The 60948-nt window shown below is 43.1% G+C and overlaps 1 protein-coding gene across 1 annotated transcript; it reads right to left on the minus strand.

Annotated features, from left to right (window-relative positions):
* Nucleotides 1–29189: 29189 nt before the first annotated feature.
* LOC129702978 (uncharacterized) lies at nucleotides 29190–54069 on the minus strand. Its single transcript, XM_055645107.1, has 12 exons — nucleotides 53718–54069; nucleotides 52095–52207; nucleotides 50614–50806; nucleotides 50195–50527; nucleotides 48098–48210; nucleotides 47129–47357; nucleotides 44533–44813; nucleotides 43697–43821; nucleotides 41033–41311; nucleotides 37501–37651; nucleotides 33131–33239; nucleotides 29190–30477 (listed from the first exon to the last, which is right to left on the minus strand). The coding sequence occupies exons 2-12, from the start codon at nucleotides 52200–52202 to the stop codon at nucleotides 30281–30283; spliced, it is 2118 nt and encodes a 705-aa protein (XP_055501082.1). The 5' UTR covers nucleotides 52203–52207; nucleotides 53718–54069; the 3' UTR covers nucleotides 29190–30280.
* Between the last annotated feature and the right edge of the window lie 6879 nt (nucleotides 54070–60948).

Raw genomic sequence — 60948 nt, forward strand, 5'->3', positions numbered from 1 at the left:
AAGAGCCTCAGAATTGAGAACATGCTTGGTTTTAAACATTGGCTGGAAAAGCTTTGGAAACAGAGGTACATACAACACAAGGGCGATCCAGTTGATGGGGTGTTGGGTGGTGATCTTTCTGGATCCATGACGCTCGGCACTGGGGCGCTTGATATGGACTCAATAGCCGTGGTCACTTCTGTAAAATAAACATGGTTTTGCAATAAAAAAATTTTTTTTTAATCTGTCGGTGAAGTGTGAAAGCAAAGCACCCAACAAATAATCATTAGAAATTTAGCAGGAACTCCTCCACCGAATGGAAAACGTATAGACCAAGGATCCGTTTAACTCAGCTCAGCTCTGCGTCAGTGGCTTGCAACCTCAGAGCATCCAGGACAAGGTTCTAGTGCAAAACAGGGAGAAGTGTTACTTAAGCCAGTGAAGAACTTGCCCAACATCAGAATTTATAGGATGTGCCTTTAGAAAAGAGATGAGAAGGAATTTCTTTGGTCAGAGGTTGGTGAATCTGTTGTATCCATTGCCACAGACGGCTGTGGAGACCAAGTTAGTGGATATTTTTACGGCGCAGATTGATGGATTCCTGTTTAGTAAGGGGGTCAGGGGACATGGCGCGAAGGCAGGAGAATGGGGTTGCGAGAGAACGATAGATCAGCCATGATTGAATGGTGGAGTAGACTTGATGAGCTGAATGGCCTGATTCTGCTCCTAGACCTTATGAACATGAACTTTCAAACATACTTCCTTTCCTCCAATAAAGCCCACTTGATCCCATTGACAATGCTTCACTCATTCTTGCTGCCACTTCCATTCATCTGCTGCTGCTGAATCAATGGCTTGGCACACTCTGAAGAAAAGTCCCGACCCGAAAACATCATCTATCCATGTCCTTCAAGGATGCTGCCTGAGCAGCTGAGTTACTCCAACACTTTGTGTCTTGTCTTGCTTTGTTACCTCAATGTTTTCTCAGCTCACCAACCATTTCGAACTTCCATGAATCTGAAATAGATTAAAAGCCACTTCCTAAAGTGCACTAAGAATATCCAGCAACCAATTAATTTTATAATTCCCATTCTGCTTATCAATTGCCACCCCACCCCAACTCCCTAATCAAACAATAAACTCTCACCACTCTAAACTCCTCCAGCCTTACATCTCCCTCTGAGATCTCAACACTTCTCCATTTCTGGTGTAGTTTCATTCCTGATTGCAAAACCCAGTCAGCGGCAATGGTGCCAAAGTAGAGAAGATCGAGAACTTCAAGTTTCTAGGTGCAAATATCATCAACGATTTGACTTGGTCCAACCACGTTAAAGCTACTCCAAAATAGCCTCCAATGATTTTCACCAACATCCATAGATCCAACATAGGCTCTGACCAAGACTGTAAGAAATTGCAGTTGTGGATGGAGCCAAGTCCATCACACAAAATAATCTCCCCACCATTGACTTCATCTACAAGTAATGCTGCTTCAATTAGAGCAATCAAGGGCATTTTCACCATCATTCAAAGGTCATTTCCTCTTCACCCTTTGGGCATAAGATACGAAAGCTTGAAAGCATGCACCACCACATTCAGGACAGCTTCCTCCCCACTGTAATCAGACTACAGAATGGTCCTCCCATAAACTAGGGAGTATTCCCAATCTGCCAACCTACCTCATTGTGGTCCTTGCACTTTTTTATTCTGCACTTTCTCTGTAACTGTAGTACTATAATGCTGTAACACTATATTCTGCAACCTGGTATTTTTTGCCTTGCACTGCCTATTGTATTTGCACATGGCTTGATAGTACTCATGTATACAATGCTTTGACTGGATAGCACGCAAACAATGTTTTCCACTGCATATCGGTACACAAGACCAATATCAATATGTAGCTTCCAAGGATAAGACCCAATATTTTCATCTTGCAGATTCTCTACCATTCAGACCCTAATGCAGGATATGATATGTTCATTAACGTTATATTTGATAGCAAGCCTCAAGTTTGCTATTTGATTTCATTTCTCTATCTTCTGCCATCCGTGGAGCCTCAAATCCTTTTCTTAAATTATAGTAAAGGATCCTTTATAATGTATCTGGATAATCAGCAAGTAAGACTCTTCACCACAGAAACATACAGCGCACTATGTTGACATCAATGGCATTGCCACCACCAAATTACCAATATCAACATTGACCAGACGTATAATTGGACCGGCCACAAGAGACTATGTCTACAATGCCAGATTGGAAGTTGGGTTTCCCGGGATGAGCAACTCATCTCTAGGCTGGCCCAAGCGTTTCCACCATCATCAAGGGGAAACTCCAACAATGGATTTGAACAGCTCCACCACCCACTCAAGAAGCTCAAAGCCATCTTTGATTGAAGCTCAAAAATGCCTCCTGACTTCATCAGTATTAAATTGCTAATGTGTGTACCATCCACAAAACTAACGGTGGCGCAACGGTAGACTTGCTGTTTTACAGCGGCAGAGACCCGGGTGCGATTCTGACAATTGACGATGTCTGTACGGAGTTTGCACGTTCTCCCTGTGACCTGCGTGGGATTTCCCCGGGTGCTCCGATTTCCTCCCACACTCCAAAGACGTGCAGGTTTGTTAATTGGCTTCGGTAAAGATTGTAAATTGTTCCTAGTGTTTAGGGTAGTGTTAATGTGCGGAGATCGCTGGTCGGTGAGCCTGTTTCCGTGCCATATCTTTGAACAAAACTAACCAATTAAGCTTTAGCATAGAATAAGACCATTCAGCCCATCCACTGCAATCATTCAGGTTTCTTCAGCACACCTTCAAACCCACGGTTTGTACCATCTGGGAGAACAAGAGGTGAAGGTGGATGAAAATAGCACTAGCTCCTCTATATTTAAAAGTAGACTGACTTTTAAATATATTCCCATTCCTTCAATGTCAGTGTGGCAGAGTGGTGTGGCTTCACCTCACAGATTGTAGCGGTTCACAAAGGCAGCCTGTCATCCCCTTTTTAGTTTAGTTTAGTATAGAAATACAGCGTGGAAACAGACCTACGCACCAGGGTACTATCCTATGCACCAGGGACCAATTTACAGAAGCCAATTAGCTTACAAACCTGCACGTATTTGGAGTGTGGGAGGAAAACCGGAGCACCGGGAGAAAACCCATGCTGTCACAGGGAGAACAGACAGACATACATACAGACAGCACCCATAAGCAGGATTGAACCTGGGTCTCTGGCGCTGTTAGGCGGCAACTCTACCGCTGTGCCACCGTGCCTCCATTCTCCAGTCAGTAAGGGATGTGCAGTAAACACTCACCTTGCCAGCTTGCCAGCTCATAACTCAAAAAAATAAAAATTATATCCCCAGCACACACAATCCGTCCTTGGTTAGACACAAATGAAGAACATTTTCACTCCAGAATTATCCGGGGGTTACGATTACCTCGACAGTCTCTGCCTCGTCTAGAAGGATCTTTGTCGGTGAAGCCATTCTGACATTTGCACATGTGAGACCCGTCCGTGTTGGAGCAGGTCGCTCTCAGCGAACAGGAGTTTAACTCCTCATGCTCACACTCATTGATGTCTGCAGAGGGGTTACATCAAACCAATGCAAGAAATTACTGCATGGAAGACCAACATTTAAGAGAGATAGTTTAATGTCTTTATTACAACTGAGTATGTGCAGGAAACAACTGCAGATGCTGGTTTAACTCGAAGATAGACACAAAAAGTTGGAGTAATTTAGCGGGACAGGCAGCATATCTGGAGAGAAGGAATGGGTGATGTTTTGGGTTGAGACCCTTCTTCAGATTATTCCAACTGGAATACTTATTCCATTGTGAAAACCTAACCATGGAGATGTCTACTGTAATAGACTAAGATTTCCTCTGCCAGTCACCTTGCTCATTCAGGGGCATTGATTGCTTACAGGCAGCAGTGGCACAAAAAGAGTTGCTGCCTTACAGCGCCAGAGACTTGAATTCGATCCTGACTCCCAACGACAGGATCAAACCTTTGTCCCGGAAGCTGTGAAGATATAAGATTCTTCAGCTGCTAACTGGTCTTTATAACAACCATTCAGATGAATCTGGACAGCAGGTGGAAGAATCACCCCAGAACCTAATCAATTAACTTTCAATGGCTGTGGAGAGGGCGGAGTGGGCACCTTCCTTCCAAACATTTTACGATAAGGGGTTGGCCCTTTAACACAGGGAGGTGGAAACTTTTTTACTCATTGAGATCTGAATCTTAAAAAATCCCCTACTGGGAGGATTGTGGATGATCAGTCATTGAACACATCCAAGGTTGAGATCTATAAATATTTGAGAATTTGGGGATTTATGGAGACTTGGGACTGAAGTGAACAAGGTAGATCTGACAAATTAATGATCATACACAGATCACTTCAGGAGTAAGGCTTACTTCTGGCAACATTCCTTATGCAATCACGGAGTGAGAACCTAGCCAATTGTGGCCTCCCTGAAGTGCTACCCAACCCTTCCTCCAATTTGAATCAACCACATGGTTTCAAATTGGGTCTCTGGGTTGTCTCTGGCATGTGTGACTTCATGGACAAAAAGGCTGGGTCATAGAGTGATACAGTGTGGAAACAGGCCCTTTGGCCCAACTTGCCCAGACGGGCCAACATGTCCCAGCTACACTAGTCCCACCTGCCCGTGCTTGGTCCATGTCCCTCCAAACTTGTCCTATCCATGTACCTGTCTAACTGCTACTTAAATGTTGGGATAGTTCCTGGCTCAACTACCTCCTCTGGCAGCTTGTTCCATACACCCACCACCCTTTGTGTGAAAAACATTACCCCTCAGATTCTGATTAAATCTTTTCCCCTTCACCTTGAATCTATGTCCTCTGGTCCTCGATTCCCCGACTGGGCAAGAGATTCTGTGCATCTACCCAATCTATTCCTCTCATGATTTTATGCAAGCATGGGGTCAAGGAAAGAGCGTTCACGTCGCGGCCCTGTTTCCACCAATCTTTCCACCACCACGCACAAGAAGCACAAGAAGCGCAAGACAGACACCATTGTGCAGAGGCCGATAAGTGTGTTCAGCTCCGGCTGAACAACTTCTAATTTTGTGTGTGGACTCGATAAGAAGATACAATCATGAGGGGAATAGATGGGCTTGTGTATTTTTTTAATAGAACAGTACAGCATCAGAACAGGCCCTTTGATGCACAATGTCTGTGCCAAACATTATGCCAAGGCCAACTCTTATCTGCTTGCACATAAATCATCCATATGGAAGATTGCCTTTTCTTACTGAATGCATCCCCAAGATGGATGGGGGAAAAATAGCAGAAAACACATTGAGACAATTTAATTTGCTCTTAAACACAAAAATAACCTAATTTTATACCTTCGCTAGGTCCGTCCATTAGAACTGAAATCTGTTATAAACAGGTTCATTAAAACAAGGGTTTACTTTGTATATGAATGTGAAATATGCTGAAATTTACCTTTGGTTTCCAAGTGACAAATTTCATCAATGTTTATCAAAACCTTCTGGAGCTCAGTAGATATATTCCCCAGTGTCGTTGGCGGTCTTGTGCCAAGCAAAAGCTTTGAAACGGTTTTGTTCTCTCCATCTCGTTGGGTATGGAGGTGATAGATGGAGCAGTTCAATGAATGCAGAGCTCCGATCACCTGTAATGAATGGCAGATGTGTCAGCAACAAGCCACAAACTAGAACAGCTGCATTGTGACCACGTTGCAGTCAATGTACGCACTATCTGTCATCTTGAATGAAAAATTATTAATTCAGGCAATGCATCACATGGATTGAATGGTGCCTTTAGCATTCAAACCCACACTTGTAAGATAATTACTTACAGGCCTTATGGGCTGATCTACTTATGGATTTGGAAGGATGTAGTAGAGAATTTGCAACACTTTCCACATAGATAAGGTAGAGAGAAAGCTGGTGTAATGTGGTGGGGTGCGGAAAATCTGGGCAAGTGATAATAACTGGAGAAACTGCAGACGCTGGGATCTTGAGCGAAACAAAATGCTGCAGCAACTCAATCTGAAGACTGGTCCTGATCTGAAATGTGGCCTGTCGTCAATAGCATGAAATATGTGTTTTTTCTGCCCAAATGGTCCAGTGCAGAGTGGAGAGTCAGCAAGATTGTATCTACTGTCGATCTATTATGGTGGTATTGTAATGGCTCATTAAGGCAGGGGTTGATATTCATCATAACCAAATCCTCAAGGCCTTTCATCACCACGGATATTAGTGCCACCTGTCGGTATTTATTCAGACATGTCACCTTACTATCCATGGGCACCAGGGTCCTTTTAACCAGGTGAGAATCCTGGATCTTAGTGCTGAGAGATTGACGATGTCCACAGAATTCCTGCTTGTTTGTCCACGCATATTTTAAGAACACCGGCTCATGCACTATTGAGGATGGACACTTTCTGAGGGTTCATCTTGGAAGGTGCATTGATGTTTCACTTTCAAACTGATCGGACAAACCATTGAGCTGGTGCAGGAGTGATGCCACACTGATGCACTAGCTGCGACTTGGAAGTGATGTGAACTTGGACTTGGAACTTGGTGTGAAAACGCTGCCACAACTGCTGAACATCCTTCTCATCCTTCAGTTTGGAATGAAAGTGCTTCTTTGCTTTTCTGATTTCTGACCTCCTGTTTGATCCTGTATTGCCTGACCTGAATGTCTGGAATCTGGTCCTAAGTAGATGTTGAACCTTCTGGTTCACCCAAGGCTTCTGGTTAGGGAACACAAGGATGGTCTTGGTGGAAATGCATTTCTCCGCATATTTCCTTATGAAGTTGGTAACAACCATAGTGTTCCCGTTCAGGTCCGCTGCCGAGACCTTGATTTGGAGTTTTTTCACATATTACCTATTTTTACCTATTTTAATTATTTCTTAGTGTTCTCATGACTTTTGGTTTCTTTGAATTTATTTAATTTTCAAATGTCATACTGATACATAATTTATAATTCCAGCAATCTTAATAGTTTTTTAATTTCTATAAAAAATGAAAAAATAGCTTCACAGGTCTTGATGGGGTATTCTTGGGACAGGTGTGTATTGGTACTCCACTTAAGGCCTAGTTGTTGATAAAGCCTCACTACCTCTCACAGGGCACTCCCTGATGATGTCATTGAGCAGGGAAAGCAGCCAGTCACTTTGAGGAGGCATCACACATTTCAAACTAGAAAGTAGAAAGCTCCAATTTTAAACAGCATTGGGTAAGATAAAAATTGAAACAGAAATGGATAACTTTTCAAAAACAAAATTTAAAAATATGTTTTCATGATTTAAAGATGGTGTAATGAGGATAATTGCTATCAGGGAAGTCAAATACATACATAACATTACTTCCAAGGTTAGCAAGGTTATTTAACAGTTGTCACAGCTCAATACACTGCTAATATCTAACAGTGCTAAGTTTAAAGTAATTGAATTCAACTTATTTTCAAGGGATTTTACAATGTATGCACATCAAGATAAAGATCACATTATCTCAATGATCTTAAAAGGATTTCTGTGAACAAAGCCTTCAACACTGTAGAAAATTAAGTAATTGCTGACAGGAGTTTCTTGATTTTCATTGTTGATTGTACTCTGGAAATGACTCAGTGTTGATAGTTTCACTATCATTACCACCACAAAATCAGGGCCAATAGCTCAATTTTCTTTTGGTAGGCATGATCCAAATACCAAGGTGTCATGGACTAAAGTGTTGGTCTTTGCGTCAAGTGAGGGAAAGGATTGAGATCAGGAATAAAGAAGGACCATTAAAAAGACATAAAATAGCAATGAATAAACGTACCACCGAATGCAAAAATCTCAGATGATTCATCAAATCCAATTCGGTCTGTTCAAGCTCATGCTTCACTCCAATCAACAAATTGAAGTACCCTTCATCCACTGTAACAAGACGAACCAAGAAATATCTTTAATGAACATAACTTGCGCACACACACACTCAGTCAACGAATCAGTAATGTTCTGATAAAGGATGTTTGGTGCATGAATGAAACTACTTCTTAAACATTAGTTTAGTTTAGTTTTGATGTGATACAGCTTGGAAACAGGCCCCATTCGGCCTGCCGAGTCCACGCCAACCAACAATCACCCATACACTAGTTCTGCCCTGCATGCAAGGGACAATTTACAGAAGCCAATTAACCAACCTGTTCATCTTTGGAGTGTGGGCGGAAGCCAGAGCACCCGGAGAAAACCCATACGGTCAAAGGAAGAACGTACAAACTCCACACAGACAGCACCCATAGTAAGGATCGAACCTGGATCTCTGGCGCTGTGAGGCAGCAACTCTATTGCTGTGCCACCCAATATTCTGATGTTTAATTCTTTGTTTATATGTTGCTTAGATTTATTTTCTGCTTTCATATGATGGTATTTTCTATAAGAATGATGCTGTAGAATATTATTCCACAAATTTGCATGTTTTGATTGTGTCTGTTAATTCATTCAAACCCTAACAAAGTTTCAGTAAAACATCTGGGAAAATAAATCTGAACGTGCCCAGTATTATTGCACGTGTTACAACATCTCATCAGTTTCATTGAGTAGATTAGTCCTGTGCAATTTGCCATTGGATCAATTCAGCAGTGGAAGTCTGCAAAATAAGACCTTTGTGTTTGTGAAATAGTTTTACAATTAGAATCATAGAGCGATTACAGCGTGGAAACAGGTCCTTCAGCCCAACTTGCCCACACCAGCCAACATGTCCCATCTACACTAATCCCACTTGCCTGCATTTGGCACACATCCCTCTAAACCTGTCCTATCCATGTACCTGTCTAAATGTTTCTTAAATGTTACGATAGTACTTGCCTCAACTATCTCCTCTAGCAGCTCGTTCCATACACCCACCACCCTTTGTGTGAAAAAGTTTTTTACACAGAGGGTGGTTAGTGCTTTGAATGTGTTGCCGGGGGTGGTAATGGAGGAGATACAATGTAGGAGATATAATGTGCAGGGATAGCTGGTCGGTGCAGACTCGGTGGGCCAAAGGGCCCGTTTCCGCGCTGTATCTCTAAACTAAAATAAACTAAGCTAAACCAAGTGAAAGTAGTTAAAGCAGCCATGAATTTCAGAATCAAATAAGATCAAATAGAACAAGTTGTCCTACAACTTTAGGCTGTGCACGCCATACGCAAGAAGAAGAAGCATCATCAGTCCATGGGACCAAGAGAGTTCAAAATGAAAATATAAGGTCATAAGTGATAGGAGCAGAATTAGACCATTTGGCCCATCAAGTCTACTCTGCCAATCAATCATGGCTGATCTATCTCTCCCTCCAAACCCCATTCTCCTGCCTTCTCCCCATAACCTCTAACACCCCAACTAATCAAGAACCTATCTATCTCTGCCTTAAAAATTCCAAATATATTTAAATATAGTAGGTGCCTTTCTCCTTGGGTATAATATGCATCTTTGTTGTGTTTACCACATTCTCGGTCCCCACTGACGATTGAGTGACAAAGTCACAAGGCAGATTCCACTGAGACTGTGTCTGATTTCTGTTAATTAGCAGAGTTGTTGACCTTTGTGATTAATTGGTGCAGTTGTCTGGTTGAACAGTCTTGTGATGCAAAGTGGAGGAAGACGCTGCAGATGAGATGCACCCAACATAAGTCGAAACAATTGGCTCAGAACTGAGTAAATATAATTAAAAGGGCATAGACACAAAATGCTGGAATAACTCAGCAGGACAGGCAACATCTCTGGATGGAAGAAATGATTAATGTTTCGGGTCGAGACCCTTCTTTAGACTGAGGAAGGGTCTCGACCCGAAACGTCACCCATTCCTTCTATCCAGAGATGCTGCCTGTCCCGCTGAGTTACTCCAGCATTTTGTGTCTATCTTCAGTTTAAACCAGCATCTGCAGTTCCTTCCTACAATAATTAAAAGGGGAGTGTTTTCATGAATCCTCTGTCTCCCAAACATTTTCTACTCAGAGAACAAGATCCAGGCAGCAGTTTTCATCACAGCAACATAATTGTGGTGTTATTATATATTGCCTTTGGTATTTCATTCAAATTGAAGACGTGCTCATTATCTTTTTTTCGTAACTCTTGCAATCTTGCAGAGATGGGGGAGATATTGAACAGTTTCTTTTCTTCGGTATTCACCAAGGAGAAGGACATTGAATTATGTGAGGTAAGGGAAACAAGTAGAGTAGCTATGGAAACTATGAGGATCAAAGAAGAGGAAGTACTGACACTTTTGAGAAATATAAAAGTGGATAAGCCTTCAGGTCCGGACAGGATATTCTCTAGGACATTGAGGGAAGTTAGTGTAGAAATAGCAGGTGCTATGGCAGAAATATTTCAAATGTCATTAGAAACGGGAATAGTGCCGGAGGATTGGCGTACTGCGCATGTTGTTCCATTGTTTAAAAAAGGGTCTAAGAGTAAACCTAGCAATTATAGACCTGTTAGTTTGACGTCAGTGGTGGGCAAATTAATGGAAAGAATACTTAGAGATAATATATATAAGCATCTGGATAAACAGGATCTGATTAGGAACAGTCAACATGGATTTGTGCCTGGAAGGTCATGTTTAACTAATCTTCTTGAATTTTTTGAAGATGTTACTCGGGAAATTGATGAGGGTAAAGCAGTGGATGTTGTGTATATGGACTTCAGTAAGGCTCTGACACCCCATGGAAGGTTGGTTAAGAAGGTTCAATGGTTGGGTATTAATCTGGAGCCTTAGAAATTCAACAGTGGCTGAATGGGAGATGCCAAGAGTATGGTGGAGGTGCCTTTCTCAGGTTGGAGGCCATGACTAGTGGGGTGCACAGGGTCTGTGTTGGGTCCACTGTTGTTTGTCATGTACATCACTGATCTGGATGATGGTGTGGTAAATTGGATTAGTAAGTATGCAGATGATACTAAGATGGGTCTGGTTTGCGGGTAATTAAGTAGAGTTTCAAAGTCTACAGAGAGATTTATGCCAGTTGAACAGCCTTGGGCTGAAAGATGGCAGATGGAGTTTAATGCTGATAAGTGTGAGGTGCTACATCTTGGCAGGACAAATCAAAATAGGACGTACATGGGAAATGGTAGGGAATTGAAGAATGCAGGTGAACAGAGGGATCTGGGAATAACTGTGCACAGTTCCCTGAAAGTGGAATCTCATATAGATAGGGTGGTAAAGAAAGCTTTTGGTGTGCTGGCCTTTATAAATCAGAGCATTGAGTATAGAAATTGGGATGTAATGTTAAAATTGTACATGGCATTGGTGAGGCCAATTCTGGAGTATGGTGTACAATTTTGGTCGCCTAATTATAGGAAGGATGTCAACAAAATAGAGAGAGTACAGAGGAGATTTACTAGAATGTTGCCTGGGTTTCAGCAACTAAGTTACAGAGAAAGGTTGAACAAGTTAGGGCTTTATTCTTTGGAGCGCAGAAGGTTAAGGGGGAACTTGATAGAGGTTTTTAAAAATGATGAGCGGGATAGACAGAGTTGACGTGGAAAAGCTTTTCCCACTGAGAGTAGGGAAGATTCAAACAAGGGGACATGACATGAGAATTAAGGGACTGAAGTTTAGGGGTAACATGAGGGGGAACTTCTTTACTCAGAGAGTGGTAGCTGTGTGGAATCAGCTTCCAGTGAAGGTGGTGGAGCAGGTTCGTTTTTATCATTTAAAAATAACTTGTATAGTTATATGGATGGGAAGGGAATGGAGGGTTATGGTCTGAGCGCAGGTATATGGGACTAGGGGAAATTGTTCGGCACGGACTAGAATTCGATGGCTTTTTTTTGCTGTAACTCTTGCATCTGTATAGCCCCACTTAACATAGAAAAAGTACAGCACAGTAACAGGCCCTTCAGCCCACAATGTTTGTGCCCAACACAATGCCAGGTTAAATGGATCTCATCTGCCTGTATATAATCCATAATCCACCTGTTCCCTGCACTTCTGTCTTCCTATCCTAAAGCCTCTCAAATGCCACTATCATAGCTGCCTCCACCACCACTACTTTACTTCAAGGTGCAGTAACTAAGATATATTAGACTACACAAGGAACACATTCAGGCCAGCAGGCATTTATTGACTTCTTGTCAACACTGTTCCACACACCCTATATTTTCCTTTAGGGGTGGCACGGCGACACAGCAGTAGGTTTGCAGCCTTACAGCGCCAGAGACCAACGTTCGATCCTGACTATGGGTGCTGATGTACGGAATTTGTAGGTTCTCCCTGTGACCGCGTGGGTTTTCCCCGGGTGCTCCCGCACTCCAAAGACATACAGGTTTGTAGGGTTAATTTGGCTTTGGTAAAAATTGTATAATGTCCCTAATGTGTAGGATAGTGCTAGTGTACGGGGATCGCTGGTCGGCGCAAACTCGGTGGGCCGAAGGGCCCATTCCCACACTGTATCTCTAATCTAAACGAAACGAAACTTACAACTTTTACCCAATTCCCTTTGGCAGATACCATTGAAAATAATTGCAAGTCACAAGTTACCGTGGACCAATTTCCTCTCATCTTTCCAATGGCCCATTTGTCAATTGCACTAAATACTTTTACTGGTTTCACATGGCCTGCCGATTCACACCCCTGAATTATCAGAGGAATCCAGGACAACTCGGGAGAAATTAATGAAGATAATTTGGGAAAATATCCCTTGGGCAACATGGGATAAAATGGAGAGATAGCAGAAAGAGCGAGGGAAGGCATCAATCAGTATTATATTGTACCTGCTGGAACTGGTGGGGTGCACACTGATTCCCCGTCGATTATACAACACTTCTGCAGTCCTGGACAGTCAGTGTCCCATCTACAAGTGTGGTTCCCCATCGCATTCCCTTTGGTGGGACATGTTCCCGGATGTAAAGCAAACACCTTGGTCTGATTCAGAGCTGGAAAACAAAACAAGCAGTAATCATTGACCTCCAATGTCCTTAACACTGAGAAGAAACAGTATACTTTCTACAAAATACAGTGGAATTATTTTTTGACATACAGTTCAGTGACAATCCTGCTACACATGAGGCACAATAATACTAGGGTATAAGAGTGTAATGCCCCTGTCCCACTTAGGAAACCTGAACGGAAACCTCTGGAGACTTTGCGCCCCACCCAAGGTTTCCGTGCGGCTCCCGGAGGTTGCAGATGGTTGCCAGAGGTTGCAGGTAGTGGAAGCAGGTAGGAAGACTGACAAAAACCTCCGGGAACCTCGCGGAAACCTTGGGAGGGGCGCAAAATCTCCAGCCGTTTCTGTCCAGGTTTCCTAAGTGGGACAGGGGCATAAGGTAGTGGACCACACTCAGTCCATGCACATGAATCGGCACCATCTTGTACCCCTCATGTCAGTAATTGTTCTTAAAATTCTGACATCCACTCAGCCATAAGTCTATTAAAACCATTTATTTCAAATAAATTAATGCCTTAAATATAATATTCAGCAAAATATATATGTTTCAAATACATGGGGTTCTACCATCTAATAGCAATAGATTACAAGATAATCATCTGTACAGCTATATTTTAAAGGGTTCTATGTCACATCATAGCACTGAAGAATCTAACACATAGATTTATACAATTCTAATAATAACTAATAATACCATTCTTAAATGTGTAGGGAGTAGATTTCAAATTGGGAAAAGTATTGAATAGGTAATATAAAGCTAAGTCACACTGGATATATAATACCTGGTGTTGCATTAGAACAGAATGTAGTGTAGCAATGTGAAGCCACCCACTTTGTCACCCTGCCCAAAGAGATCAGTACTTTGCAGCAGAAGAGATCATTGGACCTCATTGGACCAAGGGAGGTGAGTGATCCTCCTCACCTGAGGAGCGTCCTGTGAGGAAGAACATACTCCAAGAGGTGAGAGGACTCCAGGCAGCAAATCTGTGATCTGAGAGTTATTAACTGAATATTTCTTATCTATTTTTTACTGACAAAAAGATCTTGCAAGCTAAGAAATTGAGGCTTCTGTCTCCTCAGATTCAAGATACAAGATACCATCACATGTGCCAGATGGCACAGTGAAATGAAATTCCCATACAGCCATACAATAGAAATAAAGGACACAACACACGATAGAATCTAACATAAAACATCCCCACACAGCAGAATCAGAGTTTCCCACTGTGTGGGAAGGCACCAAAGTCAGTCTCTTCCTCCACTGTTCCCCGTGGTCAGGGCCTCCCCAAGCCCTCCGCAGTTGCCTCGCTGGGGTGTTGTAAGTCCGACGTCGGGGCTGCGGGACATCCCGCAGATGGTGGTGAAAATTGCACTGCAGAGGGTGGTGAAAATTGCCCAACGCATCACCGGTTCCTCACTCCCCTCCATTGTATTGTATTGTATTGTATATCTTTATTGTCATTTCCTGAGTATTCACATACCCAGAGGAAACAAAAAAACGTTGCTCAACCAGTGTCCATTCAGTGTTCATTAAAAATAAATAGAAATAAAAAATACATATATCATGAACCATTGAGTCTGTCCAAATCAAGCGTTGTCTCTGTACACTGCACAATGACAATAAAGTTGAATTTGAATCTGAATCTGAATCTGAATCTTAAGTGCTGTGATGTCTTAGACGGAAATATGAATTACCAAAGAGAAGGTGTTAACATTTTTTTAAGTGCGTATGGTGGATAAATCCCCAGTGCCTGACCAAATGCATCTTCAGACTTTGTGAGAAGCTGACGAGGAAATTGTAGATAGACACAAAATGCTGGAGTAACTCATCAAGACAGGCAGCATCCCTGGAGAGAAGGAATGGGTGGTGTTTCGAGTCGAGACCCCTCGTCAGACTAGAGTCGGAGGAAAGGGAAATGAGTGGTATGGATGGTGATGTGGAGAGATATAGAACATATGAATAAAAGATATGCAAAAAAGCAATGCTGTTAAAGGAAACAAGCCATTATTAGCTGTTTGCTTGGTGAGAATGTGAAGCTGGTATGACTTGGGTGGGAGAAGGATGGAGAGAGAGGGAATGCAAGGGTCACTTGAAGTTAGAGAAATCAATAATCATACCACTGGATTGTAAGCTGCCCAAGCGGAATATGAGATGCCATTCCTCCAATTTGCGTTTAGCCTCACTCTGACAGGGAGGAGGCCTAGGACAAAAAGGTCAGTGTGGGAATGGGAAGGCGAATTAAAGTGTTTGGCAACCGGGAGATCAGGAAGGTTCCGGTAGGCGGCGCGGCTCTGGCCAGCAGCGGCCTCTGCAGCCTGTCCGCGTTTTTATTATTTTTGTCTGTGTTTTTATGTAGTTTTTGTTATTTTATGTCGGGGTGTGTGTGTGGGGGGGTGGGGGGGTGGGAGGGGGGGGGAAACTTTGTGAATCTCTCCCTGCACTGGAGACCCGACCTTTTCTCGTCGGGTTTCCATTGTCGTTGAGGCCGCAACGAGGAGCGGCCTCCAACAGGAAGAGACCGGGGACTCTGGTGCCGACTCACCGTTGCCGTCGCGGAGCTGGCCGGGTCCGGAGCGGTGGAGGAGCGCTGCTGCTGCTGCTGCTGCTGCTGCTGCTGCTGCTGCTACCGGAGAGTCGGAGGCTCCAACGGCAGGTCTGTGGACGGCGGCGCCGGGAGCCCACGGCTCCTTGGAGAGAGACCGCTTCTCAGGGCTCCTGCAACGGCGACTTCTCCCGCCCGAGTTGCGGGGTTGAAGAGCTCCTGGAGCGGGGCCTGACACCACTGCCCCGCGCGGCTGGAATGGCCGCGGACTCTGCGAGCGCACACCGGGGGCTCCAACATCAAGACCCGGTGTGCGACCTCGCACCACCCGGCGTGGCTTCAATGGCCGCGGGACAATCGCCATCGCCAGCCGGGGCTATGACTTTGACTCTGACATTGGGGGGGGGGGGAGAGTGCAGTGGAGAGATAAGTTTATTTGGCCTTCCATCACAGCTATGTGATGGATGTTTATGTTAAATGTAATTATTGTTGTGTCTGGGGTCTATTTGTATGTAATGTATGGCTGCAGAAACGGCATTTCGTTTGGACCTCCAGGGGTCCAAATGACAATTAAATTGACTCTGACTCTGACTCTGAGGAAGGTCCAAGGGGACTGAGCGAAGGTGTTCAACTAAACAATCGCCCAGTCTATGTTTGGTCTCGCCGATGTACACATCTTGAACAACGGATACAGTAGATGAGGTTGGAGGAAGTGCAAATTGTGGAGGCTATGACAGAGATATTTGCATCATCTTTAACCACGGATGAAGTTCTAGAACACTGGAGGGTGGTTAATGTTGCACTGCTGTTTAAGAAGGGCAACGTGGATAAGCCACGGACCAACAGCCTGGTGAACCTGACGTCAATGGACTGATTTAGGGATTGTCAGCATAGGCTTTGTGCGTGGGATATCGTGTCTCACACATCTGATAGTTTTGCATGGTAGGCTGGTCTGGAAAATTGGATAAGATCCTTATAGATGTCACACATAAAAATAGGGTGGTGAATCTGTGGAATTCATTGTGGAGGCCAAGTCAATGGATATTTTTAAGGCGGAAATTGACAGATTCTTGATTAGTAAGGATGTCAGGGGTTATCGGGCAGAGGCAGGAGGATGAGGGTTGAGAGGGAAAGATAGATCAGCCATTAATGAATGGCGCAGTAAACTTGATGGGCCGAATGGCCTAATTCAGCTCCTAGAACTTGTGAACTTAGGAACTTACGTTATCTCTGTAAGCTGGCATCAAGGTCCATGAGAAACACCATTTTACATTATGTAACGAGACTATACGTTGCATAGATAGGCAAGCCCTTGTTTAGTTCTTCTGTACTTACGTAGTACACAGTAATGACCATGTTGCTCAAATCCCTTGCAACAGCCAAACTGAGTTTCAGTTGATTCCACGATGGTGCTACGATAGAGTGTTTTAAAGATCTGCTTTGGGCACATTTTTCCTGGATTCCAACCTCCGCAGGATTCACGCGTGATGAATGATTTGATGTAGGTCACAGTCTTTGTGACATTGCGCTTTACAGAGTACGGGCACACGTTGTACGAGGATTGAGAAACTCCATTGTCTGGAAGAGAATAGAAGAGAAATAAAAAATACAGAAGCCTTTCAATCGATCTGGGTGAATGGGGCCCACCTTTTAGAAATGGAAAGTTTGAAACGGAATGTATTAATGCATAAAGGTGAAGTTCTATCTGTTTTTATTTTAATAAAACTGCTTTTAAGACAAATCAAGCTGGTGCTCACCTGACCTAAAAAAAAGCAAAATGCTCTTGGTTTCTCCAATGAAGAATAGACCCCACGATAGACATTGAGTGCACGGTGGTGCAGCGTTAAAGTTGCTGCCTCACAGCGCTTGCAGCGCCAGAGACGGAGGTTCGATCCCGACTACAGGTGCTGTCTTTATGGAGTTTATACGTTCTCCCTGTGACCGTGTGGGTTTTCTCTGAGATCGTTGGTTTCCTCCCACACTCCAAAGATGTACAGGTTTGTAGGTTAATTGGCACAGGTTTGTATACTTGGTGTAAGTGTAAATGGTCCCTAGCGTGTGTAGGGTAGTGTTAATGTGCGGGGTATCGCTGGTCGGCACGGACTCGGTGGGCCAAAGGGCCTGTTTCTGCCCTGTATTTTCTAAACAAAACTAAAAAAAGTATATTGTGGCAAAAGTACTAGGATGTGGTTCCCCATGTCCCCATGTCCCTCTACATGAACCTTCACATTCAATAGATCAAAGTGCTTCAAAGGGACTGTTCCCTGGAGGAATAACCCCTGGAAAACATGTCAATATAACTTTCCACTGACTTTTAAAATGATCAGTATTCTAGATAAGAAAAACGTCCACGCTGTATACAATTGTTCTTTGTGGGGCTCACTGGCAACATGTCAGTCACTGGTAATTTTGAACTAAACTGCTGACTAGGCCATTTCAGAAGTCCATTACAAGTCAAGAAGAGTCTCAACCCGAAACATCACCCATTCCTTCTATCTAGAGATGCCATCTGTCCCCCCTGAGGTACTCCAGAATTTTGTGCCTAACTTTTTTTTTAAATGGGTGTGGAATCACATAACAGATATACTGGGGGTGGGCGGTAGATTTGTATAAACATTGAACCAGTTGACTTTCTATGGCAATCCGTTAGTCTTGTGGGCACCATACCAGCCTTTATAATGTACTGGTTTATTTTAATAAGTGACTAGACTTAAGTTCTCCAGTTGACATGATGGGATTTGAAGTTCTCTGTACCAATAGTTCTCATTCAGTCCTCCAGATTAAAAGTGCAGTAACATATAACGCTGTTGAACTCTGGAAATACATTCTCATAAATTGCACATATATAACCATATAACCATATATAACCATATAACCATATATAACCATATATGATGTATGCTGTGCTATTGTAACATCTTTCAAAATATCTTTGAACATACAAAATATATGGATGCTGCTACATTACACATATATGGTATTGATATTGCTTTATGCTGACATATATACTGAGATAAAGTGAAAAAACTCTTTATGGATATCATATTTATTGCATACATACAAATATAGTTATATCACAGTGGCGCAGAGGTCGAGTTGCACATCACAGTGTCAGAGACCCTGGTTCGATCCTGACCACGGGTACTACCTGACCACGGGTGCTACCCACATGGGTTTTCTCCGGATGCTCCGGTTTCCTCCCACATTCCAAAGATGTATAGGTTTGTAGGTTAATTGGCTTCTGTAAAATTGTGAATTGTCCCTAGTGTGTAGGATAGTGCAAGTGTATCGGATCTTCGCTGGATGGCGTGGATTCGATGGGCCGAACGGCCTGTTTCCACGCTGCATCTCTAAATGTCTAAAGTCAGAATCACAGCTTCATACCAACACCATTTCATGAAATGCAGTTGTGTTTTCTTATAACCAATGTGAAATGGAGCCATTATATATTTTACAAGAAGAGGTGATCAGATTAATTCTAACCTAAATTTAATGCCAAATTTACCGAGAAAAGAATTAGCCGTCCCATATCAGAAAATGGGGTTGGATTCTCCTGAGATTCCACTCATTGTCTCTGAGAATTTCGAAAGGGCAACATAATGATTGCAGTTGTCTGATTCCCCAACACCGCTGCTTCTCAGAGGTGTAGAAAGGAAATTGATACAGTGAACTGAATCTTCAGGGACCGGGCTGTAGTTGAATGGATGTGAAGGCCATTATTTGTCCTGAATACATGGACATAAACATCTCAAAATTAAATACCAAATTAATCCGTGACTTGAATTGCGCATTGGTAGATCACAACCACTTCAAAAAGCTGGAGAAACTCAGCGGAACAGGCAGCATCTCTGGAGAAAAAGAATGGGTGACTTTACAGGTCGAGACCCTTCTTCAGACTGCGTCTTTGGACAGGCAGTCTGTAGAAGGGTCTCGACCCGAAACGTCAACTATTCCTTCTCTCCAGAGATGCTGCCTGTCCAGCTGAGTTATTCCAGCATTTTGTGTCTATCTTTGCTTTAAACCGGCATCTGCAGTTCCTTCCTGCACAAGCACTTCCATGTGATGTCAGCAAATGTTTGCTGCTTATTAACAGAAAATCCTTGCCAATACCAAATTGGAAATCGAACCATAATATTCTGAAGCTCTCAGGTAAGATAGGTTTTCCGAATCCACTGGGAAAATTAGGAGTAGGCGCTGTAGGTTATTCTTCCACTGTGGGGCTGGTACTTTCCCTGCCCAAGGCTAACATCGACACACACCTGTGCAAAATGGCTGGCGATCACTTCTGTATTACCTAACGCCAGTTCAGCGAGACCTAGTGGGAGGTTTATGTCTCCAAATACTCCAATCCTCAGCTGGCCAGTGTGAACCCCCTCCGAACTTAATGCCAGCGATCACGTTGGCATTCTAAACCCCCTACCCCCCCCACTTGCTGTAAACGATCTATTAGCTGCAATAAACCGCATGCATCTTTAACCTCCTACAGTGCTTCAGTTCCATCCCCACACTCTACCTTTAACCATGAGCATTGCACATGGTGTGACAACTAAAGTTAAAGAAATTAGCTTCGGTCAAAAGTATTTGAACGGTGAGATTTTGCATTGTTATAAATTAATAGACATGAGGTTGGATCTACTTACAGCTGTAAAATTCAGCCTCCTGCCCCAGAGCTGCAGTGACGAACAGAGCCAAGGCCACGGCTAATATCCTATCCATCACATGGACCGCAATATTGTGAGACTTTCCACACTTCTCTCAGGCTGTCCAAGTTGTTGAGTGGGGTCACGCTGCCTTGCCCCTACCCTCTTGCGCTTCTTTTCCCCGTTGCTTGGGCTGCTCACGCTGACGTCCAGAGATGAACCTATTTGCGAGGCTGCTGTTTGTTCACCTGGGAGGCTTCCACCTGCGTTCCTCTCCCTGGATCGTTCCCTTCCCACTCCCATGCATGCACAGACTCCTCCCACGGCCCGTCACGTCTCCAGTGGTGCTGTGTTCCAATCATCGCTGCTAACAGTTTTTTTGCCTGAGGTGTGCGTGCCCGAATGTTGTCCTCCAAGCAATATTGCAACATTGGACCCAAAATTGCAACTAGTTTTTTTCTAACCAGATTAAAATAAACTGTAAGTATCCTGTCAATCTCAACAGAATGGGTATAAACTGAAGCTTAGGGAAATGTCAATCCCAAGGCAGCATAATTCTTCCAGCGTCAGAATATAAAGTGTAGCACAATCAGCCACGATCTTATTAAACAGGCTTGAGGATCAAGTGACATCCTCCTGCTTTTATATTTTGCGTAGGCAGCTTACAACCCAATGGTATGAACATTGATAGCATTTGACCGCACTGGGCCTGTGCTCGCTGGAGTTTAGAAGTTTGATGGGGCACCTCATTGAAACTTACAGAATAATGAAAGGCATAGATAGAGTGGATGTGGAAATGATGTTTCCACTGGATGGAGAGTCTAGGACCAGAGGTCATAGCCCCAGAATTAAAGGGCACTCTTTTGGAAAGGAGGTGAGGAGGAACTTCTTTAGTCAGAGGGTAGTTAATCTGTGGATCTCATTTCCACAGAGGGCTGTGGAGGCCTAGCCAGTGGATATTTTTAAGGTAGATAGAGAGACAAATTATTTCATTAGAACGGGTGTCAAATATTATGGGGAGAAGGCAGGCAAATGGAATTAGGAGGCAGAGATCAGCCATGATTGAATGGCAGAATTGGACGGTCTGAATGGCTTTTTGATGATCACATTTATACTTCCAACGGCGGAAGTCCGCAGGAACTGAAGGACAGAGATGTGTGGTGCGTCTGTCACCCTTCCCATTGGAAACCAGCACCACTGCGTCGCTAATGTTTTCAACGATGATGATGAATATATATTGCCAGCTTTACATCCCAGCTGCATTTAGTTCATTGGGAGTTCAATATCAATTTCTCTCTTCTTAGGTGCTCTCTGACCTGCTGGGTATTTCTAATATTTCCTCTTTTTATTATTGAGAGTACTGTTGTCAGTTTGCACAACCATAGCACTAACAAAACATCAATCTCAAACACTGGGAACACTGTTGATTATGGTACAAATATAAATAATTTAAACTAAAATGTAGAAAGCTTGCAAACAAATTGGTGGAGTTACAAACAATGAAGAAGGTTCTCAAAGAATATAGCGGGATATAGATCAGTTATAGATATGGGCAGAGAAATGGCAGATAGAGTTTAATCTGGGCAAATATGATGTGTTGCACATTGGGAGGTCCAAGGTAAATGGGAAAACATACAGTTAATTCCAGGACAGTGCTGACAGTGCTGATACAGGAAAAATGTTCCCCATGTTGGGGCAGTCTAGAACCAGAGGTCACAGTTTAAGAATAAGGGGTAATCCTTTTAGCATTGAGATGAGGAAAAACTTTTTTCTCCAGAGAGTTGTGAATCCATAGAATTCTCTGCCACAGAAGGTAGTGGAGGCCAATTCACTGGATGTTTTCAAGAGAGAGTTAGATTTAGCTCTTAGGGCTAACGGAATCAAGGGATATAGGGAATAAGTAGGAACGGGGTACTGATTTTGAATGATCAGCCATGATCATATTGAATGGCGATGCTGGCTCGAAGGGCTGAATGGCCTACTCCTGCACCTACTTTCTATGTTTCTATGTACAGAGTGATCTTGGGGTCCAAGTCTATAACTCCCTGAAAGTAGCAAGACAAGTAGATCAAGTGATAAAGAAGGCATGTGGTATGCCTGCCTTCATCAGTGGGGGAATTGAGGATAAGAGACAGGAAGTTATATCCCGGCTTTTAGTTAGGCCAAGTTTGGAATATTATGTGTGGGTAACTTTTTTACACAAAGAATGGTAGGTGCCTGGAATGTGCTGAGTGGTGGTGGAAGCAGATATGATAGTGACACTTAAGAGGCTTTTAGATGGGCAGATGAATATGCAGGGAAGGGAGGGATATGGATTGTGCACAGGCAGAAGGAATGAGCATAACTTGGCATCATGTTCGACAGACATAGTGGGCCAAAGGACCTGTTCCTGTGTTGTGTTGTACTGTTAGTTCCATGTTTTTATGTTCCAAGTCCATGGCAAGCTTTATATTTGCCAATACTAATCCAATTTATCCACAGCTGGTCTTTAGCCTTCTCCGCTGTTTGTGAGTCCAGTGCTAGTTTAGATGCTTGTTAAAGGTTATGAGAGTATTTACCTCCACCATCTTCTCAGCAGCAGGTTCCAGATTCTCTGTACAAAAAACACCCCCTCAACAATAATATATATCCTTGTGTGTGTCTGTGTGTGTGTGTATGTGAGGCTTATAAGAGAATTTAGTGTGACAGTCTGCCATTTATCAGCATATATCTGTAACTGATCTATAATCTGCTATACTCTTTGACAGCCTTCTTCATGTTTCGCAACTCCACCAATTATTGTGTCATCTTATTCAGCAGCAAATCCATAAAACTGGTTGTTAAAGATTATTTTTATCCCAACATTGTGTCTAATAATATTTAGAGTTGATGATGTCACAGTCTCTCCACACCAGCACCGAATAAACCTGAAGCCTTGCTAATGAAGTCGCTTGTCTCTTCCCTGGGGTGTGCAGCGCATGTGATCCCATTAAAAACTGGTCTCTAAGCTCAGCCAAGTAAGCTGATGATTAACACAGGAGAATGAAAACAAATGCCATGGTAACGCTTCACATGGGAATTGGGCAAAGGAGTGATCACAGAACTGATATCACCAAAAGGGAAAGAACGAGAAAGAGCAAATAAAATGTTGCCACAACCCAGTGAGTGGTGACAATTTTTGCTTCTCAGTGCTAACGGTTGACTCCCTATCCAAATATTTTAGGTTAACAAATGTATCAATAGAATAGGTTGTGCCTTGAATGCAGGGATTCACAGGTTAAATGGTGCAACCTCTATTACTTACACTTTCTGCATACTCTATCGACAGCTCTATAGATCTCTTTCAATCGTGCACATTGGGACGATATAACAAGACAAGAAAAGAAGACAAATCAACAACAGAAACCTATCAAACGGCAAGCATGTGCCCAACTAACTAGACCCCAGAGATCGAAGGCAAACGAGTTGTTCCAATGTTTCGCAGTTGAATGTTCGAGCTGTTAGCACAGCTCTGAAAACAAAGTCACCATATAGATGGATCTTCTTGTAAGGATTGGCAAAGGATGCATCAAAGGATGCCATTAAGTTCTTTGAAGGGAGCCGACCAGATCTTAGTTTAAGGTCTTTATTCAAAATGCAGCACTTACCAAAGTGAAGGATTTACATAAACATCTTTGAAGTGGGACACATTTGTAACCTTGCATCCCCATTCCAACATCCATTTGGATTTTCCAAGATGGCATCCAAACCAGGTGACTCGTTGCATGCTGGTCCCAGAAATGGATCTGCAATTGTGCATTACAATTGCTCCACTCTTTTAAACCTCTACCCCAACAGCAGCATTTCTTACTTTAGCTATTTTTTCTTTATCCTGGATCTGGGCACTGTTGATGGCTCGATTGTAATCATGTACTGTGTAGTCTTTCTGCTGACTGGTTAGCACGCAACCAAAAGCTTTTCACTGTACCTCGGTACATGTGACAATAAATTAAACTAAACTAAACTCTAAAGTGAGTGTTTTATGTAGTGAAACACAGCTTGTATTAACTGGTTATTTAGCGTCCTTTTACAATGATACACCAAAGGGCTAGAATCAATGGGAAAATAATGGATCAGGTAAAGGTTAAATGCAGTGGAATAAGGCACCCGCGAGTGTCATGTACTGAGGACTAAATTAATCTGGATTCTACTTGGCAGACAATAGTTGTACTATGATTTTAATTTCCAAAATTTTCCATATAAAGAATATATTTGTATTAAAGTCAATATTTTTTTGCTGAAGCTGGCTGTGGCAATGCATTCAATGCAACAGATTATTCTACAACTACAGATACTGGTTTCCATATCCCTCCAAACCTGTCCTATCCATGTACCTGTCTCACTGTTTCTTAAACAGTGGGATAGTCCCAGCCTCAATTACCTCATCTAGCAGCTCGTTCCATACACCCACCACTGTTTGTGTGAAAAAGCTACCCCTCAGATTCCTATTAAATCGTTTCCCCTTCCCCTTCAACCGTAGGTCCTCTGGTCCTCGATTCCCCTACTCTGGCAAGAGACTCTGTGCATCTACCCGATCTATTCCTCTCATGATTTTATACACCTCTATAAGATCACCCCTCATCCTCCTGCACTCAAAGGAATAGACTCCCAGCCTACTCAACCTCTCCCTATAGCTATAACTTTTAAAGAGATCATCTTTGGACAATAGCTAATGCTTTCTGAGTGGAAATTGCAAGTATAAACAGGGATCAATATCATTATAGACTTTAGCATTAATTGCACTATGTCACGCACTAGTCGACTATGTGGAAAACACTGCTGGCCATTTGGCAACCCTACAGCAACCGCTCACTGTTTATGGTACAAGCACATCCAGACGGTCTAAATCACCACACTGAATCCTAGAATAGATCAAATACAGACACATCAAACCGTTCCTTCCAGCCCTGAACCAATATGAATAGTGAAAGGCCTGGATCGGGGTGAATGTGGAGAGGATGTTTCCACTAGTGGGAGAGTCCAGGACCATAGCCTCCGAATAAAAGGATGTACCTTTAGAAAGATGAGGAGGAATTTCTTAAGTCAGAGGGTGGTGAATCTGTGGAATTCATTACCACAGAAGGCTATGGAGGCCGTCAATAGATATTTTTAAGGCAGAGATTGACAGTTTCTTGATTAGTAAGGGAGAAGGCAGGAGAATGGGGTTTGAAAGGGAAAGACAGATCAGTCATAAATGAATGGCGGAGTAGACTTGATGGGCCGAATGACCTAATTCTGCTCCTGGAACTTATGAACTTAAGAACCAGACAGTGTAGGGATGTTCAGTAATGCCCTAAGCTGAGGGTCCGTGTATACTTCATATCTAGCCCGCTGGCTTTACGCTGTCCATCGAATCGTAACTCTCGCCAGAACTTGGCTTGTAATCTGAAATTGAACCTGATCCTATGAATCTTAAAATGTAATTTTATAAAAATAGAAGTCTGCTAACATCAAAGGGCGAAGCATTGCTGCCACGTGACTGCATTCACTCAGATATTAATCCAGCAACAAGAGGAGCAGCTGCTTTCTGTTTACATGCTGTAGTGGCTCCTACTTGTGTTTATTGCTTAGTATATGTTCACAAAGGACTCTTCGCACAAATGTATCACGGCTAAAAACTTCTGTGCCCTGAGGTGCATTGAAATGTCTTTAAGAAATGGAAGCAAGAGTGATTATTCGGCCTCCTGTACACATCCACCATTAAAAAAGATCATGACTGATCTCTTATTTCAACACCAGTTTCCTGCACAGATCCCTTGATCAGTCTGAAGAAGCATTCTGACCAAGGATATCGACTGTCCATTTCCCTCCACGGATGCTGCCTGACCGCTGAGTTTCTCCAACAGGTTGTTTTTTGCTCAAGTTTCCACCATCTGCAGTCCCTTGTGAAATGAAATTAAATTAAATACGTTTATTGAAGATTCAAACAAGGGGACATGACATGAGAATTAAGGGACTGAAGTTTAGGGTAACATGAGGGGGAACTTCTTTACTCAGAGAGTGGTAGCTGTGTGGAATGAGCTTCCAGTGAAGGTGGTGGAGGCAGGTTCGTTTTTATCATTTAAAAATAAATTGGATAGTTATATGGATGGGAAGGGAATGGAGGGTTATGGTCTGAGCGCAGGTATATGGGACTAGGGGAGATTATGTGTTCGGCACGGACTAGAAGGGTCGAGATGGCCTGTTTCCGTGCTGTAATTGTTATATGGTTATATGGTTATTGTCATTGCACAACAACTGTACAACAAAATTCCATTGCATCTCCTTTGGTGTGTACATAGAAGACACAGGATAAAAGATTTTAAAAGTGTCTTCCTTGATTCTGTTAATATTTTACAAGATTTTCAATTTCTGCTTGAGTATTCTCAGGGCTGAACCTCCTTGGGTGAAGAAATCCAAGATTTTGCTATCCTCCAGGTAAACATGTTTTTCTTTACATCTCTGTCCTAAATGCCCACCTCCTTATTTTGAGACACAAAGTGCTGGAGTAACTCAGTGGGTCGGGCAGCATCTCTGGAGAAAAAGGATGGGTGACATTTTGGGAAGGGAACCTTCTTCAGACCCAAGCATTCTGAAGAAGATTCCCAACACAAAATTCACCCGCCCTTTTTCTCCAGAGATGCTGCCCGAACCGCTGAGTTACTCCAGCTCTTTGTGTCTATCTTCGGTGTATACTAACATCTGCAGTTCCTTTATTTTGAGACCACGATTCTTGGTTCCAGCCACGCAACACAAAATAAATATCAACTCCACATATCTTATCCTGTACACACATAAACTATCCTCATCTCAGTCCTCAGAAGGTGATCATGCCTCTTGCATGCAAATGTCACCAGTACACTGAGCTAATACACTGAGCTATGGTGGTACGATGACACACTGGTACAGTTGCTGCCTTATAGCGGTTTGATCCTGACTACAGATGCTATCTGTACCGTGTTTGTACATTCTCCCTGTGACCGCGTGGGGTTTCTCTGGGTGCCCTTCCACAGGTTTGTAGGTTAATTGACATCTTTAAATTGTCCCCAGTGTGAAGGATAGAACTAGGTTATGGATGATCACAGGTTGGTGTGTTCTCGGTGAGCCGAACGGCCTGTTTCCACACTGCATCTCTAAACCAAACTAAACTAGTAAATCCCTTCAAAACATTGCAGGAAATCTTCTTGGATCTATGTCATAGGTTACTATACATCCCCAGTTTGGTTGTTTGCGATTGGCTTCCATGTATGATGAGCTATCATTAGTTACCAAGCCTTTCTTTGCCAAAATTAACCTGTAAAGAATCAAAGAATATGGGGATCAGACATTAAAGTGTCGAAGAAACGATCAGATTAGCCATGAGTTGATTGAATGGTGGAGCAAGACTGAGGGTCCCATTGCCCTATTCTGCACTGATTCTCTCCTTACATAAAGAGTTAATCTAGCCCAGTGTTGGGTTGAAAAATGTCCAAATAAAATGTTTGAAATATACAATTCCTTCCCAAACAAGTCTGTGCATGCTCACTCTAAAAGTGGCATGTCCCACTGCATCCTATTAATTTGTTTGTGAAGTGATTTATTATTATAGATCAGAGCAGCAGAAATTTCAGCACCATTTAGCAGTGAGTTCACTTGAAGCAATGATCAACATTTAACAAGGTAGCCAATTAAATCAATGTCAGCAACATTATATTTATAACCACCGCAAATATTTGGAAGAGGATAAATTTAGATTAAAGTGATCATGGGACTTGCAGATTTTCTTTAAGATTTGATTGCAATTTTTTTTTGTTAGCTGTGAAGAGCGGCACGGTGGCTCAGCGGTCGAGTTGCTGCCTTACAGCCCCAGGGACCCGGGTTTGATCCTGACTACAGATGCTGTCTGTGCAGTTTGTCCGTTCTCCCTGTTACCTGCGTGGGTTTTCTCCGGGATCACCGGTTTCCTCCCACACTCCAAAGACGTAGCACGGGTATGTAGGTTAATCGGCTTTGGTAAAAATGTAAATTGTCCCTAATGTGCGTAGGATAGAGCTAATGTGCAGTGCTCACTGGTCTCTATGGGCTGAAGGGCCTGTTTCTGCACTGTATCTCTGAACTAAACTAAACTATACTAAACTCATACCTAAAAGTTCAGAAAATCAGCATGATGGCAGTTTTCAGAGAAACTCCTCTGTGGATTATTTTCCCTCACCACCTTCAATGGCAAAGTATTTTCCATAGTGTGTGTAGGATAGTGTTAATGTGCGGGGATTGCGGGCCGGCGCAGCTTCGGTGGGCCGAAGGGCCTGTTTCCACGCTGTATCTCTAAACTAAACTAAAGTAAAAATGTGAGCCCTGGACTGATCTCCATGCAACCCATTACAAATTGTCTTTCAACATGAATGGAACATTTAATCCTACTCTGATTACTGTCCTTTGATTAGTCCTCTTATCCTAATATCTCACCTCAATGCCATGATCCCTTTGGAAGCAACCTTTGATTATCTGCAAATAAACACCTTCTCCCTCTAGTGCCCAATACATGCATTACATCTGTAAAATTAAAATATTGAGCACTCTTTTAACTTCAAAGGTTCTTTATTGTCACATACGCACAGCACAGTGAAATTATTTCGCATACCTCCAAATGCATAGTGACCATATTTTGACACCATTTGTTTCATCTTGACCGAGCAGGCAAGAGTGGCGATGTGATCAACATCTCACGATGATGAAAAGTAACAAAATAGTTTTCGACTCCAATGCATAGCTGGAAAATGTTCTGGTTTGTGAATGACCGGATGTTCAATAGTCGCCGATAGAAACATCAGAAGATAGCAACCAGGAATAGTCTAGGAATTCAGTGCCACTTGATTCCAGACCTCATCATGGCCTTCATCCAAATATGCATCAAGGAACTGAATTCCAAAGATGAAATGTTTAAGAATGAACTGCAGATGCTGGAAAATCGAAGGTACACAAAAAAGCTGGAGAAACTCAGCGGGTGCAGCAGCATCTATGGAGCGGAGGAAATAGACAACGTCTCGGGCCGAAACCCTTCTTCAGACTGAAGAAGGGTTTCTGCCCAAAACGTTGCCTATTTCCTTCGCTCCCTAGATGCTGCTGCACCCGCTGAGTTTCTCCAGCTTTTTTGTGTACCTTCAAAAGATGAAATGATTGTCCTTAATATCGTGGATGCACTTGACCGAGTGTGGCTTGAAGATAACGTGTTAAAATAGAGTAATAATCAAGGAGAAAGCATTGCACGTGCTATAAGTTTCCCCTGGCTGTGGTGTCTAGAACCAGGGTCAGGTCTCGAAATAAGGAGTCTGACCTTTAGAGCAAAATAAAAGATAATACATTTCTTTGTTCAAGTTTCTTTATTCAAAGAGTGATAAATCTTTGGAATCCCTTACCTAGGAGACCTGTTAAAAACCATTCACTGCACATTTCCAAGGCAAGGGTTGGTGGAGTTTGTTATATAAGTGAATTAAGGTGTATGTAGTGTAGGAAAATAGCGAGTTAAAAGACCAACCATGATCTTGTTAAATGGTAGACCCGAAATGGGCTACTCTTGCTTGTTTTCACGTTAAATAAAAACCTCATGGTTGCATATTTCTGACAATCCTTCATTTTAAGAAGTGTAGTGTAATCATCCAGTGTAAAACAGGTTGGGATTTGCTGGGGTCATAAAAGGCACCATTTAAGTGCAAGTCTTTATTGGATACATGGCAACTAAATTGAAACATAATGATTTATAAACAAGGAGTAAGTTTTTGTTTCCATTGTGGAAAAAACCCCAATGTTTTACAATCGAAAAGTCGCCTAGATTTTAAACCCTTATTTCCACCCCCTTGCGCAAATCATTTCCCAAATATCAACATCAAAAATGCAAACAATCTGGTCATTATCAAGCCATCGTATGACCTTGCTGAAATCAAATTGTTAGCTGCACTTCTTACAACATTGGCTGCACTTCAAAAATAGTTCTTTCCTGAAAAGCATTTTAAGATGTCGTGAGGGTGTGAAAGGCATTGTGAAAATGCCAGTACTACTTTTCCCTTTCCTTACATTCATTGTGCAGATTACCTGCTTTGCAACCTGCAGGAAAACATTGGCTGTGGATCGCTCTTGAGATGTCCTGAGGGCATGAAAGGCACTGTGCAATTACAAATCCATTCTTTTGATAGCTGTCGTGAATTTTTTTGGTGTGAATTGGAGAGCTGGCTATTACCCAGATTACAACTGCTTCCAGGACATTAATGTAACGGGGTCCGTTGACGACTCTCTCCTCAATACGCCCTGCTTCTTGAGAACTCTGTCAGCGTACGTTGCGTCTGAAATGCGGCGATATATAAATCGCAGGAAACCAATGATCACAACCACCAGTAGTATGACACCAATTGTAATGAGCATCACCGCCATCATGCTTGGATCTGGTGTAAAAACACATAAAACAGGTTAGATTACGTAATGTGGATGAGCGAAGGGATTTTCAGACATTGAAAAAAAAGGCCACACAGTCCAATATTCCAAATTAGTTTCCAGGAACACATGACAACACAAAGTGCTGGGGTAACTTAATGGATCAGGCAGCATCTCTGGAGAACATGGATAGATGACGTTTCATGTCGGAACCCTTCTTCAGGCTGATTGTAGTAGAGGGGAAGAAAGCTAGAAGAGATGCTCTCAGGAACAGTTAGCTTAGTCTATGTATACTCTATTTATTTCCTTTTCCAAATACAAAGCTATTTCTTTGTGAAAGCTACTTCAAATCATTTTTTTTTTCTCATATGTTACTTCATAAGTTATAAGAACAGAATTAGACAATTTGGTCCATCAATTTTACCCTGCCATTCAATCATGACTGATCTATCTTTCCCTCTCACTTTCCCATAACCTCCGATACCAATACTAATCAAAAATCTATCAATCTCCTTAAAAATATTCATTGACTTGGCCTCCTCAGCCTTCTGCGGCAATAAATTCCACAGATTCACCACCCACTGACTAAAGAAGTTCCTCCTCATCTTTCTAAAGGTACGTCCTTTTATTCTGAGGCTATTGTCTCTACTCCGAGACTCTCCCACTAGTGGAAATATCCTCTCCACATCCACCTTATCGGGTCTTTCGCTATTCGGTAAATTAACCCGTGTTCTCCTAGTTTGGTATTTTATGTTTTTATTGTCCTTTTCTTGTCAAGTTCAACTGATCCTCTCTCCAAGGATGCCATCTAACAAGCTGAGCATTTTGACCACTTTTCTTTGTTTTTTTCCTTTAAATTGAGGCCTTCTAGGCACTGAAGAACTCACCACGGGAGGTAGTTTTAGTACATTTACCCTAGCAAACCACTCATAAATGTTACTGCCATTTCTCCTCTGCTTTTCTAGTAAACAGAGGCCACAGGTGCTTTGACCAGGCAACACACTTACTGGGAGATGAACAAATGCAAACTAGAACCAAGACCAGGTCCAAGGAGATCAGCGTGTATAGAAGGTGGCAGAATAAAGGCTGGATCTAGCCATGGGAGGTAGGTCAGCATTAGGATTGGGAATCAGGCTAGGAACAAGATTATAGCCAGGGGTCAATTTCTGCATCAGGATTGGGGTTCAAGGATCATGTTCATGAATAGGATCCAGACCAGGCATTAGACTGATCATTTATCTTGGTACCTGGGGATCAGGTAGATGGTCATGATCAGGACCTGGGGTTGAGGTGGTGGTCAATCTCAGGGTCTGGGCTCTGCATGGAGATCGGAATTGGAGGCAAGGGGTCAGTGAATGATTAGGATTTGGTTTGTTAGGGTTAGCATTAGTCAACACATCAGGAGTTAGCATTAGTTAACATTAGTCAACACAATCCCCCTATTGGTGAGCAGGGTGTCAGAACTAATCCAAGGATGGAAGATGTGCATGGAACAAGCCTAGCAGTGTGTTACTCCAGTCCTACATATTGACAACACACTTTTTCTGCTACAGAGCAGTAACAGACAACACAAACTGACAACAATCCTAAGGGGAACATTATAGGCAACAACATAGTTTAATGTTCATTCTTGGCTCCATTTTTGGGCAAATGGGAAATAGTTTGTTATACATTGCCTTCACTCCAGAACAGTCAATCCCAGGTATGTGACTACTCAAAATGGAAAAGGAGCATGTGGGATATCACTGAAAACCTTGAATCAATGTGTTGAGATGCCACAGAACCCAGCATTAGTTGCAGCAGGAAGAAGACACCACATCACAAACCACTCACTTCCTCTCCTTTTATGTCCTTCCTACCCCATCTATAGTCTTGAATGTGGGCAAAGGGGATTAGTGGAAAAAAAGTCAGCATGGACATTGTGGACTGAAGGGCCCGTTTCTGTGCCATACAACACTGTGATTCCAATGCCACTGTCCCACTTAGGAAACTTGAACGGAAACCTCTGGAGACTTTGCGCCCCACCCAAGGTTTCCGTGCGGTTGCCGGAGGTTCCCGGAGGTTTTTGTCAGTCTCCTTACCTGCATCCACTACCTGCAACCTCCGGCAACCTCCAGGAACCGCATGGAAACCTTGGGTGGGCGCAAAGTCTCCAGAGGTTTCCATTCAAGTTTCCTAAGTGGGACAGGGGCATAAGTCTGTGAATCGCACATTGACCTCATCAGCTAGATCTGCAGAAGTGGTCATCCTGCAGGAAAGGGAATCCAAAGTAACACTGAGGTAAATATAAGATCTCATTTTCTCCACTTTTCCATTCATTCTGATCCTGTCCTGTTTGAGTATAATTCTTTTGATAGTGGTAAATGGTAATGCATGAAACTAGTAGTGTTCGAATCATTCCCACAACTAACACAGATTTGGTTTTCTCCTAAGATCCACACGAATACATTGTCCATGATCCAGTAACTACCTTTAATTATGAATGATGCTTCTCCTCACAATTCAGTAACTTGGAATCGTGCATCACCCATCCATTATACCTGTGGCATTAAGCAGCTCGCCAAAGACAGGTTATAATCTAAATCCCGTAAATTATAAGTGAGGCTCTGCACCACACAAAACAAGAGAAAATGCAAGTGACAAGAAAATAATATTGATATGTACCATCCTTCTTGCTTTCATCTTCAGCCACCTTGTCACTAATTATGTTTGGCCCATTCTCAGAGTTGTCCTCCTGGAGAGAGTCAGAACTTGGAACAAAGTTTTTCCCCAGCTTGTGGAATAAACAAAGATTGTGAGCCAACTCAGGGTAGATGGCTACCAGTTTAGATTGATGACATATGCAAGTTAAATTGAAGGGTAAGGAATAAGAAATAATTATGAGTTAATGCTTCTGGGAGTATTCTACATGCCACAAATGAGTCGGTAGGATATTAAAGCACAAACATGCAGTGATGTTACAAAAAGATGGCAGAAATCAAAGTAGTAATAATGGAGATAGACACAAAAATCCGCGAGTAATGCCCCTGTCCCACTTAGGAAACCTGAACGGAAACCTCTGGAAACTTTGCGCCCCACCCAAGGTTTCCGTGCGGTTCCCGGAGGTTTTTGTCAGTCTCCCTAATGGTCGAAATTGGTTTCCGCTTCTTCTATGTTCAGGCGATTATTTCAAAAAATTCAAAACCGGCCGAGACTAAAAATGGGTTGCCATTTTAAAAATCAGTAATTTTTTAGTCGAAGCCGGATGCGATGCTAGTTGGAGGTAGTTGCCGGAGGTTGCAGATAGTGGAAGGGACCGGTTTTGAATTTTTTTAAATAATCGCCGGAACATAGAAGAAGCGGAAACCACTTTCGACCATTCGAGACTGACAAAAACCTCCGGGAACCTCCGGGAACCGCATGGAAACCTTGGGTGGGGCGCTAAGTCTCCAGAGGTTTCCATTCAGGTTTCCTGAGTAGGACAGGGGCATAACTCAGCGGGACAGGCAACATCTCTGGAGAGAAGGAGTGGGTGACTTTTCGGGTCGAGACCCTTCCTTAGACAGTAATAATGGAGAGCTTAAAGTATCCAAATGAACAATAGGGTAAGCCGTATTATAAAAAAACGAAAAGGGGAAGAATTTCTTCAGTGTATTCAGGGGAATCTACTCAATTATAACTTTGTTACTCGAATCACAATCTAAGAGGCACAGAAGCATAACCTCAGTATTTGTTGCTTTTGGAAAAATATGAATATTAATGATTTTAGCAAAATATATGCAAGGAATAAGCCACGTCGGAATCTAATTCCACAGGATCACGTGGCAATAATATTGCTGGGAATCAGTTATCACTGTGGAATAAAGAAAACAATATGAGCAAACACAAAATAGAAGTATTAGATTGACTATGGAAAAGAAAGAAAATAACTCATGAAAATACTGGCTAAGTTACACACAAATCCAGTTCTGGTCACTGCACAACAGGAAGATGTTCCTTTGGAAGTTCAAGAAAATTAGTTAGACCAAACTTTAAATATCGCACATAGTTTGTTCACCTCACTACAGGAAAGATGTGGCACAGGAGTAGAGTTGCTGCCTTGCAGCACCAGAGACCCGGGTTTCATCCTGACTACGGGTGCTGTCTGTATGAGTTTGTACGTTCCCCTTGTGATCGCGTGTGGTTTTCTCCTGGTGCTCTGGTTTCCTCCCACATTCCAAAGATGAGCAGGTTTGCAGACTAATAGGCTTCTGTAAATTGTCCCTAGTGGTAGGATAGAACCAGTGTGCAGGTTATCGCTGGTTGGCGTGGACTCGGTTTGTCGAAGGGCCTAATTCCACACTGTATCTCCAAAACTAAAAGATTAAACGTGCTAGCAATTGAGAGAGAGTGCAGAAGAGATCCACCATGGATCCACCATGGTATTTATTAAGAGATTGGATAGGCTGGGATTATTCTGACTGGAACACAGGAGGCTGGGAGGTGACCTTATTGTAAAATTCCGTTGACATACCGATGGGTTCTTGACTATCTAGACAGATCATGAGGCTTTGTTCTTCTCGTATGAGTTTGGATCATGCTGTAAGTAGTGAATGTCGAGGACAGACCGGTCGATGTGGGAATGGGAAAAGGATTTGAACAGACATGCAAAATGGCCATTGCAGGCAGAATGCAGGTGTTCCATAAAACAGTCACCTCGTCTCTGCTTGATCTTGCCAATGTTAAGCGAACCACACAGAGAGCAATGAATGCAGTAGATGAAGTTGGCAGAGGTAGATGTGAAACTGTGCCTGACCTGAAACGTCTGGTTAGGCCCCTGGATGATGTTGAAGGGGAGGTGTACGGACAAGTGTTGCACCTCATATGGTTACAGGGGAAAATGACAAATGACAGAGAGTGATGGGTGGGTATGATAAGTGAATAAGGGCGTCATGGAGAAAGTGGTCCATGTTGGAAGGCAGAAAGTGGTGCGACTGGTGTTCGGATCCCATTGCAGCTGACGGACATGATAGGATGGTGTGATGGAAGTGGAAGCTAGTAGGTGGAAGATGAGGACCAAAGGTTTGTCCGACATGGCTTCCAGCTCAGTGCCACTCGTAAACGGATAGTTTGGAGAAGCTGCTGTTCTGTTTGGACAAATTAAGAATTTGAGATGATTTGGTAGTGTTGAAAATCATGGAGAATGATGACAAATTAACTAAATGGAAATAATTCTCACTGGGAGGAATAGGCAAGAACCAAAAGTCACAAATTTAAAGCAATTGGCAAACAAACTAGGGGTGCAGTAAGTAGTCACAATCTGAAAGTCACAGCCTATTGGCTGACAAACGTGGGTTCAATCATGTATAGGAAGAAACTGCAGATGTTGGTTTACACCGAAGATAGACACAAAATGCTGGAGTAACTCAGCAGGCCAGGCAGCATCTCTAGAGAAGTCTGAAGGTCTAAAGAAGGGTCTCGACCCGAAACATCACCCATTCCTTCTCTCCAGAGACGCTGCCTCTCCCGCTGAGTTACTCCAGCATTTTGTGTCTATCAGGTTCAATAATCGTTTTCTAAAAGGAATTGGATAGGATAGTTAGTTTAGATAGGAAACGGCAGTGAACGAGTTGGAGAATGGAACTTTCTGAATGATTCGACAAGGAAACATCACAGATCTGTAGGGTTGAATGCTCTCTCTCCCTGTCGTATACATTCTACAATTCCATGATTCATTTGATTTAGAATTTGAATTGAAAACGGAGTTACACAATAGATCACAACAATATAAATAGAAAAAAAAATTAATGTTTTCTGCTGAAGTGATGCTATTTGATTCCAATACTTCAGATTTCCAGCATCTGCAGTATTTCTCTTAGTCTAGTTTAGCTTCGAGACACAGCACGGAAACAAGCCCTTCTGCTCACTAAGTCCGTACCTACCAGCGGCCCCTGCACACTGACACTATCGCTCACACACTAGGGACAATTTACAATTTTACCAAGCCAATAGCCTACAAACCGGTACGTCTTTGGAGTGTGAAAGGAAACCGGAGCACTCAGAGAAAACCCAAGCAAGTCACGGGGAGAACATACAAACACCGTACATACAGCACCTGTAATCAGGATTGAACCTGGGTCTCTGGCACTGTAAGGCAAATAAGTTTGGGAATGTTTTGAAAGATTAAAAGGTTATGACTCCAGTCTCTGTTCTATTGTTTATTTGAAAGGTTATCACTCCAGTCTCAGTTCTACCTGGTTCCTTTGCCGTAATGTGAGATGGAGCTGTGAAATGGTGTTGATCTTTTACCTCTGGGGTGCCATGGTGATGCAGCTAGTAAAGCCACCGCCTCACAACACCAGAGACCCAAGTTCAATCCTGACCTCCTACATTCATTGTCTGTGGTGGTGTTTGGACATTCTTGTGAGCATTGAACATAATCAACAAGAAAGGTCAAATAGAAGAAATAAATGGAGGATGGATGAAAGTAGCAAAGATTTCAATGGCTGGCATAATTAATGTTCATCTATAATGAAGTAAAGGTATTAAGTAATTAGGTTGCTTATTAATAACTTTGTAAGTGATATTACTCCTGGTTTAACTTTTGAACTAATTTCGTGAGAGTTAATTTGTGAGCAAGTTTGGAGTTTGCCAAGTTAATGAAGTTAATGCCAAGTTATAGGAGAGTGTGGGAGGAGACTATTTGGCCCATGATAGACACAAAATGTTGGAGTAACTCAGCAGGTCAGGCAGCATCTCTGGAGAAAAGAAATAGGTGACGTTTCGGGTCGAGACCCTTCTTCAAACTGAGAGTCAGGGGAGAGGGAAACAAGACATATGAACGATACAGAACAAAATAATTAAAAATATGCAAAAGGACAATCAAAGCCATGAATGATGATCAAGGAAAGGTGGAGGCTTTGGAGAAGCTGATAGCGAGTGTTACGATGAAATTCAGAAGGATGACAGTGAAACTAGTATGACGACTCGGGTGAGGGAGGGACGGAGAGAGAGGTCCATCATGGAATCATCAAGAGCAAGTTTCTATTCTATACTAAACATGTGGGTTTACTTACATTTCTGGAGCAGCCACAATGGCTTTCAGCACAAATCTGCAACTCGCATCTCAAGAAAGTGAAGTTCTTTGTCACTGATGAATTGACAGAGAGCAACGTAAATGTGGAATTTCCATTTAGAAAACCAGATAATCCGTTTACTGTAGGACACCTAGTGGAGGGATTAAAACAGACAGAATACTCACCAGATGATAGTACAGATACATGGGATTCTATTAAACTAAAAGATACTTCTCTTCAATCAGGAAGACAAATGGTATTTTGCCTTTATTGCAAGAGGATTTGTGCACTAGAGACATCTTGCTCCAATTATACAGGCCCCTACAAAATCGCATCTAGAATATTGTGTATAGGTATAGTTTTCCTAATTAAGAATATACATGTTATAGAAATAGAGTGCAGCAAATGTTCATCAGATTGTTTCCTGCAATGGTGGCTTGGTCCCTTGAGGACAGAGTAAGCCGTCTAGCCAGTACTATATTGAGAAGAATGAAAGGTGGTCACTCTACACATACAAATCTGGTATTGTGCCACCTTATGGTGACAATAAGATGTGTTGATCAAGGTTATATGAATGTATCTTCATTGAATCCTTCATCAACACATCTTATTGTCACTGTTGGCCAAATATTTAACTAGATTCGCCATATAATGAATCACAAGAATAGTTAATTACAAGAATAGAAGATGCTCTCATAGAATCTCAAGGGGAGGTGATAAGAATTTATCTCAGTGGACTGGGATCAGCGTCCAATGTGTGTGCATGGTGTAGATTGTTTGTGCACGTGGGGGATGACAGAGCCCTGCTTGTGACTGCGGACATCCAGACGTGACCACCCCACTCATCGTGAATGATTGCCCACTGAGGCTATTCCATGGGGGCATCAAAGCCATCCACCAGTAACTGATGCTGTCCTGGCCTGGACGTCTACCCTTGATCTACATCTTTAGCCTGTGCACGACATATGCAAGAAGAAGAAGATGGTGTAGATATTACTTTAGTTTATCCATTGATGTGGGCCAGGCTAGAAAGGTCAGCGTTTACTGCCCATTCCTCAAAATTAGGTGACTCACTTTAATGAATCGCTTAAGTGTGTGTGAAGGAAATCCCATAGTATTATTAGGTTCAGAGTTCCAGGAATTTGAGACTATCATAATAAAGAAACAACTTTTATATTTCCAAGTCACATGGTCCATGACTTGGAGGGAAATTTCAGGTGAAGGAGTTTCCTTGCATCTTGCAGAAGTCACAAACTACAGTTTGCAGTGGAAGAGTCATGATTAGCTCTTATATTTTTGTAAAAGGTCGCCTACTGCAATTACAACACCCTGCTGGAGTAAAAATTGTTGGTTGAAGATGAAATGCTTTTATCTGTAACGTGGCAAACTTCTTCGGTGTCTTTGTAGCTTAAAACATCAAGGTAAGATGTGATGAACAATGTCATCAAAGTTCTGACTTAGACAATAGACAATAGGTGCAGGAGTAGGCCATTCAGCCCTTTGAGCCAGCACCTCTGCCTAGCAGATGACATAAAGGCTTTAGGGAGTCAGCACTACAAGCATTCATGATTGTACAGTTTCGACTTGATCAGCAGTTGTGTGATGTTCGTTGTTCTGTGATGTTACCAGCACTGGGTTTGCCTGCTGCTGCTCCTGGCTGCTTGTTCTGCACTCCAAAACTGAACCCAGGTGTGTCTTCTGACTTGATAGGACAGGTCCAGGGAGAGATACACCAAGATCTGAGACACAAAAGCTGGAGTAACTCAGCGGGTCAGACAGGGCTAGTCGAACGTTGTCCCGCCCGTACAAGTGGACGTTGATCGTCACTAACGTTGCCCAGCCCGTCTTGGGGGCCGATTTTCTCTGCGCTTTCTCCCTCCTCGTCGATTTGCGGCGCAGTTGCATGATTCCGCGGTCGGCAGTCAGCTCCACTGCGTCGCTGATCCCTCCCCCGCCCCTGCCCGTTCCGCAGCCCAGCGCCGTCGCTGAGGTTGAGGGCCCGTACACCGCCTTACCTTCCGTTTTTCCGAGCTCCTTACGCCCCGTTTCAGCGGGGCAGCCCCCGAACACGGGGTCGTGCATCACATCCCTACCGAGGCCCCCCTAGTGCATGCCCGAGCACGTCGCCTCAAGCCGGACAAACTGCACATCACCCAGGGATGAATTTCAGCTCATGGAGGACATGGGCATCGTCAGGTGGTCTGATGCCCGTGGGCCTCCCTGTTGCACATGGTCCCTAAAGCATCTGGGGGGTGGAGACCGTGCGGTGATTACCGGTGTCTAAACGCAGCAACCACGGCAGACCGTTCGAATAGCTTCGGATGCCTTTTGGCTTAAAGAACGCTACACAGGCGTTCCAGTGGCTCATGGACAAGGTCGGACGGGGACTGCCTTTAGTTTTCATTTATTTGGATGACATTCTCAGCGCCTCGCATGCGGAGCACGTCACCCACCTCTGCCTTTTGTTTCAACGCCCCCGTGAACACGGCCTGGTCATTAACCCCGCGAAGTGCCAGTTTGGCCTTCGATCCAAATCCTCCTTGGGGCACCAGGTAACCCCACATGGCGCTACCCCGCTCACGATAGAAGGTCGAGGGAATCCGCCAGTTTACCCGGCCGCTGACCATGAAGGGGCTGCAGGAGTTTGTCGGGAAGGTGAATTTTTATCACAGTTTCGTGCCAGCGGCAGCTGCCATCATGCGCCCCCTGTTCCAGTGCCTGGCGGGTAAGCCGCGGGACCTCGTAAGGTCCACAGAAATGGACGCGGCGTTCGAAGGTGCTAAGGCGGCTTTGGCTAACACCACCATGCTGGTGCACCCGCGGGCATCGGTCATCCCCGTTAGTTGGAGATGGCGGGTTTTCAATGCTATTCATGGTCTGGCCCACCCGTCCATATGTGCGACGTCTGCCCTCTTGGCAGCTACGTTTGGCTGGCACGGGCTCCGCAAGCAGGAGCTGCCTGGGCCTGCGCCTGTATCCCGTGTCAGACCTCCAAGATCCAGCGGCACATCTGGCCGCCGGTGCAGGAGTTTGCGGTCACCGAGGGAAGGTTCCTGTATGTCCATGTGGACCTGGTGGGTCCCTTGCTACAGTCCCGCGGCGCCACGCACCTGCTCACCATCGTGGATTGTTTTTTCGCCGTTGCCGGAGGCAATCCCACTCTCGGATACCTCCCAGCCTTGTATTGCCGGCCCCTCATGTTACGCCCACCCCGCTTTTGCGAACTACACGTTCCAGTCGTCTCATCCGGGTCCCTGCTCTCTTCCGTACCTCGGGTTCTGGGGGGGCCCTGTAGCGGCACCTGCTGGTGCCCGCAGGTAATCGAACCCTGCGGTCAAATGCTTCAGTCGTGTGGCTATGGGGAGCAGTTTGCGTTCGCGCGCTTTCTGGGCGATGCCCCTTCGGTCGGCCACCGTTGTGGTTTGACCTTTGTATTGGCCGTGTTGTGTTACTCTGTTGATTTTGTTATTTTGTTATTAAAACTGATTTTGGAAATCGACTCTCGTCTCAACCCGCCAAAATCTTTCCTTACCCATTCTCAATGAGCTTGACCCTTTCAGATTCTTGAGATACTGACACGACCTCATAACTCTTCACAAAGAGTAGGGAGTTATTGGCCAGCCTGGTCCGGATGCTCATTGTCACATTTGGACTTTCATTTGTGTAAGCAGCCAAGGACGTTTGATGATCCATCAGGGTGCCTTTTAAATTTTCACGTTTTTCACTTGCGGGGAATTGCTCTTCATGGAGCTGTGTGTGGTCAGCCAGGAAGTATCCTTTGAATTGATCCTTGCTGTCAATTAATTTAAATCTGCAAATTATTAAATATGCATTAGGGTAGCAGAAAAAAAACACAGGATTCTGTCTTGCTAATACCTGTACAACAAAAACAGTTTCTACAATTTAAAAACAAAATATGTACATACTGAAAAGCCTGAAATAAAAACTGAAAAAGTTGGAAACATTCAGCAGGTGAGGGTTACAATGTATAGTTGGAATCTTCACATTAAAGCTCCACAACTCTTCATTCACGTAGACACATACACAAAGACACGCACACACAGACACGCACACACAGACACGCACACACAGACATGCACACACATATTAAGGATGCAAGAGCCTTACTAATCAGGGAGGATGTCTCACAGCTGCCTTCAGACAGGATATAATGGAAGGTTTGTCCACATAGGCAACATGGGTGGAGCTCAAAAATAAGAATATGAATAATATAATCCCATCAATCATTCCGATGCCTCCCAAGAGCCCAGTGAGACATAGAAGAATGGATATGCAGACATATTACTGAAAGATGTAAAAGCAACAGAGTGGGTGACAATATTGACTGGAACTTCCTTAGTGCAAGAGGCTTAGCCGGGACAGAACTTGTTAGGTGTGTCCAAGAGGGTTCTTGAAATGTCCGTGGATACTCCAACTAGAGGTGGGACCATACTGGAGCTTGCATTGGGAAAACAAGCCTGGCCATGTGACTGGCGGTTCAGTGGGGGACAATTTTGGGAACTGTGATCTCAACTTCATAATTTATAAAATAGTTATGAATAAGGATAATTCTGAACCGTGGAAGGACCCCTCTCACCCTGGCCACAAACTCTTTGACTGTCAAAGCTGCCACAGCCAGACATAAAAACAGTCTTTTTCCACGAGTAGTAACTCTACTCAATAACCAAAAATCTGTAGCCTCCTTTTGCTCTAGTATTTTATGTTTCACATGTTTAATCAATAATATTTTATTATTAATGTTTAATGATTTATGTATCATTCCTAACTGTCAATGTATGTCATGTTGTCACTTGTGGGCGGAGCTCCAAGGCAAATTCCTTGTATGTGAATACTTGGCCAATAAACTTATTCATTCATCCATTCTAAATTGGGGGAGGCAAATCTCAACATTCCTAGGCAGGAGCTAGGAAGCAGATATGAGATGGTAAGTCCACATGTGATATGTACGATGTACACAAAAATGCTGGAGAAACTCAGCGGGTGCAGCATCTATGGAGCGAAGGAGATAGGCAACGTTTCGGGCCGAAACCCACCTTCAGATATGTAGGAGTTGTTTAAAGATCAGCAAGTTTCAGTGAGAAGGAGGGACAAGGATGGCAAGGTAAAGGAACCTTGGATGACAAGCAAAGTTGCAACTTTGGTAAAAAAAAAAGTCAAGGTGTCGTTTGTATGGTTTTCTAAGATGAAATGCTCTGAGGAGCATAAAGCAAGCAGGAAAAAAACTCAAGCAGAGAATTAGGAAGGCCAAAAAGGGACCATGAAATGTTCTTGTCAAGTATGATCAAAGAGAATCACGGCATTAAATCAAGAGAGTACTACGGTGAGGTTGGGACCACTCAAGGATAAAGGAGGGAATTTATTCTTGGAGTCAGTGGATGTAGGTGAGGTGCTAAATTAGTACTTTCATCTATATTCACCAGGAAGAAGGACATGGGGAAGTGTGAGATCAGTGTGGGGTATATTAAAATGGCTGGACATTTTGAGATGAGGTTTAGTTTAGTTTAGTTTAGTTTAGTTTAGTTTAGTTTAGTTTAGTTTAGAGATACAGCACGGAAATAAGCTCTTTGGCGCACCGGGTTCGCACCGACCAGCAATCCTGCATATTAACACCAGCCCACACCCACTCGGGACAATTTTTACATTTACCAAGCCAATCAACCTTTATATCTGTACGTCTTTGGAGTGTGGGAGGAAACCAAAGATCTCAGCGGAAACCCACGGGGAGAACGTACAAACTCCGTACAGACAAGCACCCGTAGTCGGGATCGAACCCGGGTCCACGGCGCTGCATTCGCTGTAAGGCAGCAACTCTACCGCTGCGCCACCGTGCCGCTCTAATTTCTTTAGAGTTCCTGGAATGCACGCCTGGGGCAATGGTGGAATTAGATACAATAGTGGTGTTTGAGAGGCTTTTTGATGCACACATGAATATGTAAGGAATGGAGGAATATGAATCAAGTTGAGACAAAAGAGATTATTTTAATACGGCATCATGTTCAGCTCAAACCCATCGTAGGCTGAAGGGCCCTTTCCTGTGCAATACTCTATGTTCCCAGAGCCTCCAAAAGCCAACACATTTCGATTCCTGCATGTGGTTCCATTGCCACCACTTTTCCAATGCATGGTGACATTTTACCTTATTTATTGTTGATTTTCTATCAAGAGTTGTACTTACATCATCTGCTCTTTGGGAAAAACTGAGAACTGGCAGACTGCGATGTTAGGTCCCTCCAACACCAAGTGTAAAATCTCAATGTTTTTCCATTCCATCCACAGATCCGTGACATTATCAGTGATGCTCTGTGATGTGGTGAGGCAAAGAAAAGTGACTGCATTATTATTACATTCATGGTTTGATAGCTACATTTACTACAGAACTTTTTCTTTGTTGCTCCCGACTCAAGTGCATTGAATATTCATAGACCGTAGATCGACATGGCACTGAAAGATCGCAGCTCCTTCCACAAAATCCTGAAAAGTATTTTTCCTCAATTGCTTATGTAATATGCAATTTGAAAGCCCTGATTGTAAGCCATTACTAAATAGTGAGTCTAACCATCCCATACACTTAGTAAGAATCTTTCAGAGTTTGGACCAGAGTATAAATCCTTCCAATCTTTCACACAACATTCTGCAGAAGGAAAATCTGAAACAGTGGTGCAGATGGTAGAGCTGGTACCTCAGAGTGCCAGAGACCCGGGTTCAATTCTGACTTCAAGTGCTGTCTGTGTGGAGCTTGCACATTCTCCCCGTGACCGCGTGCGTTTCCACCAGGTGATCCAGTTTCCTCCCACGTCCCAAAGGCAGGTGGGTTTGCAGGCTAGTTGGCCCCCGCAAAATTGCCTTTAGAGGGTAGGGAGTGGATGTGGAAGAGAGATAACTTCAAACGAGTGTGAATGGGTGATCGATGTTGGTGCGACTAGGTTGGCTGAAGAGCCAACTAAACTGACCAAACTACAACAAATAGATCCACTGTTTTTTGCAAAAGCTTGCTTCTTATTTTCCACTTACCATACACAAATCCCGCACATGCAGAATTCCATCTGTGCCAGCTCTGCTTCTGCTGAAGGAGCATCCTGTGCTATTTGCAAAGTTTAAAAGTTGCACCATCTTTTCAAGATCGAGCGCAAGAGGCCCCGGAATCACAACCTGGGTCCCACCACATGAGCTTGTATCATTGGGCGTACACCTAAATCTGTCACCATTCAACACGTTTAAACAGGAACATTTGTACATCCCATCGATGGCATTGCAGTTGTAGGCACAGATGCTTTTCTCACATGGTAGAAAGTCTGTAACAGGTACAAAGTGGAAAGGTAAACAAAGTAGAATTGATATTTGAATCAATTAAAAGGGGCAAAACTGATACCACAAGATTAGTATTTCTGTGTTAGTGAAAATGAACACGCCATGTCAAATAAGTCAAGTGGTGTTCCACGTTTGCCAAATTTGAAAGGCCAAAAGCCTTGTACTTTAATCTAAGGCATTCTCTTAAGACAAAAGTGGTGAAACAAGGCCCAGTTAATACAGATTTACCCTGTCCTACATAAGGAATATTCTTCCTCTCAAAACATATGGTGTTCCAAACTATGTATGTGGTTCAGAGAGAGTTCCCCTATGATTTACTGGTAAATGAGATGAAAGAGGTACCAGGACGGCACAGTGGTAGAGTTGCTGCCTTACAGCGCCAGAGATCCCAGTTTGATCCTAACCCGGGGAGCTGTCTGTTCGAAGTTTGTATGTTCTCCATGTGACCGTGTGGCTCCAGCTTCCTCCCACATTCCAAAGGTAGACAAAACCATGAGAGGAATAGATCGGGTAGATGCAATGAGTCTGTTGCCCAGTAGGGGAATCGAGGACCAGAGGACATCAGTTCAAGGTGAAGGGGAAAAGAATAGGAATCTGAGGGGTAACTTTTTCACACAAAGAATGGTGGGTGTATAGAACAAACTGCCAGAGGAGGTAGTTGAGGCTGGGACTATTCCATCATTTAAGAAACAGTTAGATAGGCACATGGATAGGACAGGTTTGGAGGGATATGGACCAAAGCGTAGGCATGTGGGTCCAGTGTAGCTGGGACATTGTTGGCCGGTTTAGGCAAGTTAGGCCAAAGAGCCTGTTTCCACACTGTATCACTATGACTCTATGTGCAGGTTTATTGGTTAATTGGATTCTGTAAACCATCCCTAGTGTGTAGGATAGAACTAGTGAATGGGGTGATCGCAGGTCAGCGTGGACTCGGTGGACCAAGGGCCTCTTTCCATGCTGTATCTCTAAAACGAAGCACTGCTCCCATAACAGAAAGTGATAGTATATTTAAACCCAACTTTAGAGGATCTGGTGATTGTTCAAAGAATATCCCTACGAGATGGGGCGAAAGGTGTGGATATGGGTCAGTTTGGAATTGTGCATGTGTGTATCTGTCTATTAATAGGGATCTACTAAGTCTGTCTACATCCCCACAAAGGGATGATTTTTAACCCCTGCCGATTACCAACGGTGTTGAGCAAAGCATCAAATCCTTCCCAGTGCAAGACCCAGGAGATTTTAACTCAGTCTCCTTCCTGCACCTACAGAGAGGTGTGCACTGGGTGGAGATTAGTCATCCAAGTTTGAGGCCCAGAGTTTCCTTGCAAAGCCTGGAGGAGCCTTCCAAATACCTCCAGCCACACAAAGAGACAATTCAAAGAAAAATAACATTAAGGATATAGGAACTCACAGGATTAAACTCCACAATCCTTCAAACCTACTTATCGTACAAGTAGGTGATGGTTGCTCCTTTATCCCATTGGTGTGCACTTGCAAGTTTTATCGAAAGTTTAATATTTTTGGACATCAAAGACATGCCCTAGATAAGGATGACAGAAGTATTTCTTCCCCCATAGCAGAGTTGTCTGAAAAGGTATGGGTTTAAGGTACGTTGACAGAGGTTTAGAAAGGATAAAAGGACAATGGTTAGAGCTTGGTCTGCACTGCACGAGAGGGTGATGGAGGCAGTGACTCTCACAACATTTCAGAAGTATCTGGACAAACACTTGAATCACCGTGGTATAGTAGACCATGGACCAAATGCTGGCAAATGGGATTAATATCGATAGGTGCTTGATGGTTTGGCATGGTAGGGTGTTTCTGTGCTGCACAATTCCATGACTTTAAAATATGTCCATTATAGTCTGTGTCTCTAAAAAATGCAATTTGTAATATTTTCTGAACTGTGTAATCCTGTAGCTTTGATCTTTGCTGTGAATATTTTTACTTTATAGATATTATTACTTCATGACTTTATGTATAGGATAGGTTTAGAGGGATATGGGCCAAATGCAGGCAGGTGGGATGTGTAGATGGAACATGTTGGACAGTGTGGGAAAGTTGAGCCAGAGGGCCTGTTTCCACGCTGTATAACTCTATGACTCCGTTCGAGGGTGAGGACTGATCAGGAGAAACTCAGTAAACAGTGCATAGAAAACACAACCATAAATCTTTTGGGGGAATAACTAATTTGGGGAACAACTCATGATTAGAATTACCAATTAGTTAGTGCTAGTTCCGTGATAATACCGCTTTGCACCATATTACTCGTGCAAATAAGGACAATTCCACTCCCTACCTTCAAGGGTTCCAGACAACCTGAAGAGGCATTTCTGTGACCTCTGCAATTGGTTAAGAGCGGACATGAGTACAGAGTTCATGTTGGCAAGGGTTGCATTCTCCACAAAGTGAGTCAGGAAGACCAGGTCAATAATCAAGCTGTCCTTTCTAAATTCTTCCACTACCACAGTGAACTCAAGTGCACGGTACAACACTCGTTCTGCAGCTTCAGTTAGCAACTGAGGTAACTGGTAAATGAAAAAAACACAGTGTTTAGTACTGGAATTAGTTCAGCATCACCTTTCCTTACGGAATGAGAGATTATTGCCTGGAAATGTTAATTCTGTTTTTCTCTGTATGTTTGGAAGAGAAAATTATTGTATCAGAAGGCCACAGTCACAGTGCCAGAGACTTGGGTTCGATTCGGATCTCAGGTGCTGTCAGTGCGGAGTTTGCACATTGTTCCTGTGACCACTTGGATTTCCTACCACATCCCAAAGACGTGCGGGTTTGTAGGTTAATTGGCCTCTGTAAATTGCCTCGAGTGTGTAGGGAGCAGATGCAAAAGTGGGATGACATAGAATTAGTCTGAACGGGTGACTGATGGTCAGCGTGGACTCGGTGGGCCGAAGGGCCTGTTTCCATGCTCTGTCCATATGTACATACGTATACTGTATATTGCCGAAACTGAGAGGATGGGACCCAGAAGATCTGCACATTGGTGACTCCCTTGGTGTACTTGGTTGCCCCCAAGCCACCAATTCAAAAGTTTGTCATGCTCCTATGCCAACAGGTTGTTATATATGATTCAATATAATATTTTTTAAAAAAGGAATAATTATCCTAACAACAACAATAAGTTTAATATATAAAAAAACAAAATAAATCATATAGTGCAAAGACAAAATCAAAGCCCCAGGTCCCGAGCGCAATCAATGCAGTTCGCAGTTCTTAGTTTAGTTTATATCTAACCTGAATATAGCCTAACCTGGGTCAACAAGATGTTCTCCAGTTTTCTGTAATTGAAGCTGGTTTTGTTGATGAAATCATGGCAAACGGTCCAGTTGATGATCGAAATAGAACTTCTGAAGGCAATGAAGGCTGCAAATTAAGACAAACTGGCACATAGATTCCCGGCCCTCAGGAGTTAGTGGAGCAATGTGCAAGTAATTAGAGGCGTGTGGCATCACACAACAAAACCCAACAATGTTATTTCTTGTGTTTAAGAGGGAACTGCAGATGCTGGAGAATCGAAGGTTACACAAAAAAGCTGGAGAAACTCAGCGGGTGCAGCAGCATCTTTGGAGCGAAGGAAATAGGCAACGTTTCGGGCCGAAACCCTTCTTCAGACTGATCGGGGGCGGGGGTGGGTGGGGACAAGAAAGGGAAAAGGAGGAGTAGCCCGAAGGCTGGGGGATGGGAGGAGACAGCAGGGGGGCTGAGGAGGGGAGGAGACAGCAAGGACTAACAAAATTGGGAGAATTCGATGTTCATGCCCCCGGGGTGCAGACTCCCCAAACGGAATATGAGGTGCTGTTCCTCCAATTTCCGGTGCTGCTCGCTGTGGCCATGGAGGAGACCCAGGACAGAGAGGTTGGAGACGGAGTGGGAGGGGGAGTTGAAGTGCTGAGCCACCGGGAGGTCAGCTTGGTTATTGCGGACCGAGCGGAGGTGTTCGGCGAAACGATCGCCCAACCTCCGCTTGGTCTCACCGATATAGATCTGCTGACATCTAGAGCAGCGGACGCAATAGATGAGGTTGGAAGAGATGCAGGTAAACCTCTGTCGCACCTGGAACAACTGCTTGGGTCCTTGAACGGAGTCGAGGGGGGAGGTAAAGGGACAAGTGTTGCATCTCTTGCGGTTGCAAGGGAAAGTGCCCGGGGAGGGGGTGGACCGAGAGGGAAGGGAAGAATTGACAAGGGAGTTATGGAGGGAGCGGTCTTTTATTTCTTAAATGTGCGAAGTACAACCTTGAGCATATTCTTTCTAAAACATTCATCATTCCACAACGCACAACAGTCTGAAGAAGGGTCTCGACCCGAAGCGTCATCTATCCATGTTCTCTATAAGATACTGCCTGCCCTGCTGAGTTACTCCAGCACTTTGTGTCCTTTTACACACAGCCGTCTGAGCCCTTTGAGCCAGCACCACCATTCAATATGATCATGGCTGATCACCCAAAATCAGTACCCCATTCCTGCTTTTTCCCCATATCCCATGATTCCGTTAGCCCTAAGAGCTAAATCTAACTCTCTCTTGAAAGCATCCAATGAATTGGCCTCCACTGCCTTCTGTGGCAGAGAATTCCACAGGTTCACAACTCTCTGGGTGAAAAGGTTTTCCTCTTCTCAGTCCTAAATGGCCTACTCCTTATTCTTAGACTGTGACCCATGGTTCTGGACTCCCTCAACCTCAGGAACATTTATAATACATTTTTGGCTGGTTGTATAGTGGTTCAGGATGGCCTGAGATTGTAACAGATACTATATAATTGGAAGGTGTTACATGAATGGAAATCTTTCTTGCTGCAGCCACAAAGATAATCATCCTCCACAGTCCTTCCCCGCCACATTATGTACTGCAAAAATGCATATGTATTCTTTCATGCATAATGGCCATTTGGGTTTATTATTGTCAATGACTATTATGATTGCGATCCATCTGCTCTGACCAATCTGCACCACTCCAAGACGGCTTTCAGCGTTGAGCACCAAAGCCTACCTTGGTTTAACTATAGGATGTCTTTCAATACAGCACAGGCACTGGAATAACACAAAAGAACTGATGCAGGGCCACATTAATTATATTCTATGGGATAGCTTTACAAAGAGGGAGCTTTAATGGAGACACGATAAAGCAGAAAGGAGAGCTGGTCAGAAATGGGGAAGGAGTTCATAATCATGGGAAATGCAGGGTTGACAACCTCAGAAACGGCAGGAGGCACTAGAGGTCGGAGTATTGAATACGGGATCGAACCTGGGTCTTTGGCGCTGTAAGGCAGCAGCTCTACCGCGATGCCACTGTGCTGCAATATATTATTTATTGATAGTAGCCTGGAAGAGATCATGAGATATTCACATACTTGCTTCTGTGCTATTGAAGGCTGTTGTGTCTGTTGCCCTCGCCTGCCATTCAGGTGACTCAGTTGGAACAGTGGTTTCTCTCATGTTTTCTAATTGACTCGCTGACTGGGTGTCCCTGGCAGGATCGATTGTGCCATTGTATGCCAGGGTAGAAGTTAGTGAGGGGTTCTCTCTTGAGTGCTCAGAAGGTGCCAACGTGAGTTCACTTGTAATGTTTTGGAAGCTAACTGTGTTCTGGATGTCTTCGGGAACAGCATTTGAACTCCATGTTCTTTGCCTCTTAAAACGCATGGAGATATTGTTTTCTTCATTGCACGGATGCAGAATGCTCTCTGCAAAAGGATAATCAACAGTAAGTCTTTGCCTCTGCACAGAATAAAATCACGTACCCATCTTGCACGCCAAACACTCCTCTTACCTCCAATTTCAATGCCACATACAAATTCATTTGTATCAGTGAAGTTCTGAGAAGCTTGGTGGAACCCTTCAAGACTGTTGTTCTGATTCAGCCCAAAAATGAAGTGAAGAATCGGGTATTGGGTAATTCCAAAGGCTGGATTTGGGCAGAGAATATGGACATTTGCAGCAGAGACATTGAGTGCCTCTGTCAACTGTAACACAAAATTATGGTGTATGAGACATTGATTTGATAGAAATGTTATTGCTACAGTAACCATTATAATTACAGAATGCTGGTATGCCACATTGGATTGTAAAAATGGGATGTCATTGAATTTATGCCACAGGAGGCCCCCATTTGACCTAATGTGCCTGATCCAGCTGTTAAAGGGAAATCCCATCATATTTTACAGTGCCAGAGATCCGGGTTCAAACCCAACTACGGGTGCTGTCTGTACAAAGTTTGTACGTTCTCCCCGTGACCTGCGTGGGTTTTCTCCGATATCTTCGGTTTCTTCCCACACGCCAGAGACGTAGAGGTTTGTAGGTTCATTGGTTTGGTATAAATGTAAATTATCCCTAATGTGTGGATTTCGCTCAGACACTTTGTCCAGAGAAAACCAACACTGTTAACCTTTTCTTTCTCTAAATAATAGTTCTCGTTACATTCTTACATATCTCCCCCAGGCTAAAATTTGCTCTTGCCTAAAGGGTTTGCGAAGAGCTTGCTTCCAAACAACCATCTTCACATCTCTCGAGGAATCGAAGAGCAAATTGTCAAGGGCTATCCATGACGGAATCAAATTTCTCTCGCAGTTGTTTAGTTTTAATTTGAATATGATAATTTACTGGCATTGCTCCCTTTGTTGTTACAGTCTAAAGTAAAATATTTTCAGCAAGTGGGAACTACTAACACTGGGCAACTAATGTAGGTTAATTGGCTTCTGTAAATTGTCCCAAGTGTGTAGGATAGAACCTGTATATGGGCAATCGCTGGCCGACGTGGACTCTCTAGGACGCAGGGCCTGTTTCCATGCTGTATCTCTAAACTAAACTAAAAGAGTTTGAGGAAGGGTCAACCATTCCTTCTCTCCAGAGATGCTGCCTGCCCTGCTGAGTTACTCCAGCATTTTGTGTCTATCTTTAAACTATCTACAAATGGCAGTTCTTTATATGCACTAAGGTAATGAACTGTGACTGTACAAAATAGGTGACAAAGGATAAAGGCATCAGGAGGAAAAGGTAATATGAGTGTTTGTTATTATGAACTCCTTCCCCATTTCTGACCAGCTAAAATCATGCTGACATAAGAAAAATAGCGATTTGGGCCAGGTAGGGAGAGGCATGATAACTCTCTTGGTCAGATGTGACACCTTTTCCATGAATGTCATTTATGTCAGTCTCTTTTCAGTGCTTACGACAAATGATTGATGAGATTGATCATTGGCTTCTCCAGCCGAGCATTAAAGAATGTGATTATCTCCCAGTGATTTTACTTACCCAATCGCCACTGTTCCAGAACTGATCTAAATAATTACAGTTACTGTGATTGATGGCATTTTCAGATGCATTCAGTTTCAGTTTCATCCACCCCAGATAGTAGCGCATTCCAACTGTTAAAAAGAAAGTTTAAATAATGTTCAGCTGAGCGATCAGGCAACCAATAAACCTTTCATCATCATTCAATACAAATGCATGTAACTGAAATAGTCTTAAGGGCCTGTCCCACTTAGGCAATTTTTTCGGCGACTGTCACAGTCATAGCAGGTCCCCGCAAAAGCGGTAACTGGACCCCCCCTATGACAATGTCTACGACGACAACTTACCACCTTGTCGATGTCAAGCTACGGCAAGCTACCGACAACTGGCGACCCATTAGGACGTCCACCTACGACCACGCCTACGACAACCTGCGACACACAGGCGACAACCTACAACTACCGAAGTGAACCTATGTCCACCAGCGACAAGCTACGACAAGCAACGACCCTGTCGGTGACAACTGAAGACAATTCAGTCGCCGGAACCTGTCGCCGGTTGATGTAGGTTGACATAGGTAGTCGCTAATGAAATTCACCAAAGTCAGCACCTGGCGACAACCAATGTCACCTGCCGACAACCTGCGTCATCCAGCTGACAACCCCACGACAGCACCTACAACAGGACAAGACAAGCTACGCCAAGCCCACAGTCGCCAAAAAGTTTTGAACATTTCAAAATCCAGCGGCAACCAGAAAAACGTTACGATTCTTGAAGAGACTACTCACGACCATACAGACGTCACCCCGCAACCATGTGGCGACAGCCAGGTCACCTGTAGTCACCGACAAAAATCGCCTAAGTGGGACAGGGGCGTTCGCATGGAAGGCCTACAGGAGTTGTCATTGTCAGTTTGCATCCAGAACTCTTGCAGCCACTACGTAGACAGCTCTTACCAGGGAAAGTCTAGCACTGGATCTAATCTTTGGAAATGGAGCAAAGTGAAGAGGGTGTCATTGAAACAGCAATTCAGAGGTGGTGACAATAACTCTGTAAGTTTTAAGGTGATTACAGAGAAGTACAAAGATAGATAGGAAATTACATTTGAGTCCTGGGCAAAGGCTGATTTCATATAAGAGAAGATGGCAGAGGTATGCTGGGTTGCAGTTAATAAATTGGCCAGCACGGTGGTGCAGCAGTAGAGTTGTTGCCTTACAGCACCAGAGACAGGGTTCAATCCTGACTTTGGCTGCTTGTCTGTGCGGAGTTAGTACCTTCTTCCCGTGAGTCTTCCCCAGGAGCTCTGATTTCTCCCACACTCCAAAGACATACAGGTTTGTGGGTTAATTGGCTTTGGTAAAAAATTGTAAATTGTCCCTAGTGTGTAGTTGGACAGCGATCGGTGGTTGGCTTGGACACGCTGGGCCAAAGGGCAGGTTTCTGCGCTGTATCTCTAAACTAATAAACAAAATTTAAAAAAACAAAGCTAAACCAAGTGAATCGTGATAATTCTTACAAGGAAAGTTATAACTCCAAAGAATGTTATCACCAATCATTAAATAAATTCCCAGAGAAAACGAGTAAAAGTTAATGTGTACTGGATGGTTTCAACTTTGTTTGACGCATACTTGAGAGTTCACACACCTTGATTCTGAGATGGGGCACAGTTGTGGGAGGTAGCATTAGTGCAAGAAAGTTCAAATCTCCAGCAAGTAGCGTTACTTCGGCAATCCTCGGGTTGTGCTGGAGGTATGTCTTCTGTCTTATCACTGTGGGTCTGAAACAGTCTGATGGAGGTGTAATCTGTGCAGTTCTCCAAATCCAAAGAGAAAACATCGGCATTCTGTGGGTCTGTGAAACAAATGCGTAAATGGCGTTAGGAGTTTGTTGGAAAAGAAAAGCAGGAGGGTATTTTTACCGATGGCACTTGTGAAAGTTAAAGTGGAGAACAAAAGATCATCTTTCACACAATGTTATTCACAAGTCTGTGAAACGCACTATAGGAATAAAGGGACATGAAACAAAGATCACTTCAACAGTTACGATTTGGTTAGAATGCCTTTATTGTCATTCAAACAAACAAAGGCTTGAACGAATAGATATGCAGATGAAGGAAAAACAGGTAAAAGGATTTACTAACAGAGCAAACGTGCTTCACTATCTTGCTGCCAGAATATATTATGGATGCAATTATGATAATTTAATAGACTCTGTGTTAGCAGGATGACCTGTTTCCATAACACAGGTTCTTTGCAATTCCATCTTTGGTCATTTAATACCTACCTCTTCTTTCAGTTGGTTCATTGCACCAAGCACAATAGGGTTGGTTTAATTTAGAGGTACAATGCGGAAACAACCTCTTTGGCCCACCGAGCCCACACCGACCATCAGTCAGTCGTACACCAGTTATAGGTGAACCAAGTGTTACATCCGATGCATTAGGGGCAAATAGCAGAGGCTGATTAACCTACGAATCCGCCTGTCTTTGGAATGTGGGAGGTAACTGGAGCATCCGGAGAAAACCCATGCGGTTACAGGGAGAACGTGCAAACTCCATACAAAGAGCACCAAATCAGGATCGAACTTGGGTCTCTAGCGTTTTAAGGCAGCAACTCTACTGCTGCACCACTGTGGCATCCTAGTCTTAAACGATTCATGCACAGAATCAAACCTAATACTTGCCATGAAGCATAACAATGGACTTACACAGTTAGCTTCACTATCTTGCTACCAGAATATATTAAATGATTTAAAGCATGATTAATATCTTATTTCCTTTAAAAAAAAAACATGACTGCAATGTTATATCTTTGCACTAAATGTTGTACTCGTTCTCCTTTATCTGTGCACTGTGGACTACTTGATTATATTCATGCGAAATATTTTCTTTAACTGGATAGCACACAAATAAAAGCTGTTCACTGTACCTCGGTATATGTGGCTCTAATAAACTAAACCTGATGATGCTGATAAGGCATCGGAAGGAACTGCAGATGCTGGTTTACACTGAAGATAGACACAAAAAGCTGGAGTAACTCAGCAGGACAGGCAGAATCCCAGGATAGAAGGAATGGGTGACGTTTTGGGTCAAGACCCTTCTTCAGAGTGAGAGCCAGAGGGGAGTTAGGAATAGAGATAAGGTCAAGGTCAGAGTCAGTTTATTGTCACATGCCAATTAAGGTACAGTGAAATTCGAATTGCCATTCAGCCATACAAATAAAAAGCAACCAGACACACAACTACATAAAAGTTAACGTATGCATCCCCCACAGCAGATTCGCCACATTCCTCACTGTGATGGAAGGCAATAAAGTCCAATGTTCTTAATCTTTATTCTCCCGCGGTTGGGGCAGTTGAACTATCCACAATCAGGGTGATCGTAGCCGGCGATTGAAGCCTCCGCGTCGGGGAGATCGAAGCTCCTGCGGCTTGGAGTTCCCGATATCGGTCTCTTACCAGAGACTGCGAGCTCCATGATGTTAAAGTCCGCAGCTCCCGCGGTAGAGCTCAGAGGTCGATCCCTGACAAAGGGATGACGGGCCGCAGGTCCGTTAAGTCAGCAGGCACCCGCGGTGGAGCTCTTGTAGTCGGTCTCAAGCAGAGGCTGCCAACTCCTTAATGTTAGGCCACAGTGCGGATGGAGATACAGTATGGAAAAAAAAATCGCATTCCCGTCGAAATAAGAGATTAGAAAAAGTTTCCCCCAACCCACCCCTTACATAATACAAGCTAAACAACACAAACAACATACATTTAACACATACAAATAAACAACAAATGAAGGAAGGGACAGACTGTTAGCAAGGTAGCCATTGCTGGGACCACCCTCTTCGATGTAAACCAACATCTGTAGTTCCTTCCTACACATGAAAGGCCAAGATGGCCTGTTTCCGTGCTGTAATTGTTATATGGTTATATTCCAGTGGAAGTGGTGGAGGCAGGTTCGATTTTATCATTTAAAAATAAATTGGATAGGTATATGGATGGGAAAGGAATGGAGGGTTATGGTCTGAGTGCAGGTAGATGGGACCAGGGACATGAAAGGCCGAGATGGCCTGTTTCTGTGCTGTAATTGTTATATGGTTATATGGTTATACATGCAGACTATGTTTGCAGATTACTCCATTGGGATATTGAAACGCAGGCACAAATAATTTAAAATAAATATCAAAAGTTACAGAATTTAGAAATGCCCCACCGTGTTCCCAGAGACAGATGATTTTACATTTGCACAATGTCACAAAAACCTAAATACAAGGTTATTGTGTAAAGATTTTAATTAGGGAAGGCCACGGTCTTCTTATTTCTGGAAGCTGACAATTTTGCAAGCCTGGTGACTGGAAAACGCCTGGAAGTACAGATAAATTAATTTACAATCACAGACATCAATCAGTGTGTCCTCATCTGCCACAGTTGTGTTTCCATGTGTGATACACACATATATAAATGTGATAGATGCATATAATTATATCACACGCACATATATTTTTCTCGTTTCTTTATTATATAAACACATATATATTCATTATATATATGATATATATATATGTGTGTGTGTGTGTGTGACATATACGTACATATATATTCTCTTGTTTCTTTCTTGTGGTCTCTAATTATTTGTTGAGCAACCTTTTTCTTTCTTTCTTTCTTTCTTTTTGTGTTTCCATGTGTGATACACACATATATAAATGTCATAGATGCATATAATTATATCACACACACATATATTTTTCTCGTTTCTTTATTATATAAACACATATATATTCATTATATATATGATATATATATATGTGTGTGTGTGTGTGTGACATATACGTACATATATATTCTCTTGTTTCTTTCTTGTGGTCTCTAATTATTTGTTGAGCAACCTTTTTCTTTCTTTCCAAGGGTTTGTGTGTGTGTGTGTGTGTGACATACGTACATTTTATCGTAACGTTTAAGAAACATTTAGACAGGTACATGGATCGGACAGGTATAGAGTACAGTCATAAGTTCACAACACGACGGTAGCCTGAAATTTGGCAAAATTGTCTGCAATTTGGTAATCACATGCTGAGAAGCTTTGATACCAAAAATGGGAATAGATAATATTGCACTCAATAAATTTGGAAACATATTGGCATTAAGGTGTAGGAAGGAACTACAGATGCTGGTTTAAACAGAAGTTAGACACAAAAAGCTGGAGCAACTCAGCGGGTCAGACAGCATCTCTGGAGAAAAGGAACAGGCGACGTTTCGGGTCGAGACCCTTCTTCTTACCCGCTGAGTTACTCCAGCTTTTCGTGTCTATCCTTGAATTTAAGATATATCATCGTGAAGATCGAAGAACTGCCCTGAGTTATGTCTGATCCAGCGTTCAGTGGATTTGAGGTTTTGTTAGGGTCGCAGGTAATCCTTTAGGAAGGAAAATCCGTCAACCCTCTGCAAGATTAGCTCAGTCCAAAACCCCAGATAAAATATTTGGGGGGGGTATGTAATGTACAGGAGGTGAATTGCAAAGGTGCCTCCAAAGTAATTCCGATAGTTTTAATTACTGCAGTCTTTTTCACTATTGTTAAGAGCGCTTATACATTTAAAAAAATAATTAAAGTGTGCAACTGCTGCATTTACGAAGAACCCTGCAATTATAACGGAGCAGTATGCTCCGCTTGCAGATGATGCCGCCATGACAGAAGCCGGTTACGGGAATGTCGCTGAAGATTACCCATCAGCTACTACGCGGAGTGAACCATCTTGCTCCACTCTAAGATCTTTGTCTAAACTAAACAAAACAAATTTTGTGGTTTAATGCATAGAGGGCAGATTAAAATAATATAGCCTGCTGTCCTATAATATATTAATGGACAGAAAGCCCACCCTTGGTATGTCCTGTATGTTTCTCGGTGATGTGGATGTGAGGTGAGGTATATTAAGAGGGTGAATGTTAGTATATTTTGTTTTTGACTAGATTTTTGAACCAGGGGACGTAGGTTTAAGGTCGAGAACCAGAGGACATAATTTTAAGGTGAGGGTGGAAAGATTCAAACGGAACGCATGGGGGGGAGGCGCGCGGGCTGAGCCGACCAAGCGGGGCTGAGAAAGTGAATAAAGGCATGGTTAATCTTTTTTTTAAACCATGAGGTGTTTTAAAATAAATCTTATCTTTAAAGATGGCAAAAATAAAGCAGTCAGAATCAAGTGTTCCAGAAGTCAATGTTGAGTCAACCTCAAGCAGCGCAGAAGTGATCATTGAGGAGCTGATGAAACAGTTTTTGAAATGAGGCCCTCCCGCTGACATCACTGGAAGGTGGTGGAATATTCTGTTTCACTCTACCGTTGGGGAGGAGGCATTGTGATGTCACTGCAAGCTGGTGTTTTAAAAGGTGATTTTGGCTTTAAAACTTTAATCATGAGGGGAGGAGGGGCGGGGGTTGTGAATAACCCGAGGGGGGCTGTGAATAAGCCTGGGGGGATGAGGCTGGGGTGTAAATAACCCGAAGGGGAGGGGGCAGCAGGTGTGAATAACCCGTGGGGGGGAGGGGGAAGGGGGCGTGGCACTCGGCAGCTTGAGAGCCCATTGTGATTGGTGCATTGTGAGTGGTATTGTGACATAATCACTGGAAGCTGCTGGAAAAAGGCTCTCTGTGAGAAGCGTTTTTTTGGCTTTGAAAAAAAACTTTAATTGTGAATAACTTGAGAAATATAGGATGAAATCCTAGGTGAAGCTGAGCAGGGTGTGGTCAGGAAAAATGTGAGTTAGACTATGTAAAAATGTAAGTGCTAGTGCATGGCGTTTTGAGAAAGATACAAAACATACATACAACGTGCACACATACAAGACAACACTTTTATAGCTATATAGATGTGTAAAGTGGCAATACTTAAAGGATCCTCACCAAAGTGTGAGCCACATGCTTGTATCGGTCGAGGGGGGGAGTAAATTTGTCAGTGAAGTGCTGTATAGCCCTGAAGCTCAATCTGAAGAAGGGTCTCGACCCAAATCTCCCCAGAGATTTGCAACATGCCTGGCATTACTGGAGTTACTCCAGCAATTTGTGTCTAGCTCGGACATACAAAAATTGGGTATAATTCAAAATATCATTCATATTGTCACAGTGCAGGTTCCTTTTGCAGATTCTCCAGACTGGCTACTACTTTGCACTTTATCGAGGAGTCTATCACCACATGACTAAGAAAGAATAGTCCATAAGCGCAAAATTCCATATTTACGTGTGGGAATCCAAAACTTGGCAGGATTTATGCAGGGAAAATCTGTCAGTTCTATGTGCAATTCACCTACAACATCCAGGCAGCCATAAATTAGTGCTTGGGAAATTTGCCGAAATTGATCACCTCTTTAAATATTGAAAATTAAAAGTTTAATATCATCACTCAATACACATCAGACGGAGCTTGCTAAAAGCAATCGAGGAAGGTTTTCAAGTTTTAATGTGATTAAAATGAAGACCATGAAGTACCAAGAAAGTTTAGTACAGCCCACAAAGCAGATAAACATTTTTTTTCAACATTTGAAATAACTCATGTTAAAAAAAAAACAAAAATAAAAGTTGCTCCCTCCACATTTATTTTTGGTCTTAATCTTTAAATATAAATGGAACCAATATAGTTACAGGAAACCCACACTTTAGCGAGGACCAATATATATCATGAAACATCGACAATTTGACCATGGTACAATTATATCTGCTTCAAAAGTAACCCAGATTATTGCTTCTACAACAGATCTAGTGTTTTTTCTACATAAGCCTAGTCACACTGCTTTTTAATATTCATGGACCTGGAAATACATAAAGGACAGACATTCAGGCAGACTTCTTTCCCTGAACCAATTGAGTTTTTATGATAATCCATTAATGTATTTAATTGATTGAACTTACATTCCCCAGTCACCATGGTTGATTTCAAACACATTTTACATCAATAGTATGTCTTTGAATACAAGCACCATAATGACAATGCTATCATATCCTTCATATAACTTTTGGAACGGGGTCTAAGAATGCTTTGTCTCTGATATACATGCCTCTGGGCTCATAAATTTAAAAAAAAGGAATCATAGCGTATCCCAGCTTAGAGCTTTTAGGATGAAGATACCTTATTTCTAATGGTCTGAAAGATCTAGCAAAAAAAGAATCATAGCATATCCCAGCTTAGAGCTTTTAGGATGAAGATACCTTCTTCCTTATGGTCTGAAAGATCTAGCAAAATCAAGCATTCCCAAATACACGGTCAACAGGAAGCTACGAGGCAAAAGCTGGCTATAATTCTAGTTTAATCAGAGCAAGTGTGAGGTGATGCACTTTGGTGGGTTGAATATATGATGAGAGTATGCAGTTACTGGCAAGGCCTTTAACGTGCAGAAGGATCTTGGAGTCCAAGTTCATAGCTCACTGAAAGTGGCAGCACAAGTAGGTAGGGTGGTAAAGAAGGTGTATGGTATGCTTGCCCTCATTGTTAAGGTTATTGAGTGTAAAAGTTAGGAAGTCATGATGCAGCTCTAAGATTTTGGTTAGGCTGCATTCGGAGTATTGCCTGCAGCTCTGGTTACCCCATTATAGGAAGGATGTGAAGGCTTTGAGAGGGTGCAGAGATTTGCCAAAATGCTGCCTGATTTAGAGGGTTTCAGGTACAAGAAGAGATTAGATAAACTTGCAAAACGTCGAAGGTTGAGCGGAGACTTAATAGAAGTATATAAAATTATGAGAGGTATAGATAGGATAGACGATTGGAATCTTTTTGCCAGGGTGGAAACGTCCACCACTAGTGGGCATAGCTGTAAGGTGAAAGGGGGAAATATTAATGGAGATGTGTGAGGCAGGGTTTTTTTTACATAGTGTGGTGGGGCCAGGAACGCACTGCCAGGTGTGGTGGT

This window comes from Leucoraja erinacea, chromosome 13 (genome assembly GCF_028641065.1).
Source record: "Leucoraja erinacea ecotype New England chromosome 13, Leri_hhj_1, whole genome shotgun sequence".
NCBI lineage: Eukaryota > Metazoa > Chordata > Chondrichthyes > Rajiformes > Rajidae > Leucoraja > Leucoraja erinaceus.

Coding starts and splice junctions, on each gene's coding strand:
- LOC129702978 (XM_055645107.1), bottom strand. CDS start 52,202: ATGCGCTACTATCTGGGGTGGATGAAACTGAAACTGAATGCATCTGAA. Junction 43,822..44,532: donor ATGTGCGGGATTTGTGTATG/GTAAGTGGAAAA, acceptor ACCACATCACAG/AGCATCACTGATAATGTCAC. Junction 33,240..37,500: donor ATTGTGGCTGCTCCAGAAAT/GTAAGTAAACCC, acceptor TTATTCCACAAG/CTGGGGAAAAACTTTGTTCC.